General features: G+C 39.8%; 1 protein-coding gene across 2 annotated transcripts; it reads left to right on the top strand.

Moving 5' to 3' along the window:
• Window positions 1-15493: 15493 nt before the first annotated feature.
• LOC109212100 (isoamylase 3, chloroplastic) lies at window positions 15494-52216 on the top strand. 2 transcript variants are annotated; one of them, XM_019375708.1, is made up of 24 exons: window positions 15494-15772; window positions 15863-15920; window positions 16032-16103; window positions 18425-18582; window positions 19377-19449; window positions 22016-22252; window positions 22531-22635; window positions 23283-23387; window positions 24189-24323; window positions 24448-24534; window positions 29266-29323; window positions 31016-31079; window positions 32074-32173; window positions 33523-33623; window positions 34760-34811; window positions 40126-40188; window positions 42072-42161; window positions 43647-43719; window positions 47072-47151; window positions 47792-47896; window positions 48001-48099; window positions 48765-48826; window positions 49241-49349; window positions 51537-52216. In XM_019375708.1, the coding sequence occupies exons 1-24, from the start codon at window positions 15669-15671 to the stop codon at window positions 51648-51650; spliced, it is 2304 nt and encodes a 767-aa protein (XP_019231253.1). In that variant the 5' UTR covers window positions 15494-15668; the 3' UTR covers window positions 51651-52216. The 2 variants fall into 2 exon arrangements, with proteins under 2 accessions (XP_019231253.1, XP_019231256.1); XM_019375711.1 differs by lacking the exon at window positions 15494-15772 and having other exon boundaries at window positions 16028-16103.
• Window positions 52217-72089: the final 19873 nt, after the last annotated feature.

Here is a 72089-nt window from a genome sequence, read left to right on the forward strand (position 1 = left end):
AACGAAGTTGAACCTTAAGAACGGAGGCTTTAGTCAGAGTTCCCTTCCCCGCAGAGGCCTGAACCTTCGCCTGAGCCTTTAACTAATCATACTCGCACTTGGCTCGGCTAGCTTCGTTCCGAAGGCGCTTTAGGTCCTCCGCCTTTTTCTGCAACTGAAATAAATGAAACATTAGTCTCAGGAGCTAGAAGAGAGAACACACACTCGCTCGGAGCAAAAACAACCTGCTCCTTCGGATAGCTCTCATAATTCAATCTCCGACCCGCCTCATACCGTAAGCGTGCCAGCTCGACTTCCCTTTCATCGCAAAGGAGCCTAAGGTATTTCTCCTCATCCAGAGCTTTCCGCAGCCTGGCCTCACGGCGAAGAAGCTCGGACTTAAGCTTGTCAAAAGCCTGCAAAAGAAAACCCAATAAAGAAGGGAAGGTACGGAACTCGAAAGGCTTGTGCCAAAACTCACCGCGGAGTGAAGCCGCTGGGCTTCCTTGAAGGTCGAGCACACATCTGCTAGCCTGGCCCCCTCAGCTCCGAAAGAGTCGACCATGGTCGGGGCACGATCGCTCGGTGCATATGATCCGGGGTTTCGAGTATCCCTCGAAGTACCTCCGACAGAAAAAGAGGACGGAAGCGGAGGAGAAATTGCCCTTCTCCGTCTTCTTCATCATCAATAACGAAAGGTGTGGCCGACCGACATCGTAAGGTTAGCAGACCTCGATGGTGAAAAGGTCGGTACATCCTGATAAGATGACTGAGCATGAATTCAAGCCCTTCCTTCTCCGCAAGGAACCTCATCATCAATACTATCCGCCAAAATGACGGATGAATCTGCGCTAAGGTGACCTAGTAATTCTGACAGAAATCAAGCACGACCCTATCAGGGGGGCCTAGCATGAAGGGGTACATGTACACGTTCAAAAATCCCTCGGCATGGTCCATGATGCTCTCCTTTGGGGGAGGTACCCGCGATGCTAAACCCCCCCCCCCCATCCACAGTCCTTCCTCACCAACTCAAGGTGCTCTTCTCCTATTAAAGAAATGAACTTCGAGGCATAATACCGATAACCTCGAACGTTGGGAGTTTCTTCTAGCGGGAGATTCCCTCCCGAAGCAAAGTTTCAGAGGCGGAGCTCTTTTCTCCTTGCCGGGCGGATTCGGGCATAGCAACCATGGCTATAGTAAAATGAAGGAATGGGAAATGAAGACTTGGGTGAAAGCTTTGAGTTAAAGGAAAATTGGCGCAAGAAAGGAAAACTCTATGAGAGGGGATAACTGCTCAGAATAGCGGAATCTCCAAAAGGGCGAAGACAACCCTATATATGGGAAAAGAGGCGGCCACCTGCCTACCCCTAAGGCCAACTAGAAATATTGGCTAAAGCTTTTATCGCTTTGGAAAGATACACCAGCAGAATTGCCTCGGTCGTTTCGTAACCATATCCTACACTCGACGTCGCCATACGACGCTTCAAGGTGAAAACCCCCGCGTCAACCAAGTCCCGAGGTGGTACCTCCAAGAAGTTGTTGGCATCATTGCAAGTCCCGAGGTGGTACCCGACCTCGAGGACCTCCATCAAAAAGAAGTTAGGCTCCAAGAAGCCATTGGCATCATTGCAAGTCCCGAGGCGGTACCCGACCTCGAGGACCTCCATCAAAAAGAAGTTATGCTCCAAGAAGCCATTGGCAGCATTGCAAGTCCCGAGGTGGTACCCGACCTCGAGGACCTCTATCAAAAAGAAGTTAGGCTCCAAGAAGCCATTGGCAGCATTGCAAGTCCCGAGGTGGTACCCGACCTCGAGGACCTCCACAAAAAGAAGACAGGCTCCAAGTAAACCATTAATATCGCTATAAATCCCGAGATGGTACCCGATCTCGAAGGCCTCCACCAAGAGGAAGATTGGCTCTAGAAAGCCATCAATGTCATTACAGGTCCCTAGATGGTACCCGATCTCGAGGGCTCCTCTCAAGAAGAAAATAAGAGCTTAAACTCTACTCATATGGGTTTGGCCTCGGGGTACCATCTAAACCCGGGTAAACCCGCATCCGGGATCTATCTACAACGCCTTAATGCTATCTACACTAAGTTCAAAACAAGTTTCCAGGGGACCCAGATTTGAGCAAACCCCCACTCGGGGACTGCTCTCGAAAGCCTAAGGGTAGTCTCTATTCAACTCGAAGTCGGGGTCCCGATGATCCGAGTTTATCAGTCTAGTCCGGGCTCGGCCCAAAGAACGACAAAGGGTTCTACGGGGAGCCATGTTAATCAATCAAGAGCTAGAGAAATACTTATGCCCGGGATCAGTATCCATACTAGTCAGTATGATCACACATTCAAATTCTTCACAAAAGCAGACAAAGGGAAATAGTGCATAAATCAAAGACTAATTGAAGAAACATCTTTTCCATTAATAAACAACGGTTACAAAGCCCACGAGAGGTCCTTACATATTATTACAAAAGCCCACGAAGGATCCTTACACAGAAATAAAGAATCAAAAGGGTGTACATATATAATTAAAGCCCGGAGCCTAGCCTATTCTCCGGGAGCATCCTCGGCGGCAGTATCTTCGAGCATCGCCTCCTCGGCGGTCTCATCTCGGTCTCCAAAAGTAGCATCTTCAAGGGAGAAGATGAAGAAGAAGAAAGTGATGCAGAAGAAGCAGAGAAAAGAGCCATAGCCCGCCGAAGGCCAAATGCTTTTATCAGGCCGAGGAAACCACGGCCCGATGGGAGATTTAGCGGGCGCCGGCTCTACCTGCACGGCTACTTTAAGTCCACTTCTTGGGACATTGTGCCGTGCAAGTTAAGCGGCCGGTTGTGCCATTTCATCCCTTGAGAGGCAAAGGGGATGAAGTGCCACACCAGGCCGGAGTAGGGAGGTGAGCAGCAGTGTATAGTTCGAACGCCCTCCCGAGCAGCGGTGTAGAGTCCAAACATCCTCCTAAGTCGGAAGAAGTCATCCCCCTATCTCATCGCCTCGAGCCAACGACAATAGCAACCATAACAACAACAACAATAGCAACGACGAGCCGATGTAACCTCGCTCAATAAGGGAAAGCCCTACGAAAAGGCCGCGGGCCTCAAACATTAGAGATATAAATGGATGAGGATGAAGAGAAGGAATAGGTGGAAGGATATGGGAAAACTCTCGAATGAGGAAATGGTTATAGGAGGTTCCCTTTTATAGGGGGGGCAGCGTAACCGGCGACCCCATTAATGCCTTTGAAAGACCTATTGGCAGGAGCAATCAATGCATTTTTGAAAAATGGACTGACGACGATATTATTGTTTTGAAGAATAAAGGTCGACAACGCAGTGAATAATTCTGGAAAAGTAGACTGATGGGATGTTTCAGTTATCACAAAGGCCTACACCATCAATATGACATCATCACAGGAAGTTCGAAGAGATGGATATCAAAGTCGTTTCTTATCGTTCCACTCTAAGAAACGCGGGGACTATCTGTATACGGTAGAAATTGATGGCCCGATTTCACGAGCATCACGGCATCTCGAGGGCTTCCAGTGTTCGACTCCGAGAATCCTCCACGATCGATTTCGAGAAAGTTCGACTTCGAGACGTTATGAGTAATGACCGGCCCCGGGACAATGTGAATCACCGGTCATGGCGACTCAAGGTGGCGTTCCCAAAGCACGTGACTATAGCTGACAAAGCCTAGTGGACTAGTCAGAAAATGAATCAAGGCATTAGGTGGCTATACCTGCCCCATATCTTTATAATTAATGCATCTTGTACTGTGTTGGGATCCATCTTCATATATAAAGGGGATCCTTGTCATCTTGTAAACATCTGTTGCTCCATACTAAAATATACAAGAACATTCTCTCTACTCTCTAACACATTCTCTTGAGTTTATTGTTCTTCATTTATTGCTTATTATTAGCCATAAAGAGCCGTCATTCATCTTGTTATAACTGTTAGTCGTCCATCGACTACCCTCGATAGCTCCCTGCCGACACTCGACTCGATCCCGAGGCCCCCGAATAGGCGAGCTCGAGGCCCCGATTGACAGTTATTCGATTTGATCAACATCTCATTTCTAAGTTCTTATCTTGCTTCTAAGTCTTTCACATAGCATCAACTGCTTAACAACTAGCATAAAAATAGATCATGTATTTTTAGAACCTCTCACAATCAAATTTAATTGTTATTACCATTTCACGGTAAACAGTTATTTAAAGTTCTTGAGTTGATTTACTTGTCGTACTTTGTATTATTGTCATTGTTGCTGTTATACTTGTTGCGGAGATGCACGAGATTTCTGCCGTGTTGTAATTGTTAGCTATGTTAGTTGCGCTGCATATTTACTTTGGGACTACGGAATGGTATTCCGGGAGAACCCCCTGCATATTTACTTTGGGACTACGGAACGGTATTTCGGGAGATCCCCCTGCACTGCATATTTACTTTGGGAGTGCGGAACGGTATTCCGGGATATCCCTCTGTTTTGCGTATTTACTTTGGGACTATGGAACGGTATTCCGGGAGATGCCCCTGCCCATTTACGTTTGGGACTACGGGACGGTATCCTGAAAGATCCCCTGTTGTTATATCTATCTTCTGAGCTGCTAATCTTCTATGCTTACATTCTTTTAAACATTCGATGTGTTGTCCGTTCTTTTCCTTATACTTACTAGCTGGTACGAACTATATTAGGACACTTGCGCAAGCATACACGTAGCTAAACACCCCTGCTGGATAAGATGTTTTCTTGATATTGCTGAGTATAGACACACACCCTTGTTTACTTGCCTTCCATGTGGGAATGACTCTATTTGGCACGTGAGTCGTCAGTGCGGTTATGAGATGTGATGAGGACACATGATGCCAAGTATTAGGGTTCAGGTATTGAGACCCGTAATGTATGATTATGAGATGAGGTGTCATAGGGTGACTTACATTCGAAGGATATTTATTCGAATAGTTTATATTCAAAAAGTATTTATCTTGAAAGAACTATGTTTGAAAGATATTTATTTGAAGGAAGTATATTTCAAAATATCCTTATTGGGAAGGATTATATTCTAAAGATTTCTATTCAAAAACTTATGCGTGAAAGATTTATACTTGAAGGTTTTGACTAATTGATTGGAGTTTGTTGGCTAAGACCTGATGTGAAAACTATCATGGTTGCTGAGTTATTACTTGTCTTTACTGTATTTGTGATTTCGGATTTGGGTTTGTGTTTCCGTTCACTCTTTTGTGTCCTTATTATGGTGTTCCGATGTACTTGATGTTTCCCTCCTTTTTGCAATTACTGTATTGTTCGCCATATCGCGTAGTCTTTATGTAGATATATCATATTTTGTTGTTCCTATACTTATATTTGTTCTGTTTATTAGACCAGTGGGTGTCTTGATTGTTCGTCGTCACTTCTCCACCGAGGTTAGTCTTGATACTTATTGCGCATCGCTGTGGTGTGCTCATACTACACTTCCGTACATTTTTTTGTACAGATCCAGGTATTGATCGTTAGTAGGTGTGCGGATTCTTGCTGAGGAGACTCAAGGTAAACCTGTTGCTGTGTTCGCAGGCTTCGGAGTCACCTTCCTATTTTGTATTCTATATATGGTAGAAATCGACGGTTCGATTTTACGATCATCAAGACATCTCGAGGGTTCTCGGTGATTGACTTCGAGGTAGTGTAAATAAAGGCACATGCTGGTTCCATTAAAGTAGCTACCAGGAAATCCGACGTCTTCAAAATTAAGCAAAGAGAGAACGAGATGCTGCAAGAGTTCGTATCTCACTTTCAAATGGAACGAATGGAATTACCACCGGTCTCCGACGACTGGGCGGTACAGGCCTTCACTCAAGGTTTGAACGAGTGAAGCTCGGTAACTTTGAAGCAGTTGAAGCAGAACCTAGTCGAATACCCGGCCGTGACTTGGTCGGACGTCCACAACCGATACCAATCAAAGATCAGGGTCAAAGACGACCAACTGGGAGCCCCCTCGGGCTCGGAATATCCTAACAGGCTTCCAGCAAAGGAGTCAAAGCCGAATAAAGAAAGATACCAACCATACACCGAAGATAGGAGAAACGCCCCAAGGTGCAACATACCCTGCAATGACCGGAGGACGGACCGAGGCCAGAATCCTCGGGGACTTGTTAGCAGGGCTGGATTCGACATGCATGCAGGGCCGACAGAGCGCCCCGCTTGTCGGAGTACAACTTCAACGTCGATGTTTCAGACATCATATAACATCAGTAAAATCAGAGATACCAGGTGGCCAAGGCCTGTACAATCAGACCCTTCGCAAAGGAACCATAATTTAGTGTGCGAATTTCACAACACGCACGGTGACAGGACCGAAGATTGCCGACAACTCCGAGAAGAAGTGGCCCGACTACTCAGCAAAGGTTACCTCCGGTAATTCCTCAGCGACCGAGCCAAAAATCAGTTCCGGGAAAGAGAGGCGACCAAAAAGAATGAAGCAGATAAGCCGCAGCATGTCATCCATATGATCTTCTAAGGTGTCGATTCCCTGCAGGAACCCACGGTCGGGAGAAACAAAAACATCCCTCACCAGGAAGAAGCGAACTTGAGGCTTCATCTCGACCCCGTAACGATGCACTGGTAACTCCTTTTCTTGTGAGTAAATTTCAAATTAAGCGTGTACTTGTGGATCCAAGTAGCTTAGCCAATATTATTAGGTCGAGGGTGACAAAGCAACTCGGGCTGCTTGACCAAACTATGCCCGCCTTTCGAGTCCTCAACGGATTCAACACGGCAAGCGAAAAAACGAAAGGCAAAACCACCCCACCAATCAATGTGGCCGGCACAACCCAAAACACCAATATCTCCACCATTGGAGGCATTGAAGGATAAACAAACAGTTTGGTGGCACGAGGCGTGTTCTCGGCTGTACCCGAATGAACAAATAAAGGACCGTATCATGCCCTCGGAGCAAATACTGAAGGCTTACCGAGGCCCAAAGCGCCATCGCTGCTAAGGTATAACCATATCCCTTTTTAATTTACACTTCCCACTAAACTTTGTGCAGGTGTCCGATTGAGATAGTCGAAGCGCTAATCCAGCTGGACCTTAAGGTTTTAAAGCGTACGTTGCACTCTTTTCCTTCGACCGGGTTTTTATCCCGAAAAGGGTTTTACCGGCAAGGTTTTTAACGAGGCAACATCTACATGATACCTAAGGAAAACTCAACAAGTATTCAAGGCTTCTTTTGCAATCAACCTCGAATACTGGGGGGGCATCCCCCTGGAAGGTCACCTACTCGGAGAAGCCAGGATGCGCTAAATGGGGTCTCAATAGGAAAATAATGTACCGGGCCAACGAACCGTGCCCGCATAGATAACTGAGCCCTCAACAGCAAAGACATGTATACTTGTACCAAGTAATCAAAGAATACTTTCAAAAAAAACATTTTGCATTTCAAAGAAGCTCGATATTTTTGCAAAAAAGGCTCCTCTGTCAAAAACGTCCCAAACACCCGGGGACTGGCGTCAACGACTCAAAACAATGCGACCCCCGGGTCGGAGCTCCAAACTCGTAAGCCCTCGATGAGGCAACAAAAAGATCACAAAACAACTCCATAGCCAAAAACGTCCCGAACACTAGGGGACTGGCGTCGAAAACTCAAGGCCAAGAAACCCTCGATGACTCGGGGACTGCCGCCAATCACCACCCTCATCGACTTATCAAAACCCGAGGCCACAAGACCACATGCGGACAGCCTCGGTCCCGCAAGACCTATATAAGGCAACAACAATAACTGTAAGACCTCAAGCAAGGCATGAACCACACTTGTACCAAGTGACAATAACTGTAAGACCTCAAAGGCATGTAAAACTTGTAAGACCTTACTAAAGGCATAAACCCAATCTTAAAGTTAAGGCTATATATCGAACTTGTAAGACCCCTAAAAAGGCATACCCTCGATATAGACGCCGAAACTACTTTACTCGGGGACTGAAAGGCTCCGGCCAAACGCAATGACTACGGTCACAAGGCTGTACAAGCCAAACTAATGCGACTCGGGGATGCCCGACCGTCCCTATAAAATCATAGACCTTCAATTACTTCGAATATACTTCAAAAAGAACCGGTTAAACAGGCTACCCTCGACATAGGTAAAAGAGCTTCGACCATGTCAGCTCCTAACTACAGGCTTCAAGATACTCAGCCTCCGAGCCAAACCTCCTGAGGTGCTCGATCATCGCCATATAACGGCTCACAATCGAGGTTTTATCAAGCCGTCGAAGAGTCGGGAAAACACAACTTCAAAAGTCCTTAACGAGGGAAAAATAAAGCCTATATTAGAGGTTGGATCGACCCAATGCGTAAGAGCCACTGTCGCCAGCCCATGTAAAAAGTCGTACCGACCCAACGTAAGAGCCACTAACGCCAGCTTACATCAAAAGGTCGTACCGACCCAACGCGTAAGAGCCTAAGGGATAGCTTTAAATTCAAAAACTTGAGGGTCAAATGAGCTCGAGTCGAAACCCGACTCGAAGACTGAACCCGAAACAGTTAACTAAATATGCCTAAGGGCGAAAACATATGACCTAAGACGTTAGCTTACATTAAAAGGTTATACCGACCAAAGCGCGTAAGAGCCTACGGGCCAGCCTAATAAGCCCCAAGGCCATACTATGAATCTAAGGATTTCTTTTGACTCGAAGACCAGTTCTTCTTGCTGATGGCTAACAAACATCGAAAGGTACATGAAAAACGAAGTCACAAGATTTCTTTTTACACATATGTGAAAGAATACAAGCTCCATTTACAATATACTTTGAAAGCGCTATATACAATTCAGAAAAGGAAAGGACTAATCTACGTCCCTCTCAGGGACTGCTACCCATCAGTCTCTTTCTCGTTATCCTCGGCATCGGGCAGAAAGGATTTAGCTTCATATTCGTCCGCCTTTGCCTGCTTTATCTCTTCCGAGAGGTCAAAGCCCCTAGCATGGATATCCTCAAGAGTTTCTCTTCAAGATTTGCACCGTGCATACTCCAAGCTTCTGCTCTCACAATCAAGAGCCCTTCTCAGCTTAGCTCGAATATCGACAGCGTCCTTCAAATAGACCACAACTTTCTTGTCAGCCTTGGTTCGGCTCATTACGGCTTTAGCCCGGGCATCCACAACCTCGGCCTTTACCTTCAAAAGGTCAGGTTCAAGCTTTGTAATCATATATGTTCGAACCAAGCTGTTATCACGAGCTAAGCAAAGTTGAACCTCAAAGGCGGAAGCCTTAGCCAGAGCACCTTTCCTCGCTGAAGCATGAACGTCCGCCCGAGCCTTCAACTCATCGTATTCGCGCTTGGCTCGGCCAACTTCGCCCCAAAGTCGTTCCAGCTCCTCCATTTTGTCCTTCAACTGGAATATCGGAAAATCAATCTTCAAAAGCGGAAGAGGGCATACATCGACATGAAGTGTAGGTTACCTGTCTTTCAAGATGGCTTTTGTAGTTCCGACTTTGATCCGCCTCATACCGTAGGAATACCGGCTCATATTCCTTTTTCGTGCAAAGAAGACTAAGGGACTTCTCCCCATCTAAAGCTTTCCGCAGCCTGGCCTCACGGCGGAGCAACTTGGACTTAAGCTTGTTAAAGGCCTGTAAAAGAAAGCTCAATAAGAAAGACGCGAAACTGAAAGGAGCGTACACCATCTACCAAAACTTACCATAGAGCTAAGCCGCTGAGCCTCACCAAAGGTCGAGTATACGTCCGATGGCTTAGTTCCCCCCGAAATGCCTTCGGTAGGAGAAGAGGGAGGCGCTGGATGACCCTTGTCCCTTGAAGTACCTTCGACGGGAACGGGAAACGTTCTTTCAAAAGAAGAGGCCTCCGAAGCCGGAAGATTGGTCGGCTCGTTTCTTTTGAACCTCAGAGAAGGACTCGCCCCGCCGTGAGCATCCTCACACCTCGAAGACTCTTTCCGTTTATTATCGACCCTCAACCCCGAGGTCGACAATCTCTCCTCCTCCCCTAGGGGGCACGGCCTTATCTCGGAAAAACCTTCAACACCTGCGGCGGTAGAGTTAGTGCGCTAAAAAGAAAGCACCTTTCTGAGGAAACAAGCCACTAAGCACCTACCACAATGCTTTGCCTCCCATCTCCCCTTGGACAGGTCTCGCCATTTGCGCTTATCATAGGTCGAGCAAGCTTCCAGCTTACGAGACCATTCAGCCAGGTCAAGAACCTCATTTGGCAGCCAAGGAATCGCTGAAGAGAATGAAATAAAAAAAAATAATATATATACGTCTTTACGGAGCCCATCTCCACTATGGACAAAGCGATAAAATTACAAGTATACCACTTACGTGTGAAATTTCATTTCTCAGGAAATGGCAAAAACTCTCCAGGGATAATATCGACTGTCCGTGCTCGAACAAACCGGCGCATCCACTCTCGGTCCTCGTTCTCTTCGTCGTTAACGGCAGGGGGCCGGGTGGATCGATATCGTAGATTAATCAAGACCTGGTAATGCAGAGGCCGATATAGCCTAACGAGATGGCTAAGGGTGAATTCAAGCCCGGCCTTATCCGCAAAGTACCTTATCATCAACACTAACTTCTAAAGGGATGGGTGAGCCTACGCCAGGGTAACCTGATACTTCCTACAGAAATCAAGCACGACCCTGTCAGGGGAGCCTAACGTAAAGGGATACTTATACACATTTAAAAAACCCTCGACATGGGTCATAATGCTCTCATCTGTGGAAGGTACCTGCAGTACCACTTCTTCTCCCCATCCGCAGTCTTTCCTAATCATCTCGAGATGTTCTTCCCATATTGAGGAGATGAACCTCGATGCATGCTCCCGATGGCCTTGAGTGTCGGGAGGTCTCTCCGACATAAAGTCTCTCCTCAAGACAAAGCACCTCGAGGTCTGCTCACCAGATACCGGTAGTGTACCACCGGCCGAATGCGTAACAGAGGCAGAACTCTACTCTCCTTGATGAACGGATTTCGATGTAGCAGCCATGGCTACAGTAAAATAGGAAGAGGGGGACGAAGATTTGGACGAAGGCTCTAAGTTGAAATGACGAGAGAACTAGCACAATTAACAAAAGTTCTATGAGAGGGATAGTTGCCCAGAGTAGCAGAATCCCCAGTTGAGAAATGAGTGAACACATATATAGAGGGAAACTGAGACTATTCGCCTATCCAGAAGACCAATTAGGTCTGGCCATGACAGCACCACTTTTTTGGGAAATGTACAGGTGGAACTACCCCAGGGGACCCACTACCGTGTCGCATGAATAATGCTGTCACACGAAGCTCAGGAAATATCGAGACCGCGAGGATATCTGCTATTATAAGCATCGACTCCAAAGAAGCCACTGACCTAACCTTAAGATGGTGCCTGATCTCGAGAGTCCCGATTGCCCCCAAATATGAACTCCTAAGAGTCAACGTCGAAGTTCGAAGACTGAATTCCGCACGGTCGCTGAAAAAAAAAGAATGCAAGGCTGGAAACAAAAAATCTTTTTTTTTTACATTACCAAAAATATGTTTGCAAGGGGCACCTTTACAAGACCCGTTTCCCCGGGAATGCATGCACAAAAATAAAATAAAAAAGATAGAAGGAAAGGTGATACATGCTTACTCTTCGTCACCACTACCCTTTGAGCCATTTCCGGGATCTTCATCCAAAGTGACCAAGAGTGCCAACTCTTGCTCCGAATCTCGGGCCTCCTCGATCTTGGCTAAGAGATCGGCACCTTCAACATTGGCTTCCTCTAAGGCTTGCCTCCTCGTCTTAGCGCGAGCGTAAGCGATGGCCCGAGTCAGCTTCTGCTCGGCCTCCTCTGACATCTCTCGGGCTAGCTGATTCGCAGTAGCAACGTCCCTCAGATATGTAGCGACATTCTCCTCGACCACGGACTTGGCTGGAGATAGCGCAGCAACCTCCTTTCGAGCATTTCGGAGAAGACCCTGGGTCGATTCCAACTCCGAGGTCACAATCTCGTTTTGCCTCCTCAGCTCGAGGATCTCCGTATTCATAGCAGCAACTTCTTCCTGAAGTCGCCCCGCGAGAACATCCTTCTTCCCGATCTGCAAAGGAAAAGATAAATCGATAAACATCGAATTACGAGAAATGGGAACGAAGTATCCAATTGCCTAATCCATCCTGGCAGATCTTGGACCGCTTCGGGATACCAAGCGGTAGCTGCAGAAACGAAGGGGAGATAATTTTTTGGAAGGAAGGTATAAGGGATAAGAATGTAATATACTTGGTCAAAGAAAAATGGCTTTTAAGCCAATTTCGAAAAAGTTGGGCTTACCCAACTTGTTGGTTTTGGCTTTTTTTTTAAGCAGATTTTAACTTTTTTTAGTTGCCAAACACTACTAAAAGTTAAAAAGACCAGCTTTTAAGCCCATCCAAACAGGCTCTTATAGCCTGTTTGGCCAAGCTTCTTTTTGGCCAAAAGTGCTTTTTTTTTTTTGCCAAAAGCACTTTTGGCCAAAATTTGAGGTGTTTGGCCAAGCTTTTGGAAGGAAAAAAAAGTAGCTTTTGAGGAGAAGCAGAAAAAAGTAAGCTTCTTTCCAAAAGCACTTTTCTTGAGAAGCACTTTTGAGAAAAATATACTTAGAAGCAGTTTTTTAAAGCTTGGCCAAACACTAATTGCTGCTCAGAAGTGCTTTTCAAACTAATTAGCCAAACATAAACTGCTTCTCACCAAAAGTACTTTTGAGAAAAGCACTTTTGAAAAAAGCACTTCTCAAAATAAGCTGATTTTTGCAGCTTGGCCAAACGGGCTAGAAGCCTGTCCCTTATGCATCAGCTGTGGGGAGCCTCATGTATGCTATGTTATGCACTAGGCCTGATATCTGCTTTTGTCGTTTGGCGTTTGTTAGCAGATTTTCAGTCTAATCCTGGGAAAGAGCATTGGACGGCGGTTAAACATATAATCAAGTACCTTGAAAGGACTAGGGATTACATGTTGATCTACCATTCGGATGACCTTGTACCTATTGGGTATACTGATTCGGATTTCCAATCAGACAGAGATTCTAGAAAGTCTACCTCAGGTAATGTGTTTACTCTTGGAGGTGGAGCCATAAGTTGGAGGAGTATCAAGCAAACTTGTGTTGCTGATTCCACCATGGAAGCAGAATATGTGGCAGCTTCTGAGGCAGCCAAAGAGGCAGTTTGGCTCGGTAACTTCCTGAGAGAGTTGGGCGTGGTTCCCTCGATTCAAGCACCAATTACACTTTATTGTGATAATAGTGGTGCGGTTACAAATTCAAAGGAGCCACGAAGCCATAAAAGGGCAAAACACATTGAGCGTAAATATCATTTAATTCGTGATAATGTAGTGGTCACCAAGATTGCGTCAGAGAACAACTTGGCGGATCCGNTTGAGGAGAAGCAGAAGCAGTTTTGGGGAAGCAGAAAAAAGTAGCTTCTCTCCAAAAGCACTTTTTTGAGAAGCACTTTTGAGAAAAATACACTTAGAAGCAGTTTTTTAAAGCTTGGCCAAACACTAATTGCTGCTCAGAAGTGCTTTTCAAACTAATTAGCCAAATACAAACTGCTTCTCACCAAAAGTACTTTTGAGAAAAGCACTTTTGAAAAAAAGCACTTCTCAAAATAAGCTGATTTTTGCAGGTTGGCCAAATATGCTATTAGTTTTCAGCTTGTGATGCCGTTAAATTATAGGGGAAGTTACACCATATACCTATCTAGAGGACCTCTTTACACCATATATTCTAAAGTTAAAAATCCTTAAAATAATTATTTCACATAACCTAACTGTTACGATTATATAGGGATATCCCTTAAATGTAGCCATAACTCATGATAGTGAATTGAATATTTCTATTTACCTCTCTCCTATCAAAGCCAATTACTCAAGTTTATCATATTCCTGGAAAATACATTACCTTGCACAATACAAACTCTTCAAAGTAAGAAAATTAAATATACCACGATAAATAAAAATATTCAATTCACAATATAGATAATATTTAGTGTATATATTCAATACATTTACAGTAATATTCTTAAAATAAAGAGGCATTTTCATTTCTTATATTGATAATATTTAATTGAAAACTTAGAGTATTCACTACATCTATGATAATATTCAATATTTATACAATGATATTCAATTTATATGTTATTATTATTATCTCACTCATACGTTAAGCTTAATTTTTGATTTACAACTCAAAATATTCTAAATAGTATTATTCAAAACTTAATCAGCAATATTCAATTTATATGTAATTACTAGAATATTCTATTAAACTGCCCAATTAAAATCTAATAATATATCAACATTACTAAAATATACTATTAAGGAATAGTAGTATTCCAAATTATTTCTAACAATATACCAATATTCAATCATAAAATAAAATATACTATTAATGTGTTGTACTATTAAAGTGTGTTGATTTGAATACTGTATTCTAAATTAGAATATTGTGGTATGTTTAGTTTGAATATTGTATTCTAATTTAGACGATTGTGGTATGCTTGATTTGAATATTATATTATTTTTTTAGAATGTCATGATATATTGTTTTGAATATTGTATTCTAATATTTTATTTTTGGTTTGGATCCTATGTTCTAAATTAGAATATTGATCCAATTAGAACTTATGAAAATACTAAGATTTAATATAATTGTATTTGCAGGGATAGGTGAATTTGATCCATGTTGTTAAAATCTCCATCTGAAAGCTTCTTACTGCAATTATTGTTACCACCTTTCGTCTTTTCGGACCCGGAGTTTTTACCATGTCATGTTTTTTCCTACTAAAGTTAATGCCACCATCCTTTTTGGATGCTCGAACTTAGCATTTTGAGATCGTATTTTCGCAAATCTAACATTATCATCCCTTTGGAAGCTGATTCATAGATTGCATGTCGAGTTTCTTCCAATAATTTCACTTCACCCGATTGAATTTCAATGAAAAAAGAACTTTATCGCCTTTTCCAAGTATTTTTTCAGTGCTATAGAAAGCCAATTTTCTCAATATCCTTTCCTCCACTTTTTGATTGCTAATTGCTTGAGAGGAAAATTTTGAAAGAAGAGATTGTGTGATTAGTGAAAAACTCAGTAAGAAGGAATACAATGTTTGAGAAGAAAATCTTGAAAGAAGAGATTGTGTGAGTATACGGCCTTTTCCCCCCTTTTTTGGGTATACGATTCTTAATAGAATATTGAGAAAGATACTGTATTTTATCCCAATTAAATATTGATCGAAGATATCCTAAAAGAATCTGGGGGAGATAATCTAATCCCTTAAAAAGTGGGATATGTTTAATGACATATAATGATATTAAAGATTTAAGAAGTAAATAAAGTTTTATAAAATAGGTATAGAACGTAAAATAAATATTTTAAAAGTATATGGAGTTAACTGGTGTTTTTAATGGGTAGACCACATAGATTATGCTAAATTATATTTTTGGTGAGAATCAAAGTTAGTGTAGCCTACCCGCGCTCTCGCGCCACGGTGGCCCACGTGAGATATTTATGAAGAGGGAGATGCGGGCCGTTCACGTACAACCTTTTCACGTGGCAGACAAAAATGACCCTCTCTCCGCTTCCTTCCAACCATGCTACTCTCGAATATCCAACAAAAAATCCGATGAATCACGCAATCCAATCTTCACACTTTCACTCTGCTTAATTTCACAATTTAGTTCTTTCCGGAAAATAAAGATGACGGCATCGCCCGTGGTGGCGATACTTCCTGCTCCTCAGCTTTCATCCAATAATTTCAACCGCTTTTTTATTGCTCCATATCGTGCGACCCCCATCATAGGGTAATTTTTTTTCTGAGATTTTCCAGTTGTTGCAATTATTTCCGTGCAGTAGTAGATAAATTCACTCTTTTTTTGCCCTTTTGGCGGCAGATTGAACTCGAGTAGAAGGCCTTCCGCTGAATTGTTCGGGCAGAATAGTTTCAGTAAGGTAGGATACCCTTTCTTATTGTTATATTTAAGATTGTGGTGTCACAATTTTCAATTTTTTGAAAAGACAAAGATGAAAGTCAATAATATAGTGTCTCTTGGCTTTAGTTAGACAAGGGAGCATCACAAGATTAGACCTGCTAAGGTCTATGCTCGTCGTGCTGAAGAGCAGCGTGTGATCGAGGTACTTGCATTTCTCTCTTTATATGTGTATATGTGTACATTGTTGCTTGGAGAATTTGAATTCCTTCTTTGCTAAAAGACTAATACTTTTATGTGCTTATTTACGTATGTCTTTGCTGTTGGGAATTAAAGATGTCATTTGTTTAATGAATAATGTTGAAAGATCTAATGGTGGTTCTCCAATTTATCACCTATCAAGTTTTAGATGTTTTAAATTGATCTTGGTTCCTGTGTAGACGTGGAAATGAGATTTCTGTACATTGGGCTATCCAAATGGCCTCTTAAGAGCGAATATACACTAGGAATCAGGGGCGGCCCTTCCATAAAGCAAGTAAAGAAATCGCTTTAGGCTCCATATTTGTGTGTGTGGGGGTGGGGGGGGGGGGCATTTTTTGTTGTATCTAATAAACTCTGTATAAGCTTAAAGAAGAGTTCTGTAAAGTGAAAAAGTTTGATTTCTTTCTTCAACAAATATAGAGAAGAAGGATTTGCAACTGTTATGATTTCTACCAAGGAAATTGCACTTGAAATGAATATCGAACCTGAATTTCGTAAGAAACATGTGATATATAGGAAGTAACACTTTGATGCGAATGTTGATTATAAAATCTCAATCTTTCGAAGAGTCCTTTAGAGTTGATTACTTTTATACATAATAGACAAGGCTATTTTTTCACTTCAAAATAGATTTGAACAATTCGAAGTATATGAAAATATTTTTGGTTTTCTATTTGGCAGTAAAAAGTAAAAACTAAGATCAAGATGTTGGAAATTTGAAAAAATATTGCCTTAATCTTGAATGTTCCTTAAAGCATAATAATCAATTTGATATTGATGGTTTAGATTTATTTTCTGAATTAAAAGTATTAAGGAAAATAGTACAATTAGAAGATAGCAGTTTAAATGATACACTTAATCAAATAAAATTCTTTTCCAAATGCCTAAATTGCTTATGAAATAATGTTCATAACTCATGTTACCGTTGCTTCAGCGGAAAGAAGTTTTCAAAATTAAAATTGATAAAATCTTACCTAAGAACAATAATGTCACAAGAAAGGTTCAATGGATTAGTTATATTGTCAATTGGGAAATACTTATTAGGAGTTATTGATTATAAGAAAATTATTAATAACTTTGTATCTAAGAAAAGCTAAAATAAATAGACTTCAAATAAATAATAAAAAAAAATTAAAAATTTAAGGCTCCTTGGCTTTAGGCCACAAAATTCGTCGGGCCGCCCCTGCTAGGAATGTTCATGAGATGAAATATGAATTGGTATTAAAGTTTGTTTAAGGCGTAAGAAACTTTTGCAAATTCTTTACTTGCTGAGCATAAAATATCCTGTGTAAGCTTCTGAAGTTGGAATTCTAAGCATGAAATGCACATTTTTCACTATTTGATTGCAAGGAAAGTTATGAGCAAATATATTCCTAGAAAATTGAAGTAAAAGATATTAACACTTGCTAAGCATGAAATAGATTCCGTTTGTTTGCAAAGAAAGTTATAAGAAAATGTATTCCTAAAATTGCATTAAAAGAAAATTAACACTTGCTATTTAAAAAAAAAAGGAGGAGTTCATCAAAAAAGATCAATGTATGTGGTATTGATGTAACATATGAGGTTTGATTCCTACAGCTTCCCTTCTAACCATCTGTGAAGTCAACAGATTTGATTTTCATGCACTTCTCTTTTCCAGTGAACAAAAAGTCTGTAGGCAAATCCTTCTTATTACATGGTTTTCTGGGTGCTGTACAATTCCTTGAGATTTTTCTATTTGGGAATCTGATATGCTGAATTACAGTCTTCACCGTTTTCTTTCATCATGCGCAAACTAGGAGGACATGTTTAATGACTTAGTTGGGTCACCGAGATCTATGCTAGTGCTTTGTTTCAGAAAGTGGTATGAGCACCTACTTTAACATGCCACATTCCAAATCAGACTAAATCAGAAGATATCCATTGTCAGAAATAGTACGCTTCACGGCATTTGACCAGTACTAGGTACTAGCTGAAATCACAATTCTACCTAGACACATTGTGAAAATTATCTTTTTTGTGATGTTCACTTTTTCTGGTGACATTAATAGAGTGATATAGGAATTGATGGAGCCAATTGCTCTTATCTCACATATGATCTTCTTATACGATGCAGATGGGATAATCCTAACTTATCCTAATTTTGTAAACCAAACGACTGCTAATTTTGCTTTCTTTTGTTTGTTTCATGTTTTGACTGACCTTTGTTCTTGAAAGCGAACAACTATTGCTACTGTTATATGGAAAACTAATGATTTGATTTCTTTAATGTGCTCATGATTTTAGGAAGAAGCTCCTCAAATGCTGGAGACTTTCCCTTCATTTGAAGTTACCCCTGGTCTTGCTCATCCACTTGGAGTATCAGAAATTGAAAGTGGAATAAATTTTGCAATTTTTTCTCAGCATGCTTCTGCAGTTACACTTTGTGTAATTCTTCCGAAGAGGTTAGGCTGAAATCATGCTTTTGGATTGTGTATTTTGTTTTCTTCGATAATTCAATTCTAGTCTTAGTTGCATATTCTAGCTGTTTAGTTCTTCGATCGGTATTCCTGCCTATTAAATTTTGTTTAGATGTAATATGTTCTAATGTCTTCGTTGTCCAGCAACTGGTTTGCGTAGTTATTCATAGTCTATATTTTGATAAATCCTCAAATATCAATCAAAACACCATATCCGTCAAAACCCTAGGGAAGAACTACTCCATAGATATGGAGAAATTCATCATAAAGACATTGTAAAGCAGGGGGGGGGGGGGGGTGCATTACAGCAAGTGTAAAGCAACTTATAGACATTGTAAACAATATGTACAACACTTCCATCTTAGAGATGGAGGACCGTGTGTATCAGAATAAATATGTTTTTGGACCTTCTCTTTAAAATTCAAAGTGGATATTCCTGCACGAGTCTCAACTTAGAAGCATGTTAATGAAAACGCTGTTGTGTTTTCTGGTGAAGCCGGCGTGACATTTTCTTATGTAGTAGTTGACATCGTATCACCTAGAGATTCCATTATGCATTTACTGTGTAATAATTGTCCAAATGAGGTGATACACAGGATAAAGTATCATACAGACATGCACTTACAAAGACAGTGAACTAGTTTGAAACTACCCGTTCAAGCATCTTGCCAAGGCAAAAACTATATGCCCTTGTGGGGTCATACTCAAATTTTCTCTTCTCATTTGTATATCTGCTTAAAGCATGCTGAGCCAATGTACTTCTGTGGAATGCCTGACAGTGATGGAATGATTGAATTAGCGCTGGACCCGCAGAAGAATCGCACGGTGAACATATGGCACATATGCATTAAGGTAGTAACTTAACTGTTTTATGTACCTTCATTACATATTCACTCAGTCACCATCGAAGATTGCATTCTGGCCTGTGATACCGTAGTTTAGTCACATCATGTTGGTTGGCCACTTTCTACTCCCTTGTTGCTATCTTGGTAACCTGCTCCCTATTTTGGGCAGTGTCAAATGATTGATCTCTTTGTTTGATTAGTATTCTAATGGGTCCATAGTTTCAATGTAAAGTAAACATATTGAGGTTAGACTTCTGAACTTTCACCAAATTATTTGGCCATGATAATTTGAGTATGATTTTATTTTCCTGCATGAGAATGCACGGGAGAAAAATCTATTTTTTAATTTTCACCAAATTATTTGGCCATGATAATTTGAGTATGATTTTATTTTTTTTAACAATGATACAATGTGCCCTATATATAATCCATATTATACTCCTACTACATATGGGACTAGGGCATATTCTTCTCGTACTACATATTGGACTAGGGCATTCTACTCCTACTACATATGTGACTAGGACTATTTACGTATAACTATCTAAATCTCCTCCTTAAGCTGGTGCATGCAAATCATATGTACCGAGCTTGTTACATATGTAACTAATACGAGGACCAGTAAGGGACTTGGTGAAAATATCTGCAAGCTGATCATACAAGGCCACTAGACTCCCCTTGAACAACAAAACCAGGTGGTTGCTGATAAACAGAAGTTGGCCGAAAAGTCGCCGGAAAAATTTGAAAATAGTGAGACTAAGCCAAATTCCACACTACAAAATAGGTTCTAAAACACTACTAGAAATCAGAAACATTTCCGGAAATTACTGTTCACGTCGGAAAATTACTATTGATGCCGAAAAAAATAAAAGTAGTGAGAATTTGATGTAATTTATATGAGTAGGCTTGGAATCACTGGAGGAGTACTGAAAAAGTTTTGTTAAAAAGTGACAGGAATGGCTCACACGCGCCGGAAAGGTTACCGTAGCTCGCCGGAAAATTCCAAATTCTCGGAATTAGTAGGAAATTGTACTAGGGACTCTGAATCACCACATGAAACAACTATTCTAAATTTTTTTTTGAAATTTATGGCTGGAAAGTGCTCCACGCACTGGCGCTTGTGTTAGATGCCCTCGCCTGAACCCTAGTTCTGGAGGCACGTGAGGGACTTTCTGCCGGAGCGATTGACTGGGGTTTGGTCGCCTGACTTTTCTAAACAAGATGGTAGTGTTGGTTTTCGCACAGGACTTACTGATGAAGAGATAATTCAAATCAACCTTGAGTCGTCAACCCGATAGACGTACGGTGACTGATTTTTTGGTTTTGAATTGACTGGGATTTGTGGGGTTTGGTCGCACAAGGGTTTCAGATCTGATGGTGGTACTGGTATATGCACAGTACCACTGTAGAAGTGATGAACCCTGAGAACAAGACGAAGTTGTCGGAAAATTGCACGGCGATGAGATCTTTCTTCCTGGATATCGCTGGAATGACGCACATGGATAATTTTCTTACTAAAGCTCTGATACCATGTGAGAATGCAGAGGAGAAAAATCTATTTTTTAACAATGATACAATGAGCCCTATATGTAATACATATTATACTCCTACTACATATGAGATTAGGACATATTCCACTCCTACTACATATGGGACTAGGACATATTCTACTCCTACTACATATGGGACTAGGACATTCTACTCTTACTACATATAGGACTAGGACTATTTACACATAACTATCTAACGTTATGTAGTTCTTTTATTCTCTTAGATTAACTTTCAAATTAAATCAATGTCAAATCTAATCTGAAGAGTTATGTTGTCCTAGAAATTCAAATAGCCTCGCATATATTTGGAGAGTGAATGGTACTGTGCTTTGACTTGACCTGACATGTTTTCCACATATTATATTCTTTGTCGACCGTTCCATCTTTTACTGAGAAGATCCCAGCTTAGGAAATCACAGACACTACTCAAACTTTCTTTCCATACTGGAGGAAAGTTCACTTCAGATAGATGAAAAGGAGTTACAGATCTTGCTAATATGAAAGGATTAAATAGAAGGGAACAAATTAGGGTGAAAGAGAAGTAATGTAAACTATCAGGATAACTGCAAAGTTATCTACTCGTGTCACCATCTCATCCATTTCTCTTGCACCTTTTTTGTACACAGCTTTGCTCCTTACCACATAAATATCCTCAATTATGATCTTTCTATTTTTTCTTTTCCAATTATTTCACTAGTATTTTTGCTTATATTGGACTTCGAACTAGTTCAAATCCTCAAGTATCTTCAAGTTTAACATTCACCAGTTTCTATCAATTTCGTGTTCTCAAATGTTTTCCTATCAATTTCATATTCTCAATGACCTTGAATGAATCTATAGTCTCACAGGTTTTTGTACTACAGGAACCTTGTACTGAGGGGATATATCAGCCGGCCTTTCCGCGGTTTCTATTTTAGTCACAGTTTATGCTGCTATGTTTTTAGTCGTTAGTATTGACTTATGCTATTATTGTCCTTTCTGTTACCTTTTCTCATTGTATCTTCTTTTCTCCATTATCTGCAGGAGTTGCCTCGTGGCGACGTCCTCTATGGTTATCGCATTGATGGTCCTCAAAGTTGGCATGAAGGGCATCGATTTGACAATAGCATTGTTTTGATTGATCCTTACGCGAAACTAATTGAAGGTCGGCGAGCTTTTGGAGATGTTAGCAACAAAATATGTAGTTTTTTTGGAACTTACGATTTCAATACCTTGCCTTTTGATTGGGGAGAAAGTTACAAGCTTCCAAATATACCCGAGGTAGGTTGAGAAGAATTACTTGAATGACTTTCTTGACTTGTGCAAATCAAAAGATAATTCGCTTGTATCTTCAGCTAATTCACTTATGAGCTATGACTAAGATGACAGAACTGTCGTTATTAAGTTCTCAGATTCTGTCACTTGGTCTTGTTATTTCAAGTAAGAGGAGTTTCAGCTTATTCTCCTTTAGTAATGTTGTTGCTTCTTTGGTAGTTGAGCTGTATGCTTTAGATCTGCTATACATTTACTCTTAATGCATATCCTTTTTCTTTTGGCAGAAAGATCTTGTTATATATGAGATGAATGTCCGTGCTTTTACTGCTGATGAATCAAGTGGTTTGGATCCAGATCAACAGGGAAGCTACCTTGGTGTGATTGAAAAGGTACTTTCAATTTCTACGAGTTTGTTTACTTTTACCAAACATTTGATTGGTCGTTAAAGTTTGGTTTATCTGCCTTAATAGCAGTACCATTATACTACGAGTTAAAGTTTCAATGTTAAAATTGTTGTTATGTTCTTTGGTCCTTTTGCTTATGTTGGATGTCTTTGATTCTTTCATCATGTATTATTAGCCTGTTTGGCCAAGCTTCAAAAATCAGCTTATTTGAGAAGTGTTTTTTTTTCTTTTTTCAAAAGTGCTTTTCTCAAAAGTACTTTTGATGAGAAGCAGTTTATGTTTGCCTAATTAATTTGAAAAGCACTTCTGAGCAGCAATTAGTGTTCGGCCAAGCTTTTAAAAAGTAGTTCTAAATGTATTTGTTTCAAAAGTGCTTTTCAAAAAAGCGTTTTTGGGGAGAAGCTACTTTTTTTGCTTCTCCAAAACTGCTTCTGCTTCTCCTCAGAAGCACTTTTTTTTCTTCTAAAAGCTTGGCCAAACACTTCAACTTTAAAAAAAAAAAGTATTTTTTTGAAGAAAAAGTGCTTTTGGGTTTTGAGAAGCTTGGCCAAACAGGCTATTAATCACTTACAGAAATTTTAAACTTATTTTATTCCTTTAGGTATCTGACATTCATTCATCTATAAGTGTAGATACCGCATCTTCTGGAGCTTGGTGTTAATGCAGTAGAATTATTGCCTGTCTTTGAGTTTGATGAATTGGAGTTGCAAAGGCGACCTAATCCGAGAGATCACATGGTAAACTTACTTTATGCTTTATAACTGTCCTTGACTTATTCTTTCCTAGTGATTTCTGAAGCTACTTTATGATATTTATTCTTTCATACCTGTTGCCGGTGTGAGCTTGCTCACATTGCCGGTCCCAAGCCCGGATAAAGGAGGAGGATTGAGGTAGCTTGGCAGCTAGTATAAAATTTGCAAATTCATGATAAATCCTCATAAAACCTGTTAATTGTTTTTGTATGTGAGCATGCACGTTGTGCTTCCTCTGATGTTCACAACTCTGTCATTGTTATGGCATAACGCATCAGTAAAATACCAATGCTTTGAATGGTAAAGGAGAATTAGTATTCTACTTTTATTGAGCAACGATTCACTAGAATGCAGATTCTTTCAAATGTGACTAAAAGACTCTTAAAGTGGCTGGTTGAAATAAGCTCAACAACTTTTACTATATATATTAGAAGTAACTGCATCAATTTTATCATTTATTTGAGGTATTAACAGCAAGTGAGCAACCGTTTACACTTTCTGTCCCCATCAAACTCATAATGCCCAAGATTAGACCATAATAACTGTGCCAAGTCAAAGTGCAAAGTTCAATTGTTGACTTAAGAATACTTTATTTCGATAATCCTTTTTCTTCTTCCCATCTACTTTGTTGTATGCTACCTTCATTGCTGGAAACTTGATGAAAAGATGCTGTGAGTATCTGTTTGATGTGCATGTATTCAAATTCTTCATTGACTACTATGGCTAATTAAAGGGGCAGAACGCTCTTGGTTTGTCTGAAGACTTTTGAACTCATGTTAACTTTAGATCAATACGTGGGGTTACTCAACAATAAATTTTTTTGCTCCAATGAGTCGATATGCAAGTTGTGCTGGGGGACCCGTCAGTGCTTCTCGGGAGTTCAAACAAATGGTCAAGGCCTTGCATGATGCTGGAATTGAGGTTCGCCTTGTATCAGCTTGGTCTTTAAAGAGCTTGCTACACATACCCATAATGTCTCCTCTACCTTTTCAACTGTCTATTTAATGATACTGGTTTCTCTTTCTCATGGCTTTTCATTCTACAGGTCATTTTAGATGTTGTTTATAATCACACTAATGAAGCTGATGACAAAAACCCGTATACCACCTCATTCCGAGGAATAGACAACAAGGTAAAGGAACTATCCAATGTAATAGGTCTTGGTCAATAAAGTTATGAATTAGATTTTCATTGCATGTAATGTACCTCAGCAAATTACTATGCTTAGGGAAACATCTACATTCGTTTTGATAGTAGGTTCATGGGGTTATTGTGTCTGTTAATAGATAACGGTTTCAATACTCATCATCATGTTTGAGATGTGTCTTGGTAGATGCATTAACTGTTTTGCAAGAATAGTTATTTTTGTAACTTCACAGAACTGTTCAACTCGAGTAGCCTTCGATTATGGAATTTGTGTAGATTTTAAGAATAAGAAAAGACTTCTTGTATTTATGTGTGTTTCTTACATCCCTAAGCAAAGGTATTTATACACTAGGTCCTATGACTATCTTAGGTAGGGAAATAAATTACAATCAATCAGAATAAAATCAAATCTCAATTAGAATCAAATCTTTCCTAATAATTAAGCCAATCAACATAATCGAATCTTTCCTAATAATTAAGCCAATCAACATAATCAAATCTTTCCTAATAATTAAGGCAATCAACACTCTCCCTCAATTTGGTGTAAAGATGTCGCACATGCCCAACTTGCAAACCATTGTATAAAAAGTTCGTTTGTTGAGATCTTTGGTACACATCAGCTAGCTGCTTTTCTGGTGACACATGAAACAAGTTCAAGACACCACTCATAACTTTTTCTTTGATGAAGTGTCGATCAATTTCAACATGCTTTGTTCAGTCATGTTGGACTGGATTATGAGCTATGCTGATGGCAGCTTTGTTCTCACAATATAAGGAAAGTTTCCACTTCTAAGAGTCTCAATTCCTCTAGTAACTTTAGTAACCAAAGAAGTTCCTAGACACCCTAGGCCATAGCTCTATATTCTACTTTCGCACTTGATCTAGCAACTACACTTTGCTTCTTGCTTCTCTAAGTAACCAAATTCCCTCCTACGCGTGTATGATAACCGGATGTAGATCTTCTATCATCTAAAGATCCAGCCCAATCCGCATCTGTATAGGTTTCTACCTGAAGGTGACCATGTTTGGAGAAAAGCAGACCTTTGCGTGGAGCAGACTTCAGATACTGCAAATGTGAAAGACAACTTGCATATGAGGATCTCAGGATCATGTATAAACTGATTCACCAAGCTGACTGAATAGGCTATGTCAGCTGTCAGGTCTAGTATGAGAGAGATAAATGTCTACCAACCAATCTCTGTTACCTCTTCTAATCAACTGGCTCTCCAACTCCTATTTGTTGCTTGTGATTACTTTCAACGGGCGATTCTGCTGGTTTGCAACTTGTCATAGCAGATTCTTTCAAGAGATCCAAAATATACTTTACTTTGAGAAATTAAGATTCCCCTTTTTGATCTAGCAACCTTAATTCCCAGGAAGTACTGCAATTTTCCTAGATCCTTGATCTCAAATTCTTGTGCTAATAGCTTCTTCAATCGGGTCATCTGTCTGTATCATCTTCTGTCATTACTATGTCATCAACATAAACTATGTGAAGAGTGAGTTTACCCTTGTGATGTCTTATGAAGAGAGTATGATCAACATTTCTTTGTTAGTAGTTGAAGGAGATCATTGCTTTGCATAATCTGTCAACCAAGCTCTAGGGGGGTTGCTTCATTCCGTACAGGGCTTTGTTCAGTTTGCACACCTTTCCTCGACTTTGTTTAGTATCAAATCTAGGAGGAATCTCTATATATACCTCTTCTGCTAAGTCTCTGTGAATAAATGTATTCTTCACATCAAACTGTTGTAAGTCCCAATCAAGATTAGCCGCACAAGATAAAAGAATCCTGATAGTGTTCATTTTTGCAACAGGGGTAAATGTCTCTTGATAATTCGCTCCATAAGTTTGAGTGAATCACTTAGCCACCAATCTTGCTTTGAATCTTTCAATCGAACCATCAGTTTTGTGCTTCACAGTGAAGACCCATTTGCAGCCAACCAACTTCTTGTCTGGTGGTGAAGTGACAAGTTCTCAAGTCTCTTTTTTTGACAAGGCCTTCATTTCTTTAATCATAGCTTGCTTCCATTTAGGATTTGCAAAAAATTTCTTCAATTTTGGGGAATAGACACAGAAGAAATAGACAAGGCATAGGCTCTATAGGAGGGATACAAAGAACTATAGGAGACAAAATTAGATAAAGGGTGTTTGGTGGTGCAAGATTCGACTCCTTCTCTGTGAGTAATAGGCACATCTAACTGATTAGGAAATATAGATAACTCACAATTAGAAGAATGTTCAACTTCGGTAGATTGCATTATGGCTTCTTTTGCTCTATCTCCTTCAGTAAGTTTTCAAATCAGGCCTATCCAAACACCCAATTGTTTCCGCCTGAATTCTTTCTCCAATTTCACCTTCCCTTGTGATGATATCATCAAGATGTCCAATACTGGAACTAGGTAGAATCACCTCTTCCTCCTTACACCTCTCCCCGAAGAGGTGATGAGGTAATACTGAGGGCTCAAATTCTCGAAAGCTAACATCCATGCTAACAAAAGATCTCCTTTAGGGAGGATGATAACATTTGTAACCTTTCTGTGTTTGAGAATACCCGATAAAACGCGCTTTATAGCTCTAGGATCCAGTTTCCCAAAATTCCTAGTGTGGACAAAGCAAACACACCCAAACACCTTTGGAGGAACAACATATTCATTCTCACCCTTTAAAGCTTATAGATGACTTTGAAAATCGAGGGTTTTAAGTGGCATTCTGTTGATAAGATAGGCAACCACTAGAATAGCATCCCCTGTAAGGTTTTGGTAGATGCATGGTGAATATAAGAGATTTTGCTACTTCTAACAAATGACTATTTTTTCTTTTAGCAACCCCATTTTGTGCACCAGTGGTAGGACAACTACTGTGATGGACTATCTGATTGGACTCCAAATAAGCACCAAATCTTTTATCCATGTATTCGTTGTCATTGTTAGTTCTCAAGATTTTTATTTTGGCATCAAACTGAGTACCAATCATCTTATGAAATGATTGAAAACAAGAGAAAACGTCACTTTTGGCTTTTAACAAATATACCCAAGTCATCCTAGTGTAGCAATCAATGAAAGTAACAAATCGACTACCAGACAAAGAAACAGTTTGGGTAGGACCCCATACATCAGAATGAATAGTCATAAACGGAGTTGTGCTTCTATTATCACTCACAGGATAAGAGTTTCTAGTTTGCTTGGCATATTCACACGCATCACAGAACAAAGATTCAAATTTGAAAACAAATTGAGATATACCTTCTTCAAAGCAAAGAATGATGGGTGTCCTAACCGTTTGTGCCGTTGTATTATTTCTTGGTTGACATCCTTACTGTCCCCAAAAAAGGTTTGACAAGAGTTTTGAATTCCATCTAATATATACAAGTCATCACGCAATCTACCACTGCCAGTCTTTTTCCCTGTTTGAAGATCCTGAAAAATACAATGATCGGGAAAGAACTCGATTTACAGTTTAGAGCTTTGGTGATGGCACGAACAGATAAAAGATTGACAGGGAACTCAGGGAGTTAGAGCACGGATGATAGTTTAATATTAGGAGTACAAACGATAGAACCTGTTCTAGAGATAGGTGTTTAAGAACTATTGGCTATTTTAACAGTATCTCCTTTAGCTTTAGGACACGGAGAATAGTTGTTAATGCCTTTAGAAGAGCCTGTCATATGTCTATTTGCACTAGAATTAACAATCCAAGAATTAAGGTGAGTAGCAAAGGCAGTAACTAATTGCACATAATTGGATGTGGCAACATTAGCGGAGCCAAGTTTGGCTAGGAGGTGGAGAAGCTGAATTTCATCCGAAGACAAGATTTTTCTAGAAATCGTTTCCTTGATTCTCTCTATATTTTCTGCCTATTCGGAGAGAAATTTGAATAAAATTGCTCTAAAATAATCTGCCTCGCAGGAAACCAAATCTGTCTCGACGGAACCTTAACTTCGGTGAACGGAAAAATCAAAATTGCAAGAATAGGCTCGGTATGTTCCAGCGACCCCAACAGAAAAGAAAATTCCAACAAAAAACTTACCAGAAGGAATTGTATTGCGGACAACCACCAAGAGAGAGAAAACTCAACCTCTTTGGTAAAAACGGAAACCTAGTGCTGCGAAGGAGATAACTCACCTCAAAAAGGCAGCAATGGCTCTAATACCATGTAGATTTTAAGAAGAATAAAAATTATTTTGTATTTCTGTCTGTTTCTTACATCCCTAAGCAAATGTATTTGTACACTAGGTCCTATGACTATTTTAGGAAGGGAATAAATTACAATCAATCAGAAAAAAATCAAATATAAATTAGAATCAAATCTTTCCTAATAAAGCTAATCAACAGAATCAAATCTTTCCTAATAATTAAGGCAATCAACAATTGACAGTTGTTTATACTCTCTGTTCTGCCGCTTAATACGGAGTGAATGATCGACCATCATATATAGTTATAATGCGAACTTGCTGCTTTTCCCCCTTCCTCTCCTATAAACCTTCTCAGTAAGAGCTTCATCAAACCCATTGCAGATGGATTTAACTCATTATGTTTTTCTCTATAATGCGTTGTCTCCTGCAAAACCAGATGAGACCAATTTTACTTTATTAAGTTCTAAATTAAACTATTTATATCGGATGGCCTTAATATTAGTTTCTTTTTTCCATTTTTACAAAAGCTTCTTCTCTCTCCCCACCCTCTCTTAGACAATATTCCTTGCCTTGACAATTTGCAGGTTTATTACATGGTGGATTTGAACAATAATGGTCAGCTGCTGAACTTCTCTGGATGTGGTAATTCAACCATAAACTTTACGACTTAAATAGAAGGAAAGTCTGCAGGGTTGTTTTGAGCATATCTCTATAATCCTGTCTTCAGGATTTTCATTGGTCATCTAAGATTGTTAACAATTTAACATGAAGCATAGTTTCTGAGGTATCAATTTTGGGAATGTCATAATGGAACATGATACAAACGTAGTCTAAATTATTTATTTGATAGGTAAAAGTAGTAAAGATTATTACCCTTTGTGGTTTTTGATTTACTCAACTAGATGTAGACAAATATAAGTCAGCAAAAAAGAAATGTGTTTCAGAAATTCTATTAGTACTCTTACTTTACTGCATAAAAAGTTCAGTGATGGGACTAGTGAAGAATTAACTGACGTGAGGCTTGATACACAAATCATACCCAAGAAAGATAGTTTCAAGTACCTAGGGTCTAGATCCAAGGTAATGCAGAGATTGATGAGGATGTTACGCATCGTTTTGGTGCGGGGTGGGTAAAATGGAGGCTCGCATCCGGTGTCTTATGCGATAAGAATGTGTCTCCTAAACTTAAAGGTAAGTTCTATATAGTATTAGTGAGACCGACTATGTTGTATGGGGCAGAGTGTTGGCTAGTCAAGAATTCTCATGTCCACAAAATGAAAGTAGTAGAAATGAGGAGGTTGAGATGGATGTGCAGGCATACCAGGATTGATAAGATTAAGAATGAGGATATTCAGGCCAAGGTAGGAGTGGCCTGCATGGAGGACAAAATGCGGTAAGCGAGACTTAGATGGTTTTGGCATGTGAAGAGGAAAAGCGCAGATGCCCCGGTAAGGAGGTATGAGAGGTTGTCAGTAGGAGGTTTTAGAAGAGGTAGAGGTAGGCTAAAAAAGTATTGGGGAGAGGTGATAATGGCTTTGCTTCAGCTGACCGAGGACATGACCCTTAATAGGAAGGTGTGGAGGTTGAAGATTAAGGTTGTAGGTTAATAGGTAGTGGTGCGGGTTTCCAGACATTTCCAGTGTTATTAGTAGCAGTCTTGTATTCTAATATTGTAGATTTCTATTTTCATGTTGTTTCTTTCCCCTTATTTTCTTTTATTTTGTTCTCGTCATTTCTTGTTGTTACTGCTCTTTTCTCATTTTTCCTTGTGCCGAGAGTCTATTGGAAATAGTCTCCCTACAGTGGGTAAGGTCTGCATACTATTTTCCCTCCTCAGACCCCACATGTGGGATTATACTGGGTTTGTTGTTGTACTTTAATGCATAAAAAACATTGTAAATATTTCTCATAAATAATTTACTCGAAAGTCCTCTAAACTTAAGAAGGCTTTTCTCGTTATGAAGAGTTCTTAGATTATAGTACAAACTACCTTTAGACAATTGCATTTTGGGTTAAGCTACAGTGGTGTTTTGTTCCCTTTCCACCAACCAAAAAACTTAGTTTTCTCATTGTTGAGCTCTTCTTATGATTTCACATTGTTCTTCCCTTTTCAAAAGGGATAGTTATAGAGTTGAACCTAGGAAGGAAAAAGATGTAAAGGTCTAACTACTAATGTTCATTTTACTTCATGCTCATCTGTTGCTAGTCTGAGTTTCCTAGATTTATAAGAGTGATTGAAGTTCTGATGCATACAGTTGCACATGATTCTCTTATTGCGTTTTCTTTCTTTTGCCTTCATAAGAGCACTGAGATGCAATACTTTGGTCTTTCCAGGAAATACTTTTAACTGCAACCACCCTGTAGTCATGGAACTTATACTTGAAAGCTTAAGACACTGGTACATTCATTTCCTTTCACTTTCTGGTTGTCTGCTTTGGAGTTAGCTGCATTTTTACAGTTAATTACTCACTAATTGGTATCAATATATCATTATTTTAGTCACAACTAAACGAAGCTTTTCCCGAAGGTATGTGATTTTGTCTTCAGTTTTTTGCCCAACACATGAAAGGTACTTGCAAATGTCAAAATTCTATGTACTTGTTCAATGTGCATAAAGTGTGTCACTGACATCTCTACTGTCCGCTTTGCCGTATTCCCAATGGTTTTTGTGATGGGTTCCACAAGAATTGTACGTTCCCATGTGAAATACTTAGTGTCTAGCAAACTATGTTCATTGAGTCCTCTTTTTATTTTTTATTTTTTCTTTTGATGAAAATAATAACCAGTGGAACCTCTTTCCAGGTGACACATACAAAGAGACCCACTAGCAGTCGAATAACTAGTGAATGTTAGAGATAGTCAGATAGAGACATATTTCAATGGTTGGTTTGTTTTTCTTCTATCCCATATATCTTTTTTCTTCGGTTATTTACTAGAGCATCTATGATCTGGAAGTCGATATGGGGCAAGTTTCTGGATCTGTTATGACATAGCCTTGAACACTTAACCGACTCTTTACTTGGTTATGTACACACAATGGTGTAAGCAGTCTTGCAGGTTGGTCAGGTGACATTGTTGAAATATATGCTTTCTTGAATGGTTAGAAGTTTCTTGGAATGCTGATATGTTCACAAAATTCACTATGTTGGCTCCTATTGGATTTGATAATGGAATACTTTGTCCAGGCTTATCGTTCTCTTTTCCTCCTCTGTTTTCAACGGTCTCTCCATATGCTTGTTCATATCTGCAATGCGAATACTTAATTGAAGTTATTACAGACAGAATGAACATTTTGCATCTTACCCCGGATGATTTGGTTGGATTCTCAATTAAATTAACTAACCTTTTTCCCATTTGATATTCTCTTCTACCTTGTGCTGGAGCAACTAAAGGGTCACCGAGTATCATGTCGATGGATTTCGCTTTGATCTTGCTAGTGTTCTTTGCCGAGGGACAGATGGTACTCCCATTAATGCTCCCCCCCTTGTGAAGGTGAAGCATTTATATACCTTTTTTCATAATGGTGCATCAAAAAGAAATTCTGTGCGATGGAAAGCAACATAATAAGTTGATAGTGAAGTGACTAATATTCCACTGGCATTCGCAATTTTCATGTTCACCTCAACCCTTCTCTATCATCACCTTTTTCTTCTTGTTTTATCTTCTTTCTTGCTTCTTTGATTTTCCATTTGACTTAGAATTTCATCTTTATCACACTCAGCTCCAACTTTTCATGTGTTTAAAAAAGGATGACTGATAAATGCAGAGAAGGCTGAAATATGATGAAATGGTGCATTCTTGCTTGTGAATGAACAAGATGCTACATACTTGAATGAAGTGATGCAATATTAATAATAATAGGTTAATGCAGGCAGATATTTGTTCTTGAAATAATGAATCTTTTTTACTCCCTCTGCTTCATTTATGTGACGTAGTTTGACTCGGCACAGAGTTCAAGAAAAAAAATGAGTTTTGGTACTTGTGGTCTTAAAAGCTTAAAAGGTAAAAACTTTGCGGGGTCATAACATTTATGTGACTATAAAAACTTCTATTTTTAAGAGTAAAATAAAAAGTTCAAAGTTAAATTCTATTTTATTGAAATGGACTAATAAGAAAAGTGTGTCACATAAATTGAAATGGAGGGAGTATTTGCTACTGAGATCGTAGACTTATTTTGTGGGCCTTTTGAAGATAAAGAACTTAAAATTCTTGAAATGAGTGTTAGATCAATCACACTAAAATAACTGTTTAAAAAGCCATTACAGGACTGAGTTTTTCCTGAGTGAGCAGGATTTCTTGCTACATTCACGATATTATGCTCATTCTTACCTCAGATTTTAATGGGTGATTTAGCATAAGTGTAGGCACGCTAAGCCAATGGCACCGTGTTCCTGTTAATCTATGAGAGTTAAAGGTTCATAAATATCCTTGCTGTCAACAAATGTTTGACTTGGAAGAGTTAAACTATCAGTGAACCGACAATAGCATTGAACAGTAATTCTGTCATCTTTTCTTAGATGCCCATAGTTTTAAGTATACATTGATGTTCAAAGATTAAAAGTTCATAAAACAATTTAGTGCAATGCCAACTATCAAGAAAAAAAAAAATATATTGCGATGCAAAGATAATTTTCATTTGTAACTTGGAATTTACCTGAGTACTACTTTTACGAAAAAAAGCTCTCCACACGAAAATGATTTAAGTTGATTGAGAGTCATATTATTCCCCATTTATAGGTTCTGGCTTGAGGAGGATGTTTTTGATTTCCTCTTTCTTGATTGTAGAGCAGTAATAATCATCACCTCTTGTACTTCCCAGATAATTTTCTTTAATGCTGCAGGCGATTGCCAAAGATAGTGTACTGTCGAGGTGCAAAATTATTGCTGAGCCATGGGATTGTGGAGGCCTTTATCTTGTTGGAAAGTTTCCAAACTGGGACCGGTAACATCTACAAGAACATTGTTTTATATTATTGATTTATCCTATTGATGAGAAAGAAGAAAAATCATCTATTGCATCAGATTGTGTGAATGTCAAAGGTTAGTGTGGTTGGATTTAGTCATTGAGTTGGTGGAAGGCCTAAAATAAATAAAATAAATAAATATGTCGGCTCTCTGACAACTTACAGCTTGAAGTGGTTATACAATTCTACAGGGTGCGAGGGCAGGCAGAGGTTTTTAGATCGTCATACCATCACCTATTATCACAAAGGATTTTCACGTGCTTGGCAAAAAGAAAAAAAAGGAGTAATAAAAGAATTGAGTCTGCACGTGCGGAAGCGTATTGCAGAGCTAAAATAAATAAGTAAATATGATGCCCCTCCTAACAGTTGAAATTTTAAAATGAAGTCATATCACAATTCATTGGACCTACGTAGAATTGAGTGATTCTATCCCAAATTCTGTGTAAGTGAAACGTTATTACTTTAGAGATGATGAAATGAGGCTGTTAGCTTGTAATAATAGCCCTCCAATTTTTTATCTGATGCCGGCTTCTTTTTATCATCTTTTGACCCCTTTTATGATTGTTTTATTAAGATGAGCTTTTTATAGGATCAGCAAGGTGCCCCAATTGTGAAATGTTTTAACAACAGGAGAAAAGAATCTCCTAATAGAGGGTCATCGGGTCGTTCCTAGCTCATTTGTATTGTTGTGAGGTGCCGGATAAAAGTGATTGTTGTGCTATAGCTTGATACTCTAGGTAATCACTGTAATCTGCTATGGTCAAAGTAATAGTCTGTTTGTTGGTGCTTTGTATCTGCTCTGGTCAAAGTAATAGTCACATGAAACATATAATGGTTGTTGTTGTTATTTGTTATTCTTGCATGGTGGTCAACTGTATAGTTTCCAACAAGTGTCTCAAATATGGCCTGGCTTGTCACAATTATTTGCAGTAGCATCTGGTACCTTTACCTTTCCTTTTCTGATAGCCGTTCTGGCCCTGCAAATTTCCATTCTTGGCAGCTAACAGATGTTTCAGCTTAATTAGTTTTTGATAAACATGTTGATAAACATGTATGTTCCATTCTCTGGCGAAGTTTCATAGCATGATACTTATCTTGATAAACATGTATGCAGGTGGGCTGAGTGGAACGGGAAGTATCGTGATGACATTAGGAGATTTATAAAGGTGACTCTAGGAGACAATCTGAATTGAAAATTTCATTGAATTAAGTTTGTCAGCGCAAACTTTTCCATTATATAACCAGTGAAGTACCAGGAAAAAACAGAAAAGTGACTAAATGTTTTCTCCTGATATAAGGAGGTTTAAATTGCATATATCCATGATTAGACATAAATTGATAGGCTTGTAGTTTTTGAAGCTTAGTTTGTGTTGATTAGCATGATTCAAGGAGATCTGATTTAGGAGTGTTGATTAGCATGATTTCAGGAGATTTAATTATATTTAGGAGATATAATTTTATTTGATTTGATTCGATAGATGAATTGATTGTATAAATTTATTTTATTTCCTTTATTAGCATTAAGAGCTTTGTATAAATTCCCTTGCTCATGGGATGTAAAATACACAGAAATATAAGAAGTCTTTTCTTCTTCTCAAAATCTACATGGTATCAGAGCCATTGCTGCCTTTTTGAGGTGAGTTATCTCCGTCACACCACTAGGGTTTCCTTTTTATCAAAGAGATCGGGTGTTCTCTCTTGGTGGCTATGCGCAACACAAACTGCTTCTGGTCAGTTTTGTTTTTGCAATTTTCTTTTATATTAGGGTCACTGGAACATTCCGAGCCTATCCCTACCCGTTTTAATTTTTCCGTTAACCGGAGCTAAGGTTCGCTTGAGACAGATTTTGGTTTCCACCGAGCATATTATTTCTGAGCAATTTTTTTCAGATTTCCTTCTGTTTGGGCAGAAATATGGAGACATTGAAGGAGACGGTTTCCTGAGAAATCTTGTCTTCGGATGAAATTAAGCTTCTCTGTCGCCTCCTAGCCAAACTTGACTTCGCTAATGTTGCCACATCCAATCATGTGCAATCATGTATTGGCTTTGCTGCTCACCTTAATTCTTGGATTGTTGATTCTGGTGCAAATTAAGACACATGACAGGGTCTTCTAAAGGCATTCAAAACTATTCTCCGTGTCCCAAAAGAGATAATGTTAAAGTAGCCAATGGTTCTTTAACACCTATCTCTGGAACTGATTCTGTCGTTTGTACTCTTAATATTAAACTATCATCGTGCTCTATGTCCCTGAGTTCCCTGTTAATCTTTTATCTGTTAGTGCCATCACCAAAGCTCTAAACTGTAAAATCGAGTTCTTTCTCGATCAATGTATTTTTCAGGATCTTCAAACAGGGAAAAAAACCGGCAGTGGTAGATTGCGTGATGACTTGTATATATTAGATGGAATTCAAAACTCTTGTCAAGCCTTTTTTGGGGAAAGTAAAGATGTCAACCAAGAAATAATACAACGACATAGACGGTTAGGACGCCCATAATTCTTTGTTTTGAAGAAGTTATATCACAATTTGTTTTCAAGGACTCGATTTGAATCTTTGTTCTGTGATGCGTGTGAATATGTCAAGCATACTAGAAACTCTTATCATGTGAGTGATAATAGAAGCAGAACTCCGTTTATGACTATTCATTCTGATGTATAGGGTCCTACCCACGCCGTTTCTTTGCCTGGTAGTTGATGGTTTGTTACTTTCATTGATTGCTGCTCAAGGATGACTTGGGTGTGTTTGTTAAAAGCCAAAAGTGAAGTTTTCTCTTGTTTTCAGTCATTTCATAAGATGATTTGTACTCAGTTTGATGCCAAAATAAAAATCTTGATAACTGATAATGGCAGCGAATACATGGAGAAAAGATTTGGTACTTATTTGGAGTCCAATAGGATGGTCCATCAGATTAGTTGTCCTTACACTAGTGCACAAAATGGGGTCGCTCAAACGGGCAAACTCACTCTTCTCATAGTTCATGTTGATGACATAGTAATGACAGGTTATGACAAAGAGGAGATGGACCGATTGAAGAAGTTGTTGGCACATGAATTTGAGATCATGGATCTAGGAAAATTGCAATACTTCTTGGGAATTGAGGTTGCTAGATCCAAAAGAGGAATTTTTATTTCTCAAAGGAAGTATATTCTGGATCTCTTGAAAGAAACTGGTATGACAGGTTGCAGACCTGCAGAATCGACCATTGAAAGCAATCACAAGTTACAAATCGGAGTTGGAGAGTCAGTTGATAAGGAGACATATCAGAGGTTGGTTGGAAGACTCATTTATCTCTCCCACACTAGACCAAACATAGCCTATTCAGTTAGCCTGGTGAGTCAGTTCATGCATGATCCCGAGATCCTCATATGCAAGTTGTCTTTCACATTTTGCGGTATCTTGAAGTCTGCTTCAGGGAAAGATCTACTTTTCTCCAAACATGATCACCTCAAATAGAAGCCTTTACAGACACGGATTGGGCTGGATCTCTAGATGACAGAAGATCAACATCCGGTTATTGTACGCTCGTAGGAGGAAACTTGGTTAGTTGGAGAAGCAAGAAGCAAAGTATAGTTGCTAGATTAAGTGTGGAGGCAGAATATAGAGCTATAGCCCGGGGTGTTTGCGAACTGCTTTGGCTGCAAAAGCTACTACAGGAATTGGGACTGTTTGAAAAAGGGAAAACTTTCCTTATACTGTGACAATAAGGCTGTCATCAGTATAGCTCATAATCCAGTCCAGCATGACCGAACAAAGCATGTGGAAATCGATCGACACTTCATCAAAGAAAAAGTTAAAACTGTTGTCTTGAGTTTGTTTCATGAGCCATCGAAAAAACAGCTAGCTGATGTGTTTACCAAAGGTCTCAACAAGCGAACTTTCCATACTTTGAGTTGCAAGTTGGGCATGTGCGACATCTTTGCACCAACTTGAGGGGTAGTGTCGATTAGCATGATTCAAGGAGATTTGATTTAGGGTATTTTTTTTTTTTGGTAATAAGATGTGAATATATTACCAGACAACCAACCATCAGTTTACATAAAGAGCACTCAATACTGTTATAGAACCAGTAATTGAGTCTCGATCACTCTCTCAAACAAAACAAAACACGACTACTAGCTACATATCCTATCCATTACAACTCTAGTTTTCCTTGCTTCCTTAGTACACTTTGTATTTGCTGCAAAACTAAACTACTCCCTCCGTTTCATATTATATGAGGTAGTTTGACTCGGCACGGAGTTTAAGAAAAAAGAAGACTTTTGAAATTTGTGGTCTTAAAAGCTTAAGGTGTAAAAGTTTGTGGGGCCATGACATTTGTATGGCTATAAAAGCTTCTCATTAAGGGTAAATGGGTAAAATGAAAGAGTTTAAAGTTGAATTATTTCCAAATTTAGAAATGTGTCATTTGTTTTGGAACAGACTAAAAAGGAAAGTACCTCATTTAATATGAAACGGAGGGAGTATTATTTAAATTATGTCCTTTGAATTGTCTCGAGTTTCGTGCTTGCCATATTTGATAGATTCCCGCTCCATATATCGCTATCATGATCTTCTTCTTAAAGATTCTCCAATGTTTCCTATTGAATGTTATGCATGGTAGCTACCACCTTTTGAAGTTGTATGTTGAGTCCAATCCATTGCTTTACCATTGTCCATAGCTGCACAGACCAGGTACAATCATGGAATAAGTGCACTGTAGTTTCAATACTGCCATCATCACACATCCCAAATGTTGTATTGTCGCAGTGAATTCCCATATCTCGTAGTCTATCTTTTGTCATAAGCCTCCCCTGCATAGCGAGCCACACTATGAACCTGTGTTTTGGGAGCATTACCCTGCTCCATACTAAACCATCTGCTTGTAACTTAGGAGCATCTCCTATTAGTTTCAAATAACCTTTTGTATTAGAGTAGTGCCCAGTAGCCGTTAGGCAATACTTCCCATTGTGGTACCAACTTGTCATCCCTTGTTGAGCCTTCTCCAGTACCAGCTACTGTCCACCGGTGCGTGATGCTCCCAAAAATTTATACCATTGTTCATATATATACCATGCACCCACTTCACCCATAAGTTATCTGCTTTCTCCATTATCATCCATACCAATTTCCACACAGCTGCTATATTCCAGTTCCTACATCCTTTAACATTCAAACCCCCTTGTGCTTTTCGTTTACAAATTTTCTTCCAAGCAACTAGAGAAATCTTATTCTGTTCTGCCGTACTTCCCATAGAAACTCCCTGCACTTCCTGTCGACTTCATTTAACACACTCTCTGGGCCAGAAATTGTATAGTGAAAACAATACAGAGTTTATAACTTGTAATTTACCTGCATAAGATAGATTCTTAGCACATTGGCTCTAATTCTCTCAGTAATCTTCATAGTCAATTGATGACATTCCATCTTATTCGACTTCTTAGTTAGGAGTGTTGATTAGCATGATTTCAGGAGATTTGATTATATTTAGGAGATCTGATTTTATTCGATTTGATTTGATAGCTGGATTGATTGTATAGATTTATTTTATTTCCTTTATTATCCTTAGGAGCTTTGTATAAATTCCCTTGCTTATGGGATATTTCTTACACAGAAATATAAGAAGCCTTTCTTCTTCTCAAAATTTACAGTTTGCTTGTTAGATTTTGTAATTATGTTGTTAACAGATGGTGGCAATAAGTAGTAATGAGAGCAAAATTCACTCTACTGGAGATATATTCTTTTATTTAAGTCCCGTTCAATTTTTCATAGTTAACTGGAACTTTAGTTAATTGGTGTATCTATTTCTTTTCGAGTTTTCAATTGTTAAGAGCACCATATAGGATTTTACAATGATACCAATTCGCACTGTTTGTGCCATCCTACTGTGCCCCCTATCCAAAGAAAGCAGCTGGAAAAACAACATTTGGTACATTTATACAGTAATGCTCAGGTCCTCAACAAGTACGTACCTATGCATAGTCTGGGACACTTATGGAATTTCCAGAGATGTATATTTGAATATGAGGCACTTCCAGTCACATTAGTAATTGATATCTTCTAGTCCAAATGGTGTCGTTGTATAAAAGGATAAGGGTAATTGGATTTGCCATGTTTTCCCTTAAAATAAAGGCTTTTTTTCCATGTGGTTGGACATCTGACTCCTAACATATCTTAAGTGTTTAAAAAAAGTTAGAGTTTTATTCACCAAGTTCTAGCTTTGGCATATATCCACTTCGATTTTTGAATTACACTAGCATTTTCAATATGTAATGACTCAATTCTGAGATGATGTTTATTTATTATGTGAAGCTGTCCCGGAGAAGTTGTGAGAATGTAGATATTATCGGATTAACCGAAAATTAAGAGAGGAAGTGTGTTATTTCCATACCTCATTTAGCTGTTTCAGCTTTTTGGTTCTGCACAAGTATTTTCTTTGATTATAATGTTTATGTTTAATTGAAAATTTCCTTGAATATACGTTATCCTGATAAAATTAAACAGGGCGATGCTGGCATGAAAGGAAATTTCGCAACCCGTGTTGCTGGTTCAGCGGATCTATACAGAGTAAGAGCTACAGCTTCCAGAATCATGCTTTGACAGCCAGAAAATATTTATCACACTATTCCGTTTCCTCTGCCTCCTTAGTTATGTTTCTTCTTTTGCTTGATTCATTATATTTGAGCAACTTTCAATTCTATGCAGTAGCAAGTAGCTTTCACCAGTAGATTCCTATTTGAATGGATTGGCTTACTAAAGTATCTGATCGGTCAAATGCATATGGCTAGATTCTATTTGATCCTTTTGGTCTATTGAGCCATTCTATAAGTATAATATATGTTTCCGTTCTTTTTCATCTCCTCGTTATTAACATGATCATTTCATAATATATGAAATTGCCATTAGTCACAGAATGTATCAGTAGTATCACAGTTTGTCTTAATTTATTACCATCTCATTTAAGCTGATTTCATTGGGAATAAAGTACCAAGTTTATATGTATCTTTTTCTTCCATAGTTTAGAAGAAATCTTGCTGATTTTAACCATGTTTGTGTAAGAAAAGATCGTGTCTTTTACCAGAAGTAAGTGAAAGAAGAAGATAACTTCCCGTTCTTGAAGTAAAAGACTGAATCATGTTCAGAAGTTTTAGATTTGGATTTGTGATATCTATTTAACTCTATAATCTAAATCAGGTTTTAGTTTTTTTTTTTAAAATTAAATTTTGTAGTCAAGGCACTGTACTATGTTTTTTTTTTTATTCTGCAATGGACTTTGCAGGAATTGTGTAATGATGTTTATGTAATGGTCCCCCTTTTTTGATGGATCCCTAGTTGTTTTGCGATGGAGGCAACACTTGCGTCTGTATCATTTGGTCATAACTGTAATAAGAATAGGTTGCAGGCATCCTAGAAATAGCTATTTACTTTTTAGTTTGACACTGGAGTATCAGGATTTGTTCTTCTACGACTTTTATTGAAGCTTTTGTTGCTCTACAGTGCCAAGCTGGGTGGTTATTCCTAGGGAATTGACGAATTGTAACTCGGGATCTAGGACCATTTATCTTTCTTTCACGTCTAAGTTACTTTTTAATTCACTGTTAACAGCCTCTTATAGTACTTTGTTACCTTGCTTTTTTGAGCTCTAAGTCATCACCCATGCCTACTTTTCTAACACCATGCTAACCCGAATTATGTTCCCAAAACTTGTGCAAATAGTCGTGAACTCAAGCCCTAGGGGCTGTTAAGAGATGAATTAATTATTAGTTAGTTAGTACGTTTAGTAGTTGCCAGCTGTATAGGTCGTTAGTGGCAGTTACCTGCCAGCTCACTCTACCTCACTCTTATTATTTTTCTTTGTCTTGTGTATATATTGCTCTATCTGAGAACGTTAATAGATGGAGTCATTTTCCCATCTCCTTCATCTCTCTTGTTCAACTGCTGCGAACACATCTAGAAGCTTCTAGGGAATCTCCATTGGAGCTCACCTTGAGCTCATTTCTAGCTAATTCTCCGATGTTTGATATAGTATCAGAGCCTATTGAGTATAGAAATTTCCCCCGGCACAGGCCGGTTTCCGTTCAAACCCAACCCTGCCCGATCCCCTTACCACCGGGCCGGGCCGGGCCGGTCTAAAACCGGTCAGGGCCGGTCCGGAACCGGGCCAGCCCGCCCCGTTTGACACCTAGAACTAGGAGTGACTTCTCTCTTAGAATAAAATGAAAAATAAAAAGAAAATTGTGACAAAGGGATGCCTTATATTTGGCTTATGCATCTGTCATGCAAACAATTCTATTGGAAGGTTTACTTGGTCTATCTTTCATGTAGATCATTTGAATTTTTCATCAAAAAACTTAAACTTAAGCAAATTTCTATGCCAACCTAACATTTGGAATTCTTTTTATGCTGCCTCAACTTCACTGAGCTGATATATTATGTTTTTGCTTACATAGGTGAACAAGCGAAAGCCGTATCACAGTGTCAACTTCGTGATTGCACATGATGGCTTTACCTTGTATGATCTTGTTTCATACAATAGTAAGGTATATGTTTAGTTTGATATTTTTATTCTTCTTTAACGGCTTTTATTGTTGAAAGGAAAGGGTCATATATATCGCTCTACTTTCAAATATTGTTTGTATCTGTCCTTCGTCATACTATTCGACTATATATACCCCTACCATTATACCGTTGAAAAAAAATACCCTTCACCTGTTAAAGGATCCAGTCCCAGCCGTTAAATAGACAGGTGGAGAGTTGTTACACATTCTAAAATACCCGATTAATTTGCCCAAACCCTTTACCCGACCCTTCCTAGAATCCTATTCTAAACCATCTCTTCTTTCAAGCCCCAATCTCCTCCATTTTCCCCTGTAGAAGTCGCTGCAAAAATTCCAAAACTGCCGCCAAGAATACAAAAAGGAGGCAGCTTTACCACATTACAACCCCTTGGAATTGCACTAACCAAGCTCACCTAATCTCGAACACTCGTTGGACCGTGATCATCAAACTTCTCCTCCTATCACCTAATCTGGAATTTTCCTTCATGAAACACCATGTCTCCAATGCTAATAGCACTACCATCTGTAGTCCCAAAAAGCACCATGAGACCAATGCCATTGCCATCGCAGTAACCAGTATAGTTACCAAAATTATCTTCATCTTCTCGATATCACAGGTTTAATTTGCAAAGATGGACATTGACTCTTTTCTATATTAAGCTTTTCCCTTTGATGTAAGTTCAGTAAATTAGTGCATAGAATCCCCTTTCAGTCTCAAAATCTCTATTAGCAAGATGATTTGCCAAAGCATTTCCTTCACGGAAAGTATAAAATATTGGACTTCACATTGTCACGTCTTTTATCAAACTGAGCAAAAATTATCGTTTTAATTAAGTTTGTGAATTGTTTTACTCCATCGGAATTTTTAAAAATTAATGAAAGCTAAGCTCAAACAAAACCCAGGAAATTTTTCTGCCAACATAAACCTCGCCGATTCAAAGGTTTCTATCAACAAAAAAAAAGCTCTTCATTGACAACCTTCCGTGGCAACTTTGAACGAAGGGATTCATTTGGCAATTTCTAAAGGGTGAACAGTTCTTTATCCACCATGATTAAGGTAGAGAATGATATAAGTAATTGAAGTTTCTTACTAATGGTGAAACGATAAATAAATGTACTTCAGAAGTCAATAAGGATATGATGCGAGGCTTCTCAAATTTTCATTAGGAGTCCTCTAGAAAGGTGAGAGTTTAGAACAGGATTCTAGGATGGGTCGGGTGGGTTTTGGGCAAATTAATCGGGTGTTTTAACTCTCCACATGTCTATTTTAGGGTTGGGTCTGGATCCTTTGACGGATGAAGGGTATTTTTGTTCAAAAGTATAACGGTAGGGGTATATATAGTCGAATAGTTTAACAGAGGAAAATATAAACAATATTTGAAAATAGAGGGGTATATATGACCCTTGTCTGTTGTTGAAAATATGAAAACTAGTACATCATATGGATTCGGATGTTGAAAATTACAGCATAATGATGCTAATGGCGAAGGTGGCAATGACGGATGCAATGATAATTTCAGTTGGAATTGTGGAATTGAAGGTAAAGATGAGGTTGAACCCACTTATTTATTCTTTCCATTCTTCCTGTTTTGTTTGTGTAAACTAAGAGCCTCTTTGGAAAGCCACAAGGGAATTGGATTTGAGTGTAATTGGGTGTAATTACACAGTTTGACCTGCTTGTTTGGCCTAGTAAATACTTGGTTAGTAAGAAATTTGGTGTAACTGAGAGGGAGTGATTACACACTCCAACTCTCAAGGAGGGGTAAAGAATTGGGTGTAACTTTTCCCCTTCTTTTCAAGGTTTCAAACTCTTCCCCTTCTTTTCAAATATTTTTTCTTAAAACTCATACCTCTTTCACTTTTAACTGTCCTCCACCCTTCACTGCATTTTTCTCATTCAGAAACTTTGTTCTAATTAGCAAAATTGACCAGTCCTGTCTCTGGCCCCATGCTCGTGGCACTTTCATTATAGCGACTCAGGTTATTGAAAGTGGTTAAATAGCTACTCTGACTAGTATTATTGATATACATTATTTTGTTAAATAATAACTGCTTAGTATGTATTATATTATCTTAGAGTATCATTAGTTATATTAATTGATATGGTTTTGCAAAATATGATAATTTTTTTTACAGTAGACATCCTTATCCAAAATTAGGACCTTTTATTTACCGAACAAAACCAGTTCTTGCATTATTACTCCTTTCACAAAAATTTATCATCTACTTATTCTCACTGCATGTGGTTGTTAAAAGATCTACTTAGTACTTTAATATAAATTATCTCTCTTCCTAAAAAAAAAAAGTAAAAGACTATCATCTCTCATATTCCCTATTTTTAATACCACATATAATAAATTAATATTAGATATTCCTTATTAATATATATGCTTTTCACACAATAAAACTTATCCACATGTTAATTTGAAAAAAGAATTAATTAACTTTTTAATTACACTTGTCCAACAAAACATGACAATGAGAATTACACTGTAATTACGTTCTAACAAGCAAACAAGTCATTGTAATTACTATACTGTGTAATTACCACACTATGCAATTACTACCCTAGTAATTATATAGCTTGGTAATTACATATGGCTTTTCAAATAGACCCTAAAACTTCTTGTCTTTTCACATTTATATTATCATATCAGACTACTCCCTCCGTCCCAAAAAAGATGATACTTTTTGATTTCGAGAGTCAAACTTCTTAACTTTGACCATGAATTAGGATGTAGAATCTTCGATTTTTTAAAAATAAGATCTATATATATATTTGAAAACTACATAAAAAGTACTATAAGTCACAATAATTAACAATTCAAAATATTTAAAAGGTATATGAAAAAATCGTGGTCAAAGAACAACTCATTTGAATCTCTAAATCCAAAAAGTATCATACTTTTTTGGACGGATGGAGCATTATTATCTTTTATCTTGTTTGGTGCAATCACAAAAATATGACCATGCGTTAAACTTTTATTCTTTCTTAAGGAATCATATATTCTGCTCGAGTCCAAGATTTTAGCAATATTTTTCTTCCAATGATGGATGCTGAAAATGTAAAGTTTATTCCGTCCTCAAGCTATTACGCCCTACATGTTTTGTTTTTCTAAATTTTATTTTGCACATTGTCATTATTAATTATGTTATTAAATTTTATTTGGAATCTTAGACTTGTGGGCTATTGCATATTAAATAATACTCCCTCCGTCTCAATTTATGTAGCGGTGTTTTACATGGCCCTTGATAAGAATGTGTGAAGGTCGAGTATTAGGGTGGGAGGGTAGTAGGTAACCCGAGCGTCTTCCTTCCTATACCGGTAGTACTAGTATGTATTCCCGTATTTTCGTATTCTTAGATTTTTATTACTCCCTCTGTTTCAATTTAAATGACACACTTTCCTTATTAGTTCGTTCCAAAAAGAGTGACACATTTCTTTAATTGGAAATAACTTTAAACTCTTCATTTTACCAATTTTACCCTTAATGAGAAGCTTTTTTAAGTACACAAATGTCATGACCCCACAAAGCTTTTACCCCTTAAGCTTTTAAGACCACAAGTTTCAAAAGTCCTCTTTCTTCTTAAACTCCGTGCCGAGTCAAACTACCTCATTTAAATTGAAACGGAGGGAGTACTACTTGATGTTTCTTTCGCTTCGGTCATCCTATTACTTTGTTGGTCTACTACTTCTTCTATAACTTCTATGTTATCGTATTTCTTTTCATTATTTTGATACCGGTGCTTTCTTAGAGCCGAGGGTCAATTGGAAACAGCCTCTCTATCCCACAAAGGTAGGGGTAAGGTCTGTGTATACACTACTCTCCTCGACCCCACTTTGTGGGATTACACTGGGTATGTTATTGTTGTTGTTGTTTGACTGGGCATAAAGTTTAAGAAAGAAATAAAGACTTTTAAAACTTGTGATCTAAAATAATTCATAGATATTTGTGTGGCTAAAAATTATCTCATTACGAGTAAATGAACATTTTAAAGTTAAATTGTTACTAAATACAAAAAGATGTCATTCTTTTTGGGACTGACTAAAAAGAAAAATGTGTCACATAAATTGGGATAGAGGGAGTAATAAAGGTCTGCGGAGTTGTCTGTATTTTGGAAACTAATCCAAATTACATTGCAATGAGATATCATTTGTTGTATCTTGGCTTCCACTTTTTCTTTCTTCTATCGGTTCAAGTTAGAAAAAAGACAATGGATTATTATGTTGTAGCCAGCAGCGATGTGGCAAAAAAGAAGTGAGAGCATGAATATGACGTTTTTGCTCACACTAGTAAAATGATGAGTTTTAAATCTACAAAATGGTTATCCCTGTCCTCCAAGAATGAAGTGAATACTGTATCTAAGGCAGATGCTTGTGAGAACAACCTAGCTTGATACAGCAGCCAAAAAGAGAGTGTCGGCTCAAAAAATAGAATGGTATAATATGATGAAGTGAAGAATTCAATCCTTAAAAATAGATAATGATGCCTTGACAGCGAAGCATACTAATTTTTGGCTTTAGTAAAACTACCTATGTCCACTTGTATACTGAGCCATTACTTGCCTTTGATATTTATTTGTGTAGTGTATTCCTTTTAGGATTTACTTGACTGTTATTGTCTTCAGACTTCATTGACAGACTCATATCCAGGTAGCCATTGACTTTATTCCTCCTACCCCCCCCCCCCCCCTCCCCCTTTTTACGACTGGGTATTATTGGTGGACAGTATGTACTAGATTTCTGAAACTGAGGCAAGGACAAGATTTAATCTTATTGCAACTTACACCTACTAATTGGAACAGTTCCCAAACGGAGATTTCTTTCATAATTGATGTTATTGTTTCAAATCCTATCACAAAGGCTGTCATCTTGTTGTATCGTCTTCCAGGTGAAACTTCAGATCCTAATATTTGCGCATTGCGTTCGCGGCAAATGAAAAATTTTCATTTGGCACTGATGATTTCACAGGTGTGTGATGCTCATCTGCTCAGTTAACAGCATGTGCATTTCTTTTCTTGCAGATATTGTGAATGAGTCAGTAGCTATCCATTGGTTCCACAATTTCTTTTTCCAAGAGTTGATGTTAAATGGAGAAATAAGGATTCATATAGCCGAACCCCAACTTGTTTTTTTTTTTTTTTTTTTGTGTGTGTGTGTGTGTTTATTGAGCTTATTTGTTACAGAATTTGTCCTACATTGTTCAACAAGAAATAAAACACTGCCATATAATTTTAGGGCCACACTTTTGACATAGTGCGATAGCAAATGTCATGTTTCGATGTTTGTTTCGGGCTAGTTTCGGTTGAAGTATTGGTTTCTCAAACCCTCATAAAAAGGGTTATTTTGACATACTATGATTCCAAATCTAATATTTCAATTTACTTTATTGCTGTTCTGATTTTGGTTGCATTTTTTGTTTTTGAGCCTTCGGAGATTGTATAGGGCGTTTTAAATTCCTTAATGTATTACCTACTCTTACCTTTCCTTGATTATTCCCTAGCTTCAGTAGTTTTCTTGTTAATAGTGTTATATATGTATTAGATATCCTAACCTTATTATGTTTTTGCAAGTTTACCTTTCTTTCTAAATTCTTGTACTTGCTATAAAGGGAACACCAATGATGCTAATGGGGGATGAATATGGGCATACCCGCCGTGGAAATAATAACAGTTATGGACATGATACAGCTATCAACAATTTCCAGTGGGGTCAAGTATGATGTTATGTTATCTCCATCGCTGTTACTTCTTTCCTGTTATTGCAAGTAATAACTTATTTCCTTTGTTGAATGTAACCCAATGAACTTTGTCAATCCAGTTGGAAGCAAAGAAGAATGATCACTTCAGGTTCTTCTCCAAGATGATAAAGTTTCGACAGTCACACAGTATTTTTAAAAAAGAAAATTTCCTTGACAAGGTAATAATGTTGTCTACCTGGTGTCTGATTTAACTTTAATGGCAATTGTATTACTGAGAGAGAATTAATTTGTAAAATTAATTGTATGTGTAATTTCATTTGTGGCAATATTCTTTGTTTTTAAGTATGAATACAACAGAAAAAGCTAATGAAAGAGTGCCTGTGAAGTAATGATCACGAGTATGTGATAAAAATGATACAAATGTATTTAGACCTTCTGATTTGTGGTTGGAGTTGGTGGGACTTAACCTGAGGGTACTGAAACTAAGCTAAAGGTCAGTCTTTTTGGGGTCCTCTCTGACGAACATACTTACATGGTGTTTCCTCACATGACATACAGTTAGTTTAGGTTATCGCATCTATGATCCACAAGTCCTTTTATAGGCTGTTTCCTTTTCACATGTTCGGAAGAATTAATCAATGTTGGACCCCTCAAGTACTGATGGTTCTCTTCAAGGTGTTTGAGATATTTCTAGCTATTTGAATTTTTTGGTGCCTGTTATCATTCTTTTTTCCCCCGGGTGAAATAATGAAATTAGCTTGAATATCACTAAATAAAGATAGGTGCAGTTCCATTGTAGTACATAATGTTTTCTGAAATTAACTCTTGAGTGTTGCCGTCTCAATTCGACTATTCTGATGGCTAAGCAAAAATTCCTTTGCAGAACGAGATTACCTGGCTTGAGGACAACTGGTACAATGAAGAGAGTAGATTCCTTGCATTTACGTAAGAAACTAATCCCTATTGACAAACTGACAATAATCTCCATATTTAGATGATGGATAGGCTCAAATATAGTTTTTATTTAAAATGTAGATTGTTCCGTTGTTTTTTCTCATGCTTTGAGATCTTCTCAGTAAGACAATTGGCTTGTAGCCAATCACCTCTCTATTTCTGCATTTTGAATTCACTCACACGCTGATGATGTATGATAATGATGTCCAGTCCTTTTTAAACTGCTTTCATGAACTCTGTTTCTTTAGCACTGATTTTTCTCTAGTTTTTCTTCTGTCTCTCAGTTTTCTCTTGCAGCTGATTTCAGTTTTTCAACCAGCATTTACTCTGACAATATCAAAAATTTATGATCTATTGTTTTCGCACAACTGAATTGCCATTATGTGTTCTCTTTGTACAATGTAGGCTCCACGATGGGAATGGAGGAGATATTTACTTAGCATTTAATGCGCACCACTTTTCTGTCAAAGCAGCAATACCTTCTCCACCACGAAATAGGTGCTGGCACCGTGTGGTAAGCTATTCCTGTTAGTTAAGGAACGCTTTTTGCATATACATCCAAAACGAAATACGAGACAGCCTCTGAATTCTGCTACTGCTCTATATTTGTTTATTCTTTTGGAATATAGAATTTTACCTTCCAATTTGCAATTTATGGGTCCAAGCTGGCAAGTGTTGTATTACTTCCCCATTTTCCTATCCCATTTCCCATTGAACGCTTTCTTTTGTCTGAATTGAAGTTTAACATCTTGCTCTTTCCGGAATGTAAACAATCAAGGTAGATGAATTGCCTATCTCGACCTTACCCTTATCCATCATATTCGTGCTACTGAATTGGATATAGTTGTATCCTTAGTTTGTAATTAGAGTAGTGGAGTATGGATACACGGATTTCCTTTTTTATGTAACTTTAAGTGGAATTTCATTTAAAAAGGGGGAAATTGAAAGTAGAACATACTAACTATTCTCTAATTTATAAAAAGTGTTGGGTGTGCGAACAAAGTCCGACATTGGTAGCTGAAAAGATTGGAAACCTACATATAAGGTGTAAGAATCTTTTAATTGTGTGAGGCCTTTTGGAGAAAACCGTGTGAGCTTTGACCCAACAATTGGTATCAGAGTCCCGGTTCGGCGGGACCAGTATGCCGGTGGCAGAGTAATCGTGTGGGGCTTGATTTACTTCCCCTTACGAGCTTAGAGAAACACACAGACAAGAAGAAGCTAAGTGTGGGCTTCGATTGCCATAAACACTCTAATAATGTGGGTAACACATAATGAATCTTGGAAATTGACGGATCATGGCCACATGGAACTTAGTTTGAGGGAGAGATTGTTGGGTGTGCAAGCAAAGTCCTACATTAGTAGTTGAAAAGATTGGTAACCTATATATAAAAGGTGTAGGGGAGTCTTTTGGGGAAAACCGCGCGGGCTTGACCCAAGGCGGATAGTATCACGCCATATTAAAGTATCTTTGGGCTGGTTAGCCCAACATAATGATTTTAATCCATATTTTTCAGCATTACAATCTCATTGAAGCCTGTCAAAGGAATATAAGAAGCTACTTGGTATAGAAGAAAACACAAACACTGTACGGCATACAGTCATATACAGTGTTATATATGACATACACTTTATAGCATGTGAAATAATAGCAGTCATATACGTAGCATGGCTGCAGTACCAGTATGATGTTGAATACGGATACAATACTATGTTGGATAGGGATACAATACCAGTGGTTATGCTAATATGAGATAATGCCTTGCAGTTTCGTTAAAATGATATGAAGATATGAAAATTAGGGGAAAAGCTACCATTTGGTTACTACATTATAGTATTGCTTGTGTTAGTCGTGTCATCAGAAGAATACAAGTAGCAATCGTTGTTATAATAAATAAAGGGCTTATCCCATTCACGAAGTGTTCCCAAACTAGTGCTGGGTTAGAGGGCACTGGCGAATATACAATGTCGCCTTCCCCTTGCATTATTATACTAAATAAATAAAAATACTAACCATTTTATTTTGTTATCTGAAGAATACAGCAAGAAACAATCACAACTATAACAAATAAAGGGCTTACTGGCTCACGGAGTGTTTCCAAACTTGTGCTACAGTACAGGACGTGGGCATAACGCGACGCCTGATTCACTATAATATATAAATAAATAAATGAGTAAACTTACCATCTTATTCTTTTTCCTCCCTAAAATTTTCAGACTCCTGTCAATCATACAAAGATCGTGTTCCTTTTTTCTGAAAACTTATTTTGACACTACCATATCCTTTTCAGAATATGCACGCTAAAATACAGGATATTTCACTTCAGAAGATATAAAAGCATGAAAAGGAAAATATGCAGTAGATACTGCATAGGCGTATTTTACCTTGGATGAATTGGAAACTAATAAACGATCTATGACATGATATCCTTTCTTCGTAAAGTTTCATTCTGCCGAATCTGCGAAACAACAGCCATTTGGACCTATCTCCAGACAATCTTCCATTTATTTTACATTATTTTGTTCGCTCTGTTGTAAGTTCCAATTTTTTATGAGAAGGAAGGTTGATTTGCATGTCTGTTCAATCTAGCTAGTATTTGTTTTGGTGGTGGTGTCTAGATTTTTACTTTCTCAAGTAGCCCGGAAACTAAAGGTGTTACCTCTTCAAATTTCGTACAAACTGATAATGTTTTAAGTGCAGGTGGACACTAATCTGAAATCCCCTGATGATTTTGTTACTGAAGGCATTGCTGGTATCGGTGGAACTTATAATGTTGCACCATATTCTGCTATTCTTCTGGAAGCAAAGCAATAATTATTAGATTATGCTGCTTAAGATACCCTGCCTGGGTTATCACCTTCTTGATTGGGTGGTTAAATTGGAATTCAAGCGCTAATATAAGCATACAGTTAGCCTATAGATGTAATCTGTTAGAAGCAGAAATTCATGAAGAAAGTTGCGATAAGCGACCAGTTTGTTCAGGCTGTTATTAACATGTATAAACAACCCGCAGTAACCAGATAAATGGGGACCATTTGTCCAGGTTGTTAGAGACGGATCTTGGTTATGAGGAATGCGCAGGACGTAACATATTAAGGCAGGCTGTTGTGTTGGTTTGCAGAATCAACATATTCATCTGCTGGCACATGCTTTGGCCATCCTTATCTCTGAGAAGTGGTAACATACTGGTGGGTCGCAAGGAATTTTTAAATAGGCAAAGGTTCTGTAAAGTGCCTTCATCATGTTTTCTCTTCAAAGGAGACAAATTTCTATGTAAATGTTTCCTTATAAAGTTCATTTCTATTAACCCAGCAAGCTTATTCCAGAGAGGATGATAAAAAGAGAATTTGGGATATGCATCCTTTTCTCCCTTCCCATTTCATTATTTTTATGTATCAGGAATACTTAGTCTAAAGCCTTATCTAAAACTCTGGAAATAAGGTAAAAGTTGACATTACAGTTTGTTTCACGTTACCAGAGTGCAGCTTCTAGGGGTGTTCAAAGAAAATTGAAAAATATAAAGCTTCAATCTTTTATCAAATCCTCAGAAGTCACAAAAATTAATTTTGGTGCACATGGTCAAGACTCGAGTCAAAGAGTAGATTTTGACTACCTATATCCTCAGAGTCTAAATATGTGATTAGATTTCAAAATCAAGTTTAAATCGACCATCAAATCTCCAAAATTCGACTTCTTAAGTTGTACACAAACTCCAATTTTCACGTTGGAATTTCAAGTTTTAGGTGTCGAATTTAATAGGGAATCAAGATATCAAGCCGTATCTAAGTGAATACCTTACATCCAATGTAATAGTGAATTTGCTCTTCAAAATCTCCGTCGCTCGAAGTCTAGGGTTCAAAACATGAGAGAATGGGTCAATTTCGGAAATAAATCTCTTAAGTGGTCTGCCCAAGCATCTTCGCATCCGTGGCTAAAAATCTTCGCATCTGTGGCTAAAAATCTTGCACCAGCCAGATCGTATCTGCGAAAAATCCTTGCTTCTGCGAGCTACCCCCCATCAGCCTTCCCTTGCACTTACGACACATCATTGCAACTGTGGAGATGCGGGTGTGTCCTACCTTTCGCAGATGTGTACACTCCTAGGCAAACCACTCCTTGTAAGCGCACGATAAATTTACGCATCTAAGCAAACCACCTCACAGATGCAGCCAACTATAGGACCAAGCCTTCCTTCACTTCTCCGCCTGGAATCTTCGCATGTGAGACATCACACCTGTGTACTAGGAGAATCGCAGGTGCGGCACACCAGCACCACCAATGCCAACATCTAAAGTGATGCCGAATCATCTTGAAACAAACATAGCCCTCGGGCCCCCATCTAACCATACAAAATGAATCTTAATACCTTATCTTAACTTATCCAAATGATCAAAACACCACAATTAGCATCAAAACCAAGAATTAACCATTAAAATCCATCCCTTAACTTCCAAACTTTCTAAATTCGCCAAACACATTTGAATCATGCTTAAGCATTCTGGATTCCAACCAAACTTCGCACACAGGTTCCAATCCACTAAATGAACCTAACCAAAGTCTCGGAAGCCGATAACATCAAAGTCAACTCCTGGTAAAATTATGAACTCTCCAAATCTTCAAATTGCTAACTTTCGGCAAAAAGAGCCAAAACCTTCTAGGAACCTACAAATCCAAATTCGAACATATGCCTAATTCTGAAATTGCCATAAGAACATGTTGGACCTATAAAATCACCAGCTCGAGGGCGTTCAGAAGTCAAACTTAGGTTAACTCTAGCAACTTAACCTTCTAAATTGGCACTAAGTGTTCCAACTTACTCTCAAACCTTCCCAAAATCAAACCAACCATTCTCGTACGTCACTAAACAACAAACACGTATACGCAAAGTATCAAATAGGGAAATGAGGCTCAAAGGCTGATCGTTACAATTACATGGGGTCAATTGTACTCATACTACACTTTTGCACCTTGTGTGCAGATTTTGGAGTTGAGTTGTTGTGGATGACGAAGGCTAGCATTGGAGATGTACTAGCATTCCAGTGGCAAGCTACCCTTTTGTTCATGGTAGATTAGAATTGTACTTTTGTTTATGTATATTCAAACAGATGTTGTTGTAAATCTAAAATCTTAGTGGCACACAACTTGTACTTCTAGTTCTTAGAATAGGTGTATTGATTTTCGTGTTCTTATATTAATGTATTTGATGATTCTCGATTTCAATTGTGTATGTGTTTGTTGGTTTACCTAGCAGGTAAGGTTAGGTGCCGTCACAACTTGGTGGCATATTGGATCGTGACAAGTAGGTATCAAAACTATAGGTTCATAGGTTATACAAGTCATGATGAAATGTCTAGTAGAGTCTTGCAGATTAGTATGATAACATCCATACTTCTCTTCTAGAGGCTACATGACATCTAGGAAACTTCACTTTTTTTCTTTCCTTATCGTGTGACCTTGACTCAGCTTGACGTCTTGTCACGACCCAAAATCCACTAAGGGTCGTGATGGCGCCGGACACCACTGTCAGGCAAGCCAACCAAATTACTTAATTAAATTCTCATTTTAATACTCTTGAAATCTATGATTTTCCTCCAAATTTACAAATAAAAAAAAAAGATAATCGCTTTAATTCAAATTAAATGATAAGTAATTGATACAAAATACTTCATAACCATGAGCACTTTTCTAAGAATTTGAATAAAGTACAACAGCTGTCCAGAACATAAATGGACAGGAAGTAAATAAAATTCTGAGAGAGACTATACTAGCTGCGGGCCGCCTCGAGAAAATACAACTCACCTAGTCTCCGGGTCGCCCGTGCTGCTACGCCAAATGGGCTAATAGAAATACCTGTACCTGTGCAACAAAATGCACAGCAAGTGTAGCATGAGTACGAAAACAACGTGTACTCAGTAAGTATCCCGCCTAATCTCGAAGAAGTAGAGACGAGATGGCAACTTCGACACTTACTAATGGTCAAATAATAATATTATTAAAACGGTGACTCATGAATTTATTAAGGACAACAGTAGATTCAAATGAATTACTAAACAGGTAAAAGTCCCTTTTTATTAAAAGTCTCCGGATTCATAATCCATTAATTAACAATTATCTCAAGTCGGGTAAAGCAGATATTAGTATCAACAAATATCACAGCAAGCAATACAAACATGCGCAACTCATGCCGAGGTCGTACGACCCGATCCAACAATATTTAAAATGTGCACTGCCGAGGGTTGAGCGGCCCGAACCATAGATGCATCTATTACCCCGCTCGCGAATCATACATGCGATGCGGTCATATTTAAATAAACAATCACCCTGCTCGCGTACCATACACGCGACGCAGGTACACATAGAAACACATGCTCAACAGCAAATTAAGAATTTTACGGGGAATATTTATCCCATTAGAAGCCAATTCTCTTTTAATGATTTGAGGAACAAGTTTAATCCTCTTACAAATTTACTTACCAATTCGAGGATTTAAGAAATTCAACTGTCAATAAGATTGCAATTATTCCAAGTATAGCATGCTTTTTGGGTCCTAGACTACCCGGACTTACACATATTAGTAGCTACGCACGGACTCTCGTCACCTTGTGCGTACGTAGTCCCCACAATAGGAGCACATAACCAGTTATTTCACCTATGGGGACAATTCCCTCTCACAAGGTTAGAAAGGAGACTCACCTCGCTCCGAAGATCCATAACCGGCATTCCACGCCCTTCCGAAGACTTGAATCGATGCTAAATACTCCCAAAACTAGCCAATGATTATGCAAATTCATTAATATACGATAAACTACTCATATTAATCCAATTTATAACAATTCCTAGCCCCCGATCGAAAGGTTGACAAAGACGCCCTTGAGCTCACGTGCCCAGATTCCGAATTTTTTTGAAGATTAAGCTTACCCATGACTCCATGAACTCAAATATATGATTTTCTCTTAATTCCATACCCAAAATCGTGGTCAAATTCCAAGAATATCAATTTTCTAGGTTTTCCCTCAAAACTCCAATTTTCACTAATTTCCCATGTTAAAATCTAGATATAATCCAAGTAATTAACTTGCAATAGGTGGGAATCACTTACCATGACATAGATGATGAAAATGGAGCTCCAAAATCGCTCCTAGGTCGGATCCCATGGAGGAAATGAGATGAAATGAGCCGAACCCATTTCTTTACACTTATACACTGCCCAGACGACTCTTCTTCGCGTTCGCGAGACACCCGTCGCGTTCGCGAAGAAGAAAATTCCAAAAAACTATTTTTCAAGCTCTTCTCAGACAGCCTCTAGTATAATGGCCATAACTTTTCGTACAAAACTCCAAATGATAAATAATTTACCTTTCTGAAAACTAGACACAAAGAGCTACAACTTTTAGTTTTGGATCATCTCCAAATTCTTTATAGATTGCGAAATATGAGCCTCCGAAGTCAGACCTGTGCAACAGAGATTTCATTCTTCGCGAACGCGATGTCCTCTTCGCGAACGCGAAGAACAAAGTCCCTGAAGCCAAATCCTTCTTGGCGAACGCGAGAGGATCCTCTCGAACGCGAAGAACAACACCAGATACCAGCATCAACTATTGCAAAACAGCCCGAAATGATCCGATACCACCCCGAGGCCCCCGGGACCCCATCCAATCACACCAACCAGTCCCATAACATAACACGGACCTTCTTGAGGCCTCAAATCACATCAAATAACGCTAAAACCATGAATCGCACTCCAATTCAAGGTTAATGAACTTTAGAATTTCAAACTTCTACATTTGATGCCGAAACCTATCAAATCACGTCCGATTGACCTCAAATTTTGCACACAAGTCATATTCGACATTACGGACCTACTCCAACTACTGGGATCGGATCAAAAAGTCCACTTCCGGTCAAACTCCTCAAAAACATTCAAATTTCTATCTATAGCCAAATGACTCCAAAATGATCCACGGACCTTCGAATTCACTTCCGATCGCGCTCCCAACTCCAGAATCACCATATGAAGCTTCTCCCAGAGTCGGAATCCCAAACGGACATCGATAACACTAAAATGCACTTCAATCCAAACTTATGAAATTTCTTCCAAAATGCTAACTTCCACAATAGGCGCCAAAATGCTCCCGGGTTACCCAAAACCCGATCCGGACATACGCCCAAGTTCGAAATTATCATACGAACCTACTGGAACCTTCAGATCCCGATTCCGAGGTCGTTTACTCTGAAATTCAATCCTAGTCAATTCTCTCAACTTAAAGCTTCCGAAATGAGAATTTCCTTTCCAAGTCAACTCCGAACTTCCTAAAATTTAATTCCGACCACGCGTACAAGTCATAATGCCTGAATTGAAGTTGCTCATGGCCTCGAACTGCTGAACGGCGCGTTAGGGATCAAAACGACCAGTCGGGTCGTTACATGTTCTCCCACTTAAACATACGTTCGTCCTCGAACATGCTAGGAACTATGCTGGGGGTTGTCTAGAATCACTGCTTAATACCTCGTGCACCTACCCGTGCTACCACAACTCAGTTGGGCACATCAGCTCGATTAAATCTAAAGATAACCTCTTTCATTCAGGCAAATAAGCCTTAGAGCCCAGTTTCAACATCCGAAATTCTCTGCCAGGCCTGCTTCCCACATATGAACACCGTATTAATCACCACACGCTGTACCAGAACATGACTGCACACCCTTGCTGAATTCACACCATGCACCCCATCATTCACAAGACCATAATAACACTCTCTGATCGTAATAGTCGACATTTCCCGAATCTGATGCTCACAATGCACCCCATGACATATATAAGTCCTGTTCCAACTCTCGCAATGCCTCCACGACGGAAGGGATGTGTAGAAATTCATAACCGACTGCCGAATCAACGATTCATAGGGTCTATACTCCTGTCAAGAACTATCACCTCTTTCCGAACCAAATAATGTCTTTGCTCCTTAATATACTTCATATATTCATATCGCACTGATCCTAGATCCAGTAACCTTATCTCACTCTGTACGAACTGCTCAGGCAACAAGTCACCCCTGACATGACCAAAAGCCTCATATGATGCCACAACGTGCCAGTAGGCTACCAACTCGAACGCGATACATAAGGAAAATGAACTCTGGAAGGGACTACTCAAATCACGCAACTAATATGAACTTTCCTCAGAAAATGGAGAAACAAAACACATAGAATAGAAAATAAGGGACTGTAATTATCAACACACTGTTGCGGCGTGCAACCCGATTCGCACATAAAACTCACATAAGGAGATACACATCGAGTTGAATTGCTCATTACAACAAGATACCGAATATCGGTCACAAACACGCTAAGTGCACAATACCATCCCTGAGGGGACATATAGCCATAAGCTACAAAACTCAAGCACAATTGAGGTGCGATATATGATCTGAATCTCAAGCCATCCTGCTTATATGACACCATCGCTACACTCACACGGCATAATATAATATTACATGAAATAGCCGACAACGAAATAACATCCCACATTCGAATACTCCTCCATAAGGGACGCTATGCTGAAATGAACACATCTGGCCTGATGTAGAGCCCATATTCATATTTAAATCCATTCACAAACCTCAAGCCGATTCTGATCTTACCGAACTAGGCCAATAGTCTTTCCTGGGTCCATAATAACCATTTTTCCTATAACTCACAAGGACAACCATCATAACTGGAGTAAACCTCCACCGTCCATAACCCAATAAATTGAGTGCCCTCCAGGCATAAGTCCTCAAATTAGTGGTATTACCGAAATCTTCATACTTGGTTTAAATCTTCAATCAATCAAGTGACTACATGTCACACCAATACAACCTTCCCCTAGGATGCGCTCTTACGACCTTCCGCACCAAGTAACAAGTCTGCACATCCATACCACTGACCCCACTAACACTAAAAAGTGATCAAGATTCCATAACCAAGATGCAAAGCCTTTTTTACAAAACACTGATCTCAGGTGACGCTGAAGACAATACCAGCTTACTCTAACATTCAAATCCCTTTCCTGCTCCTCCGAGCTTGTGACATCCTTGCCAACACCGGACCGCAAACATCCTTGCCAACATCGCACCGCAACCTCGGTACCTCATGCCGCTCACTGCACCTAACATGCTGATATGCGACAGTATAAGGATTTCACCATAACTCTTGAACCAGTAATAGAGTATACATTTCATTATACAGAACCTTTTACTTAACTCAATCCAAGAGAACCATAGCAACACGCAAATAACTTCTCATAACCGTGGAACATTCAAATCCTCAAGTAGTGGTGGTCTGAACCACCATAACCCTTCCGGGATCCACCTACACATACATGCCATACTACTTGAATACTTCCAACTAAAATCAATTACGGCGGCTGTCGAGCCTCGCATGCACCACCATAAATCACATGCACAACTTAATCACGCTGAAGGAACTGATTACCGCCAACATTATACCAATTCAACTATGGTTAACCAATCTAACTTCTTTTGAGTAATCCTTATCTTGTCTCAAAGTTAATATTAGCTCCATTCCTTACATCACCAACCTAAATCAGCACTCATCTTGAGTGACCCCATTGTCTCCAAACCCATGAACCGTCCAGTATGGGGTCGCCGAGAGGATCCGGCTCCCTCATAGGATCTCCTGGAAGGTGCCATGGGTGCTGTGGCGTCATCCTCATCATCAAGCTCAATGGTTGTGGGTGCATCTCTGCCCACTGTGATCTTTGAAGCTCTGAATGGTATTTTTGCAGGCAAAGCTCCATCTGTAGGACTGGTGGGGACACCTTTTAGCAGATACAACCTCGTCACAAATGAGGGGAAGTAAAACCCCTTAGATAGCAGAGATGACCGAAGGATCATTTCATCTCCAATAAGTCTCGCCGCATCAAAGTCTCTCTTAGTGACGAAGCACCACACCAATAGAGCCCGTAGGTGGTTCACATCTGTCGTGTTGCTCGTGAGCAAGAACCGGCTGCAAATGATGGTGAACCAACACTTGGACTCATGTTTGAACGACTTGGAGTGAAGGGTAATGTTTTCCTGTATCCAGAGTGGTTGACCCCCTACGCAGATATCGCAATCATGGTGTCCCAAGTGACCCCTTGGGCGTGTGGTAATGATCAATGTCACCAGTGAACTGGGGCAACTGCAAAACCTGGCGAATCTTCCGAATTGAGGGATCTACTACCCTGCCCCGCAAAATCACATCCCGGCACACATGTTTCGGGCAGTTCGTATAGAACTCCCGTACTATCATCGGGTTTGCCGTCTCAGGCTCATCAAACAAGAACTCCATCTCCCTCCGTCGGATTTCCTCATACATGTCTGCATTTTCCATATGGAGGGCAGCCCTGTCAACAGGAATCTCAGGGACAAAGGTTTTGGTGGCCTTAGCATGAGATGCGTCCTCTGCCCCCGGTGACTGGAACCTGGTGGCGTCATATGTTGGCACTTGAGAAGTGCTTGCCGAGCTCATTTGTCGTTTTCGGGCCATATTACCTGCAAACAATTTAGGGCAACAATCAGATGCATCCTAACATGTGCCATTTAGATGGTTACTCATACTTCGCCACCTGATGGCACCAAACAGTTTTCTTTTGTCAATCAATGCCGGTATACCCCATTAGTAAGTTGCCTAAAGTTGCCAACCTCTACTATTGCCTCACACCACTATCAATTGGTCAATTCCTCCAAATAATACCCCACACAATCTCCAACAAGTGAATCATTGCAAATGCTATCACTATCACAAAACAAGAAGGGCACAAAGTGCTCCAAAAGTTTACAACACACCCCAATTTTTGGCCATTGAAGCCCCTCCACCAAGCTTCACCCTAAAAATTTTCTTTTGGCCTCCAAACATTCTAAAAATCCCCCACAAGTTAAGCACAATGAAAACCCAACCATTTAAGCATCAATCATGGCCAAAAGAAGCAAATAATGGAGAAAAGGAAACAAAAAAAAATTTACACTACAACACTATCTAGGGTTAATGGAAACTAAATTACACTAAACTATGTGAAGAAAAGAGAAGATAAGAAAGAAGCGTACCTTGAGGATGAATGGAGTGAGTTGAAGAAGAAGAAAGTTGGTGATTTTTGGGGATTTAGGGTTTTGTTTGTGAGGAAGATGAAAGAGGGGGGGGTTAAGTTAATTAAGAATGGGGGAGAGGGGAAAAGAAACAGAAAAAGAAAAAAAAAATTTCTGAACTTACCTGGCCTGGGCCCGATCTGGTCTGCCGCGGTCCTACCGCGGTTATGCTGGGACCGCGGTAGACCAGTTTCAGAGGGGGTGTTTCACCGCGGTCCTACCGCGTTTATGCTGGGACCGCAGTAGACCACTTTCAGAGGGGGTCCTGGACCGCGGTCCGACCACGGTTACGCTGGGACCGCGGTTACGCTGGGACCGCGGTCTGGGCGTGTTCCTGCTACTCTATTTTTTTTCATGAAGTTATGCATTACACTTACAACAAATCCGTGGGTTGCCTCCCACACAGCGCCTGATTTAACATCGCGGCACGACGCAAGTAGTTGAGCTCTTACTCCTCATTCTCGTATTGGGGTTCTTTTAAATTGGTCACCATTGTATCCCCTTTTTCTGCAGCTATTCCAAGGTAATGTTTCAACCTTTGTCCATTGACGGAGAACTTGTTTGTCCCGTCTTCCGACTCAATCTCAACAGCTCCACTTGCAAACATTTGCACCACTCTAAATGGCCCAGACCATCGGGACTTTAACTTACCCGGAAACAATCTCAACCGTGAATTATACAATAGTACCATGTCACCGGGTTTAAAGTCTCTGTCCACGTTGTGCTTGTCATGCATTTTCTTCATTCTTTCCTTGTAGAGCCTCGTGCTTTCAAAGGCTTGATATCTAAATTCCTCCACCTCATGCAACTCCGTCAGTCGATTTTGTCCAGCTGCTTCAGGATCCATGTTCAATTGCTTCAGTGCCCACCAAGCTCGATGTTCTAGCTCCACAGGCAGGTGACAAGCCTTCCCAAATACCAACTTGTATGGTGACATACCTATTGGTGTTTTGAACGCAGTTCTATAGGCCCAGAGTGCGCCATCAAGCTTCTTTGCCCAATCAGTTCGGGTGGCATTCACAGTCTTCGTTAGTACACCCTTTATCTCCCTGTTGGACACTTCAACTTGCCCACTGGTCTGTGGATGGTAAGGAGTAGCCACCTTTTGGCGCACATCATACTTAGCAAGTAATTTCTCGAAGGCTCTATTGCAGAAGTGAGTGCCTCCGTCACTGATGATCGCTCTTGGTGTCCCAAACCGGGTGAATATGTTCTTTTTCAGAAATCCGACCACCACTCTTGCATCATTGGTGGGCAAGGCTGCAGCTTCCACCCATTTAGACACGTAATCCACTGCAACAAGTATGTATTTATTGCCAAATGAGCTGACGAAGGGACCCATGAAGTCAATCCCCCAAACATCAAACACCTCTACTTCTTGAATTGGTTTCATTGGCATCTCATGGCGAGGGAAATGTTTCCAGTCCTCTGGCATTCATTGCAACCCTTTACCCAGAGGTGTGCATCTCTAAACACAGTTGGCCAAAAGAATCCGGCCTCTAGCACTTTCCCAGCTGTTCTGACCCCTCCAAAATGTCCTCCATATGCTGAAGCGTGACAAGCCTGCAAAATTGAAGATTGTTCTATCTCGGGGACACACCTCCGGATAATGTTATCAACATATATTCGAAACAAATGAGGTTCATCCCAATAATAAATGCGGCAATCACGAAAGAACCTTTTTCTTTTGGACAGGTGAAAGGTCATAGGGAACAATATCGCAGGCCAGGTAGTTTGCAAAATCTGTATACCATGGCGCATCCTCAAGATTGGCTGCGAGCAGCTGCTCGTCTGGAAAGGTTTCCAGAATCTCTTCGACCTCGACTGATTTTTCAGCTCCTTCAAGTCGTGATAGATGATCAGCGACTTGATTTTCTGTGCCCTTACGGTCATGAATTTCGAGGTCGAATTCTTGCAACAGCAGCACCCAACGAATCAGGCGCGGCTTAGACTCCTTTTTCTCAATGAGGTACCTGAGAGCTGCATGGTCAGTATACACAATTACCTTGGAACCAATCAGATATGATTGGAACTTGTCAAAAGCAAACATGACTGCCAACATCTCCTTCTCCGTCACTGTGTAGTTGAGCTATGCACCGCTTAGCGTTCTGCTTGCGTAGTAAATCGGGTGCATCAACTAATCTTTTCGCTGCCCCAAGACTGCTCCTATAGCATAGTTGCTGGCATCACACATGAGCTCAAATGATTGCTCCCAGTTTGGAGCAACAATGATGGGTGCAGTTATCAACTTCTTCTTCAGTTCCTCAAATGCCAACCTGCAATCATTAGAAAACACAAAGGGCTGATCCTTTTCAAGGAGTTTGCATAATGGGTTAGCAATTTTGGAAAAGTCTTTTATGAAACGCCAGTAGAACCCGGCGTGACCAAGGAAACTTCTCACCTCCTTGACTGAAGTGGGCGGTGGTAACTTCTCAATCACGTCAACCTTAGCATGGCCGACCTCAATTCCTTTTCTGGACACTCGATATCCCAGGACTATCCCTTCTTGTACCATAAAATGGCACTTCTCCCAGTTTAGCACTAAGTTTGTCTCCACACATCTTTTGAGCACTCTGCTTAAGTTGTGAAGACAGTCTTCGAATGAATCTCCCACCACGGAGAAATCATCCATAAAGACCTCCATAATATCCTCCACCATATCTGTGAAGATGGCTAGCATGCACCGTTGAAAAGTCGCTGGTGCGTTGCAAAGCCCAAAGGGCATTCTCCGAAAGGCAAAGATGCCATACGGACAGGTGAAGGATGTCTTCTCTCTATCTTCGGGGGCTATTGATATCTGATTGTACCCCGAATATCCATCTAAGAAACAAAAGTGCGATCTTCCAGCCAGCCTGTCCAACATTTGGTCAATGAAGGACAAGGGAAAGTGGTCCTTTCGGGTGGCGGTGTTCAATTTCCGGTAATCCATGCAGATTCGCCACCCTGTGACTGTACGAGTTGAGATCAACTCATTGTTGTCATTTTTCACAACAGTCATTCCCCCTTTTTTCGGAACACATTGGACAGGGCTGACCCAATTACTATCAGAGATGGGGAAAATGATTCCCGCATCTAACCATTTGATCACCTCTTTCTTTACAACCTCTTTCATGTTAGGGTTCAACCTTCGCTGATGTTCCCTGGAAGGTCTGTGCCCCTCCTCCAGGAGAATCTTATGCATACAGAAGGCTGGGCTGATACCCTTTATGTCTGCCATGGTCCAACCAATGGCAGTCTTGTTATCTTGCAGTACCTGTAAGAGCTTTTCTACCTGCACATCTAGCAAACCGGATGGTTACCTGCACATCTAGCAAACCGGATGGTATAATAACAGGTAAGGTCGAATCAGGGCCTAAGAATGCATACCTGAGGTTATCTGGGAGTGGCTTCAGCTCCAGCTTGGGTGGTTCCTCTATTGATGGCTTGGCTGGAGGAGTGACCCTTTTCTCCAGCTCAAGGGACTCGAACTGAAGTTCCCTTGACCAAAACCCTCGGCCTTCCAATGCCATCACCCATTCAACTAACCCCTCTCCATCCATTTCTTCTAAATTCGTCAGGCATGCCTCCAATGGATCTCTCACTGTTAGGGTCCTATCATCTTCTTGTAGAATTACATCCACTGCCTCCACTAGAGAGCAATTCGCATATTCGCTGGGTCTCCTCATTGATTGCTGAACATTGAATATGACTTCTTCATCGTTCAATCTCATTTTAAGTTCCCCAGTCTCACAGTCTATCAGTGCTCTCCAAGTGGCTTAAAATGGTCTCCCCAAAATAAGGGGTATCTCCTCATCCACCTGACAATCCAGAATCACAAAGTCTGTAGGGAACATGAACTTCCCCACTTGCACCAGCACATCATCAAGAATACCAGTTGGTCTTTTGACAGTGCGATCAGCCAGCTGCAGCAGCATAGAAGTCGGCCTGGCTCTACCGATGCCCAATTTGGTGTACACTGCTAGCGGCATTAGATTTATGCTGGCTCCCAAATCACACAACGCCTTTGCAAAGGCATAACTCCCAATGGTGCATGGAATAGTAAAGCTTCCTGGATCGGACATCTTTTGGGCCATCGGTTTTGCCACCACTGCGCTGCAGGTCCGTGTCAGAGTTACGGTGGATAGATCCTGAAAATAAAACTTCCGTGACATCAGATCTTTCATCACCTTGGCATAACCGGGCATCTCCCTGAAGGCATCCATCAGAGGAATATTCAACTGAATTTATCGCAACATTTCCATGAACTTTTTATATTGGTCTGCCTTTTTTTGTTTGACTAGTCTCTGAGGGAATGGTGCAGGTATTACCCGTTGTGCATTGTTTGCTGGCTTTCTCTGGTAGGATTTTTTGGCACAAGAGTTTCCACCTGTTCTGTAACTTGCTCATTTTCCTTTTCTGTGCCCTTCTCCTCCTGACTCTGCTCAACCACCACTTCAGTAAGTTCTGTGGGTTCTTCTACCTCTAATTGAACTAGAGTGGCTAGTGTAGTATTCTTGCTGGCTTGTGCAATTTCCTGCTCTCTATCTAAATCTCTACCATTTCTGAGACTGACTGCCATCAGCTGATTCGGGTTTTGTTCCTTGGGGTTTATGTTTGTGTCTGCAGGTAAAGTTCCCGGAGGACGGTTGTTCAGAGCCATGGACAGCTGACCCAGCTGTGTTTCAATGTTCTTTATGGCTGAATCATGCACTGCCAATTTTTCCTATACTTTATTATTTGTCCCAATGAGTTGCTGAAGCATACCCCTGATCTCCACCATGTTGTTATCTTGCTGCTGAGGGGGTGGTTGATAAACCAATTGTTGCTGATTTTGCTGTGGATAACCCTATGGTTTCTGATAAGGCACTGGCACTAACTGGTTTTGAGGGTGCATACCCCCAGGCTGCTGCATATTAGGCCAGTACTACTGATTTTGCGGCGGTCTCCACTGATGTGCTCCTTGTCTCTGACCCCCATAGTTGTTGACGTAATTCATATCTTCCCGGACCCCTTGATTTTCACCTTCTCCGCTCCATGAACACACATAGGACTGATTAATACACGGTGTACATAGTCCTCCATTCGTTGTATCAATGATGTGCACCTGTTTTGTACCCATCTCATCAATCTTCTTTGTCAATAGGCTCATCTTGGTCAGGAGTGTGGCCATGTTCTCTTCCTGCGAATTATTGGGATCAAGTGGAACTGAATGCACTATGGGTGCCAGTGTTGCACCTCTAGTCATCCACCCCACATTTTGTGACATCTTATCGAGGAGAATTTTGCACTCGGTGAATATTTTGGTTAAGAAAGCACCTCCAGCTGAAGCATCGACATTCGCTTTCAAGTTGTCAGCTAGACCCATGTAGAATCTCTGGCCGAGCATCTGATCTGGAATGCCATGATGAGGACACTTTACAAGCATCCCTTTAAATCTTTCCCAAGTTTTTTGCAAGGACTCAGTGGAATGCTGCCTATACTGCAATATGGCATCAATTTGCTGTGCAGTCTTGTTAGGTGGATAGAACTTGTTCAGAAACTGTTTGACTAATTCCTCCCAAGTGGTAATAGAGTTGATAGGGAGCGAATTTAACCAAGTCTGAGCTGCCCCGGTTACTAAGAATGGGAACAGGAGCAGTTTGATAGCTTCAGGGGTTACATTGGGCTGCCTTTAGGTCATGCAAATTGACAGAAAATTTTTCAAGTGTTGTTGTGGGTCTTCAATACTTGACCCGGAGAACAATCCCTTATTTTGCAGCAGATGCAGCATATTGTTGGTGATCTGGAATGTCTCCGCTTGAATTGCGGGCACAGCTATGGCAGTGGCCAGATTGTCAGCTGTAGGTTGTGCCCAATCATAAAGTGCAGCCTCGGGCACAAGAGGTGCCACCCCTCTGACATTAAGTCAGCTGGCTCATCCCTGATGTTTCCGTTGACATTATCTACGTCACCTATGTCAAATTCGAGTTGGTGTGTTGGTTGAGGTTGTTGAAGTCCTTTGTTGGCACGGTTCAATGCCCTAAATATTTTCTCGGGGTCTGAGAGTCCTTCTAGTAGTTCTCCAGTCCTGGAAGAATTTCTAGGCATACACCTGCTTTCCACAAGATTTCAAACGTTAGAATTTCAATGAAAAGATTGGTATAGAGAAAACTGACTACGCTTAGAATTTTTGTATTTCTTTCAATTGTAATTGATAACACCGTTAGTTCCCCGGCAACGACGCCAAAATTTGATCACGCTCAACTGAGTCTCACAAAACACTAAGCGGGCGTTGCAAATATAATCTGAGTATTATTGCCCAGAGTCGAACCACAGGGAACTAACCTATCAATCACTACTGTCAGATTTACTAAATTCACACAATCTGTTTTCCCAAACTTTTTGATTCACAATGGTTGATTTTCTAACAACTAAAGATTGAAAGTAATTAACAACTGATAATTAACTAAACTTGATGTGTAAACAGTAGGAATAAGGTCTAAGGCAATGGTTTCCCCCGTTGGTAATTTCCTTGGTTGTATATGTCTTATTACTACGATTTAGTTGTCTCTAACAATCATGAACGCTCAAGCTATCATAATTCTTTCTCAAGTAATTATGATAATCTGCTAGACGCCCTCTCTCAAGCTACGCTAGCTAATTTAACAATACAGTTCACTTAGATTGCACCCGGGGTTTAGTTATCTCTAATCCAACCCCTAAACCCTCGGTTATGACTCTCGTCTATACTCCGGGAGTGATGTTGTTCATACAATCACCTAAATATGCACTCTCTCTCAAGTAGATACATAATAAATAGGGACGGATAATTGAGGGCCCTTTCAACTAATCCACAATCAAAACATAGATGAACAACTAGAGATTAACAACCAAATCCAATTATATTAATAAAAAAGCCAAGTCATTCCCAACGGGTTCCACCAAAACCTTAGATTAAGGTTTTTAGCTACTCATAACAATGGGGAAATAAACTACTAAAAGATTCATAATTGTAAATTGCAAGAAAAATAAAGAAGAATAAGAGTAATGATGTTTTGGGTGATCTCTCACACTTGTTTTCCTTGCCAAAGTACTCTCTAAAATATTACATGCCTCCCTTGGGCGAGTTCTATTGTTTAAATAAGGTTTTGGGCTAAGAATTCTGTGTTTTGCACTTCAGTCCCTCAATTTTTTGCCTTCTGCCGCGGTCCTACCGCGGTTACTCCAGGACCGTGGCCAATTGACCTCTCTGAATCCGCAACAACTTCTCGGCGTGGTCCGACCGCGGTTACGCCGGGACCGCGGCAGTCAATCTCCAGTTCTGGTTTGTGCATTTCGCATGGTGCACTTGGCAGATATTGTGCGATTGGCCTCTTTTTCCTCCATAATTGATCCCAAAAGTACTCCATAGCCTTCTTTTATTGTATGTAACCTGCAAAGCATGAAAATCACTAATCAGAGCATTTTCTTATCACTTTTACCATAAAAACTATACAAGAAAGTGGTTCTATTAGGGCTTAATCATAGTTCAATTCACCTATTATCAGTCCACAGCAAGAGAATCTCCAACAGGAGTAGAAACATAAACATGAGAACTCAAGGAAATCCCAACATACGCCCAAATACGGGGAAAAATAAGACGACACATAAGAATAAGTGGAGCCTGGATCGAATACAACTGATGCATCTCTATGAAAGACCTGGATAATACTTGTGTTGACAGAATCGGAGGCGACAGCCTCAGTACGGGCAGGAAGGGCATAGTATCTGGCCTGGTCTCCCCCTCTAAGGCGACCTCTACCTCCCCGACCTCCACCTCTAGCTGGCAGCCATGTGGGGTAGCAACTGGTGCTGAAATCATAGCATGGAAACTCTACGGAGCACGCTGTGGCTGAGAAGTCTGTGGAGGCGCACCCTTCCCTAGTGTAGGGCAATACCTCACCATATGGAATATGTCACCATACTGAAAACAACCTCGTGCCTGACGTGGCAGTGGGAACTGTGCGGTACGGCTACTCTAAGACCCCTGAACACATGAAACACTATGCGACGCCTGAAATGCAAACTGAGCTGGCTGACCCACAAAACCTTTACCATGACGTACTCTCCCTCCTAATAAGGGCCAGTGGACCTCTCCGGTCTACGAGGTCTCCTCACCTCCCTATACTCTCTCTCCTGACCTCGTCTGTCCTCTCTCTCCTGGACCCACCTGTCCTCTACTCGACGAGAGATCCTCACCACCCGTTGAACTAGGACCACAGGCTGTATTGCCATAACACCTAGAACCTGACCAATGGGAACTCGATGCTCTAAAGTGGGGACAGCGAGAGTTTGGGTCCCTTCCCCGATCTGTAAGTAGTTTGTACAACCTGAATTACTCCCACCTGAACAATTGTACCAAACATGCTCAGGAACTGTGTTAAAGTCTCCTGAACGGCTGGAGTAGTAGTAGCAGTAGGCGTATTAGGCGCCTGTGCTCCAGCTGGAACTGCTGGTGGTTCCTCTATAGAAGCTCGCGTGGGTGCTCTGGCTGCACCACATGCGCGTCCTCGGCCTCTACCTCGGCCCCGACCTTTGGCGGCTCTCACAGGGGGCGCGGGTGTCTGGTCGCCTCCGGTAGCACGTATCCTCACCACTAGTGAGAGAATGGAAAACAAAGGTTTATGATTGTGATGTCAAAAATCTCGCACGACAAGGAAATCAAATGAAGTGGAAATTTTCCTAACGGTTACAAAGCCTCTCGTAGATAAGTACAGACGTCTCCGTACCAATCCACGAGACTCTAATAAACTCGCTTGTGATTCATGACTCCTATGAACCTAGAGCTCTGATACCAACTTGTCACGACCCCAGTTTGCCCTCCGTTAACTATCGTGATGGCACCTAGTCTCTAAGACTATGTAAGCCTAACAAATTACGGAAAAACAAACAACTGAATAAAGCTAGCCAAAAACTGCGGAATAACATAATGAAACATTTATGATGCCGCTCGACATATATAATACAAACTCTCAAACAGAAACTACATTTCCCAAAACCCGGAATCTCATGAATTCACAAGCTGTGGAATAACTACAGTGTTCTAACTCCAGAGTGTCTAAACAAAAGAAAAGTACAGAAGGTTTATAACTAAAAGAGAGTAGATAGGGACTCCTCGGTCTGCGAACGCGGCAGATATAACTCAAAATCTCTAGAGATCGCCTCGCCTCGCTAACGATATGGCTGAGTCGTTGTACCTGGATCTGCACACGGGAAAACATGTGCAGGAAAGGGCATGAATACACCACAGCGGTACCCAGTAAATGCCAAGCCTAACCTCGGTCGGGTAGTGACGAGGAAGGTCAGGGCCCTACCGGTTATAAAATATAAAGCAAGGTAAGACAGTGTAAGGTGCAACAATATAATTAAAACAGTATTAGAAAATGAGGAGAAATCAGAGACAAATATACACTCAGTACACAAAAATATCGATAGGGGATCTCCCGGGATCCCGTCCAGTAGTCCCAAACGTAAATACTCGGGGATCTCTCAGTATCCCAGGGATCTCTCAGTATCCTCAATATATGTGCTAGGGATCTCTTGGTATCCCGAGGATCTCTTGGTATCCTCAATATATATGCTGGGGATCTCTTTGTATCCTGAGGATCTCTTGGTATCCTCAATATATGTGCTAGAGATCTCTTGGTATCCCGCACTACAGTCAAAATTAATATATGTACAGGGGATCTCCCGGAATACTCATCCGTAGTCCCAAAATAAAAACACAACAATATCAAGGAAAGAATCCACAATTTCATTCAAGTCCGTACCAAGAAACAGAGATTTCTATTCTAACATGCTGCACAGAGTTCACATAAATAGATTAAGAAGATAGGACAATTGATACACTTAAGCATGCTTCCCTAAACTACGTAGTAGGCTTAAAATACAAGTAGTGTTCAAGAAGAAAGAAACACAGTTAATTTACTTAATGAAACACGGGTTTCCAACAATTAGCACGTGTACACACTCGTCACCTCACGTACACGGCATTCATATAACAACAATACCAAATCCTAGGGAGAATGTCCCCCACACAAGGTTAGACAAGCCACTTACCTCGAACCAGCTCAATCAAATCTAAACCACATTCTTGCCATGAGCATCCGACTCCAACCTAAATCTATTCAAAGTAATTGCATAATGTAAATAACACTTCAAGTAACTAATTAAACTAATTAATTCTAAGCTAATACGCGAAATTAGGAAAAATGACCAAAACAACCCCCCGGGACCACGTCTCAGAATCGGGTAAAATTTACAAATTCGAGATCTTCACACTCTCACGAGTTCAGTCATACCAAAAGTACCAAAATCGGACCTTAAATAGTCCCTCAAATCACTAATCAAAGCTCTCCAATTCACCAAGCCATAACCCCCAATTTACCACTGATTTTCCTTCAAATTTTCATGCTTATAATGATAAAAATCACAATAATAATGAGCTTAGGAACTAAGGACCTTACCTCAAAGAATCCCTCTGAAAATCTCCCTTGAAATTGCTCCCAAAAGCTTCACCCCGAATGAAATATTGAGAAAAATGGCCAAAAATCGCGAAGGAAATCTTTTATACTTTCTGACCCAGGCTTTCCGCACCTGCGGTCTATTTCCGCTTCTGCGCTACCGCATTTGCGGTCAAGCGCGCTGCTTCTGCGGTGCATCGCACCTGCGGCCTCCCAACCGCAGGTGCGGTTATGACAACAACAATAAACTTCAGCTGCCAAACTCAACTCCAAAATCTTCCGTCAACCATCCAAAATTATCACGAGGCCCCCGGGACCTCAACCAAAAGCACGAACAAGTCATATACCACTATCCAAACTTATACCAATCTTCAAAACACCTCAAACAACATCGAAACACTAAATCATCATTGAATTCAAGCCTATGAATTCCAAAAACTTCCAAATTCCGCTTTCGATCAAAAAGTCTATCAAACCTCGTTCAAATGACCTGAAATTTTGCACACACATCACATATGACCCAACGAACCTAGTGCAACTTCTGAAATTCCATTCCGACCCCTATATCAAAATCTCACCTATCAACCGAAAACTTCAAAAATTCAACTTTCGGCATTTGAAGCCTAATTGAGCTACGCACCTCCTAAACACGATCCAAACACCCCCCTAAG

Source organism: Nicotiana attenuata, unplaced genomic scaffold, assembly GCF_001879085.1.
Source record: "Nicotiana attenuata strain UT unplaced genomic scaffold, NIATTr2, whole genome shotgun sequence".
Classification (NCBI taxonomy): Eukaryota; Viridiplantae; Streptophyta; class Magnoliopsida; order Solanales; family Solanaceae; genus Nicotiana; species Nicotiana attenuata.

What these genes read in the sequence shown, in the direction of transcription:
- LOC109212100 (XM_019375708.1), top strand. Translation starts at nt 15,669, where the DNA reads ATGACGGCATCGCCCGTGGTGGCGATACTTCCTGCTCCTCAGCTTTCA. An exon ending in TATGGCACATATGCATTAAG is followed by an intron (nt 19,450 to 22,015) that starts GTAGTAACTTAA and finishes CATTATCTGCAG; the next exon opens with GAGTTGCCTCGTGGCGACGT. An exon ending in TCCGAGGAATAGACAACAAG is followed by an intron (nt 24,535 to 29,265) that starts GTAAAGGAACTA and finishes GACAATTTGCAG; the next exon opens with GTTTATTACATGGTGGATTT.